At 36.2% G+C, this 54198-nt stretch overlaps 1 protein-coding gene across 3 annotated transcripts; it reads right to left on the bottom strand.

Moving 5' to 3' along the window:
- Positions 1-6874: 6874 nt before the first annotated feature.
- Positions 6875-36963, bottom strand: LOC125857430 (uncharacterized). Of its 3 annotated transcripts, none has more exons than XM_049537017.1 (24): positions 36700-36963; positions 36522-36622; positions 35184-35394; positions 29966-30047; positions 28700-28997; positions 27772-27874; positions 27542-27678; positions 25464-25637; positions 24690-24892; positions 24458-24601; positions 20485-20573; positions 20051-20198; positions 19895-19944; positions 18880-18935; positions 18229-18392; positions 13837-14030; positions 13565-13622; positions 13405-13477; positions 9022-9123; positions 8783-8879; positions 8576-8704; positions 8274-8497; positions 7996-8136; positions 6875-7178 (listed from the first exon to the last, which is right to left on the bottom strand). In XM_049537017.1, exons 1-24 carry the CDS (start codon positions 36857-36859, stop codon positions 6996-6998), a joined length of 3321 nt encoding a protein of 1106 aa, XP_049392974.1. In that variant the 5' UTR covers positions 36860-36963; the 3' UTR covers positions 6875-6995. The 3 variants fall into 3 exon arrangements, with proteins under 3 accessions (XP_049392974.1, XP_049392975.1, XP_049392976.1); XM_049537018.1 differs by having other exon boundaries at positions 13837-14003; XM_049537019.1 differs by having other exon boundaries at positions 13837-14000.
- Positions 36964-54198: the final 17235 nt, after the last annotated feature.

Below are 54198 nucleotides of genomic sequence, written 5' to 3'. Positions count from 1 at the left end.
CACAATGAATTTTCTCTCCTTGTAGGAGGAATAAACATTTTTTCAAAAAGTCTTTTATTTTGAAAAGAATTTTTTGTTACATAATCTCTTTCTTTACATCAATGTCTTCACAAGAATAATGAGATATTCTCTCTTTCTCTTTTGTTAGAAAAGTCACATGACCTAGAAAGTTGATGGACATCTTAGCGACAAAAGTTGATACCATATATTGATCATTATCGTCAGAAGAAAAAGAGCCAAAGTGAAGCAATTTGTTCTTATTTGTTACAAATGCTCAACTATTTTGTTTTTATTTTATAGGTTAAATAATTATAAACAGTTATAAAAAATGAATAGTTTTTATCTTTTCATCTTCCATTTTCATTTACTTAAATCTATATTAGTGTAATGGATGTTATAAAGGGCATAATTAATCGGGTATGACATAAATACTTTTTTTTTAAATACAAATAAAAAATACAAAACAAAGATAAAATGTCAAAAAAAGGAAAAAAAAGATGAATACAAATACTGGTCATAGAGAGATGCCGCATCAAATTGTCAATATTCAGCTTTATATATACATATATAGGTTCATGCCCTTAGATGTTATTTTATTACTTTAGCTGGCATCAACATTTTTGTAAATCTGATATTTACTTTAGAACATTTTATAATGTGGCATAGGTTGACAGTTCAGATCATAAATTTAAAAATAATAAAATTTAATTTATTATAATACTAATTCAAGATCATAAAGATATATATATATATATATATATATATATATATATCATTTAAAAAATATATAAAAGTATTATAAATTGTAATAATTAACCGTTTTTTTTTAAAATCATATAACTAATTTGATTTACACTCCAAAATTCATAGGTGTCACATAATTTAGACATTAATTCTTCATTGCTTAATATATGTAATTATATCAATGACACATATATTGAAATAAAAAAAATACATATTTTATTTGAAAATCACTTAATAGTACTATAAGGTATAATAATTAACAACTTAACATATTTTAAAATTTTAGTTGACTCTCCAAATTCCATATGTCTCATGTAATTGAGACAGAGAAAAACATATATTGGTTTAAAATTAATAAAAATATTATAAATTATAATAATTAACAACTTCAAATTTATAAAAAAAATCCTTTAAAAAAATTTAGTTGGCTCTCCAAATTCAATCGGTATTACAATAATTAAAACATAGAAATTAACATAGATTGGACTCCCGCTGACATTTATGTTTCCTTTTTTAAAATTTTTTCTTTTATACTTTATATAAATAAATTTTTAACATTTATTTTTAATTTTAAAAGATTGAAAATTTTATGTTAAAAATTTTAATAATAGAAAAAATGATTTATTTAACTTTTATCATCATCAATACTACTAATTTTTTTGACGTTTTTTCTTAATCTTCATCTCATCATTAATGTTATTTATATAATTTTTGTTTAATCACTTATTTTTTCTTTTTTAACTCTTTTATATATATAAAGTTGGATATGTAAATGATGATGTGACATTTCTTAGAAGTTAAGATTACTATTTATCTAATTTCTCCAATTTTTGAGTTCTTTTGTCATACTAAATACAATATGTTTTATTATAATTACATTCAATATAGTAAACAACATNAATAGCTTAAAATATTTCAAAACATATAAAAAGTTTTTGTTAACTTTCAAACTTTCATCTATACCGCATAAATTGGGAGAAATATAGATATATAGATATTTTAAGTTGCTAATTATTGTGAGTTATAGTACGTTTTATGTAATTTTCATATATATTACTCGGTCCTGATTTGTGTGATACAAATGAAATTTCAAAAGTCAATGAATTTTTCATAAGTTTTTTTTTATATTAACTTGTTAATTATTGTGATTTCTAATATATTTACGTAAAACATACTCTAAATACAAATAATTACCAACTTAAAATATATAAAAACATACTAAAAAATTAATTAACTTCAAATTTCATATGTACCACATAAATTAAAACAGAAACAGTAACATATATTGGGCCCCGTGCTGGCACGGGGTCTGATATCTAGTATACATAGAGGTTAAAGTTCTGTTTAAACTTTTACCTGAAGTCGTCCTCCTCCTTCGAGGTTACGGAAGCTTTATGTTATATTCCTTTCCTCTCTTCTCTTTTCCAAATAAAATAATTAAGTGACAAACTCCAATAGTTTATCTTAATAAATATGGGTCAGTAGCAAGGATGTTAAATAAATTATTGACTTGGCTCATTAACCATCAACTAAATAAATTATTTTATATTATCCATTAATTAAATAATGATAGTTAACAAATGGTCCAAAATATCCATTTAGAATGTACCGAAAGAGTCTTTTATGAAAGAAAAAATTCTAGTGTTCGAAATGACCTAACGGATAGTTACAATAACTCTATTGTTCAACCATCAATTTCACGGTCACTTCTTCTCCACTAGAAAATGCATTTTATTATTTTAAGGAAAAAAATTCATAGTTCTATTTTAGTTGTTCTATAGAGCTTTTTCTTCTTTCTAACCGTTGATTTTTTGTTTTTGTAAAATCATACATTAACAAGTACATTTTTTATTGCATTTTCATCTTACATTTCTTCAATGTACTATAAATTGCTTACATGAATGATCTTCATTTCAACTACTATTCATCGCCTTCTTAATTTCGTCAATATTTTGAGGGGCAAAGAGAAGTCACGATAATCTTTTTCGAATTTATTGATCAAGCTCTATACAAATTGGATGAACTTCATACGTAAAGTTAAATTATTTCTACATATAAAAAAATTGATAGCCTCTTTGGGACAAAAATTAAAATGTGTGTCACTTAAATTTGGAAGGAGAGTAAAATAGTTTCAAAAATATATTGTTAGATTAAGTAACACTTGGTTCTTCAAGCTATAAATAGCTCTATTTTTCATCCATCAATTCCACGACCACTTCTACTCTAAAAGAAATTTCCTTTTTTCTGTTTCAAGAAAAAAAATAATTTAAAGTTCTATTTCAACTATTTTAAAGAGTTGTTCTTCTTTTTAACTATTGGTTTTTTGTTTGTGTAAAACATACATTAATCGGTACATTTTTTGTTACATTTTCATCCTACATTTCTTAAATTGTATCATCACTATATTATAACAAATAACTTACACGTGAATGATCGTCACTTCAACGGCTATTCATAGTGTTCTCAATTTCATCAACATTTTGGGGTCAGAGAGAAGTCAAGACAACATTTCATGAATTCAACGATCAAGCTCTATACAAATTGGATGAATTTCGTAAATCGTATTTACACTTACAAAATAAAAAGATTCCCAAGTCTTTGTAGTCATAATTCAACTTCTTGCCCCTTTACACACTAAGGAGAAAAAACATGTTGTCGTGATCCTAGACAATATAACTATTTACCAATTTCTTGTCCGAAATATAAATTTGCATCGTGCATAAGAGGTGATTAGTATTTAGTACTATAGTACTATTACTTCTGAATGACAAAACAACCAAGTACTTTTTCCTAAATGTCTTGATGTGACATCTAATATGGACCCCACATTTTCAATCACATTTTTTGTTAAATGCTTTGGATATAGAGTAATAATTAGTCTATTTAATAGGAATTTACACTTCATATACTTTGTCTCCTTGTTTATGTGCATTTTGATGAGATTTACATTCATGTGGGGTTGGTAGTTTCTCTCCTACTCTATTCATGCTAGCTTGAGTTCCATTCGAAGACGAATGTCCCCAAGGGGAAAATATTGTAATACCTCGAAAATTGGAAATTCAAAATGAAAAGGAAAGGTTTAAGTGTTGGCTACTACTTCAGATCCACGAGACCCATCTATGATTCGTAGAAGCATATACGGGTCATCCATGGCATTCATAGGGACTCAGTTGAATTACATGATTTATTATTGATTTCATATGGACCCATACATTATACGTGATCATGACTATGGATTTATGAAAGAAATTCATGAACTTATGAATGATGATATATGAATGTTATGCATGTCTTATGAAAATGCTGTTTTATGAACTAAGGATGCTTTCGAGATAAATATAAATGAATTGTGAAAGGTTTTCTCACATTGTATGAAATCATGATTGTGAAAGGTTTTCTCGCGTATGTATGAGACAATATTTAAAGGAGCTACTCTTATACGACTTTATGATTTGGATTGGTATTATGATTATTGTCCTTCCTAATGTTATGCTTTGATAATTGACTTTATCTATTTCGTTGGGATTTAACTTAGCACCAAGAGGACTTTGAGATGGAGGCTCAAATAGGGTAGCCTCTAGTAGCTATCTCTAGTTCCAAACTATGTGTCACCGTAGGATTATCTTAAATGACCTAGCTAGTAGATCCATATAAAATTAATGATATGATACAGAGCTCTACCTTGGCAAGTAGACTCTCCCTTTTCGGTGTGAGAGTTACACTAGATTCTATGTTATAGCTCATGTGATCTATTATCGATTAAAGCTAAATATCCCACAAAAGAAATATGATTTTCCTTAAAGCTTCCATGATGTATTTAGCTTTGACCTTGTCTCATGATTTTGATAAATTTTCTTTTAAGCTTTTAAATGATATCATGTCTACATTTATGCATATTTCCCCATAATGCATACTTGTGCATATATTGTCTTAAAATATAGGGTCTGATGCTTCTCCTCCCGCTCGTGGCTAGATTCGGATTGCTTATAGAGATTGGATTGGTGAGTCCTCAAACTCAGAGGGAAAAGCCATGAAAACTTTTTATTACTTTTATTTGTTATTCTTGAGACTTTGTACGTGGTGTATGTGTTACGTCCTAGCCACTCTTGTGTTGTTTAGAATGGCTTGTCAAGGAAAAGTTATGATTCCGGCCGCATTTATGTTCAAGCTCTCAATTATGATATGAGACGTCTTTGTTAAACTCTCTTATTGTGTTGTATGCATGTCAAGTGGCTTGTGTAGGGCCTGTCGGGTTCTAGACGCCATGTCACGTCTAGGGTATAGTGATATACTTCTCTCTGCGTTCTTCTAGTCAGAGGCTCAATCTGGCAAAATTTAAAGTCATCTTCTCAAACAACTGGACCCCCGAGAATAAAACCACATTGCTCAACATTAGGACGAGCATGTCCTTTGGGAGGTACTTGGGGTTTAAATTTAAAGTACTATAAAAACCATATTCCCCCGAGAATTACCAATTCATTATTGACAATATAATATGCAAGCTAAGCTCAACGGATGGAAAGCCAAATTCCTTAGCATGACAGGAAGAACTGTGCTAGCGAAAGCCTCTCTGGAAGTATCCCTTACCATGTCATGTAATACCATCAGTAGAATCCAAAGGAAGTTCAACCTCTGAAAAAAGACTTCACCTCATTGGATAGGATACCATCACTAGTCTTACAAAAAAGTCAGGTTAAAAATAGCATGAAGTATGTACAAAAAAACCCAAGCACTTTGGACAAACACTGCCACAAGAGGAAGCCTACCTATATATATGTTGTATCAAGGTTTTGGAAAGGCATTAGAAAAGGATGGGATATATGCTTGAAAGGCTCGAGATGGGTAGTTAACAAAGTGAATTTTCTTTAGGACAATTGGATCCCAAATTTTGGGTGCATTACGCAGACAAAACCTTACCATTAGAATAGACTATGGACTCTTCATGAAGATCTTCTCAATAAGGTCTTTATCTCAAAAGCTACAGAGAAGGAAGACAACCCTATTTGCAAGTTCAGTACAAATGGGGTTGAAAACGTCCATCACATCTTCTTTCAATGTCAGAGAGCAACAAGTCTATTGTTGTCATCGATTCAACAATATTGGTCAATGCTAAAAACTGGAAAAGCACCTAGGCAAGGCCATCAAGGGCAAGGAATTCAACAACGGGATCTCAATGATCACGCCCCCCCTTTGCCTTTGGGGACTTTGGATTTAACAGAAATGACAACCTTTTCAACGATAAGAACCACCACGTCCAAATAGATCACATCACTGAAATCAATCTCATCGTGGCCAAAAGCAATAGGACCAAAACTACTAGAATGGTTGTCCAAGTCAAATGGATCTTTCCAATATCCCAAGGTATGCTAAAGAACAATTAATGCCCGAGAGAGAAAGGGGTATATGAAGGGTATTTAGTAGGTGCAAGGATTTATCTATTAGAATTGATAACGTATGGCTATTAGAAATTCCACCAGTATATGTGCTAGAGGCAGATACATTAGGAACTAGTTTTGCTTGGAGAATTCCTATCTTTATTATGAACAATAATGGCCTTAAGTATTATTGTACCTGAACAAAGGCAAAGTCTAAATCCTGCATTAGCTTGATTTATATATAAAAAATATCCTTCTTATTAAGGTTATAATAATTCAAAATCAAGTTTCCCAATTTTATTCTTTTGATTATTCCATACGATTCTCCTAATTGTTAAGAACCCAAGGATAAATATGAAGAATTCACTTACATGGACTAGAGGGAGTAATAAACTGAAGAATCAAGGGTAAATAACTGCTTTATGGAAAGATAGATTGCAACGAAAAGTCTGAGGGGTAATTCCAGGAAAGTGTCAGAGGATCCAGAATTTTAGGAAGCGACTGACTAGGCTAGACTGCTGATCTTCTCCGAAAAGAATAGTAGCGACGCTCTTAGCTCTTAGCTCTTAGCCTGAGCTAAGCTGTAAACTTCTATTAATCATCAAAATTATTCCCACTATGGCCGGCAAGGAGGATAACGGTAAGCAGACCAAAATTATTTTAATCGAGTTTCGTATGATCTATCATCAAGCTACAAGAAATAATAGCAATTAGCAGGCAATTGTTTGAACTACACTACGAATTTACTTTCCAGAAAGCTAAATATATTAAAACTAATTCAAAATGTCACTAGCGTAACCACCTGGTAATTTACATGGGTACATAAAAAGTTCATGGTTTTAACAGTTTGATTGTGCTTAACTTTACAGGGGCATACTACAATTGAGTAAAACATACAAGCAATCTCTGGCACATTTTCCTTACATCCAATGGAAGATCTGAAGAGCATATATCTTGAAGCAATGTTCTGGCCTCCACAAGCCCACCAGAAATTTTCTGTAAGACTGCCTCTTCACTTGCCATTAAAGATGCTAGTAACTTGGCACCAGCAATCCTCTCCTGGTCGGAATTAAACAAAAACACATTAACCAAGAGTATGAAATTAATTCTCACAACATGCTTCCAAATAATACTAGGATTCACTTTTTTATAGGCAATAGAAGCAGCAGGCAGTTCCTCATGATGAGACCCAAATGAAAAAAACGAGCAGCAGCATGCACAATAATGATGAGGAACAAGGAAACCAGAGAGAGTTACGCGCAATGGCGAAAGTTAGCAGATAACAGCAAGTGCTGCCCCTTTTTTACCACATCAATAAAATTTGATAGTGACAGGTTTCGGTTACATAGGGTGACGCAATGGGATGAAGGTACTAGATGGAGGCTGACCAAACACACTACCCCCCACAAAAGCACCAAGACTGTTTGTGGTCAAGGAGAGAGCCTTAAACAGTGCCAGAAGATTAGATGCTTTATACAAACTTGACCCTCCAATTCCAAGGAAGAGCATATATTTCAAAAGTAAAGCCTGTTTTATTTTAGAAAGGGATACATAATTTAATAATTGTGAGTAGTAAATTCAATCTGAAACAATTCAGGAGACGAAATACTTGATGCCCATTCTAACACAAGAATAATATTTTCATGCAAGTTGGAGCCTAATGCTTCAATAAAGCTTCCATGTTACATGGAATTTATGCCATTGGTCACTACATGGAGGTACTTGTGCATGTGGAAGCACCAGATAGAAAGTAGGCCTTTGTAAGCATAAGGTAAGAGGGATATAGTGGTTCAAGTACATAGAGCAATGATTAAAAGCACAGCCACAAGTTCAAGATTAAACAAGGATAATTATAAAGCAGTGACTTTCAAAATACCTTCTCCGATCCTTCTCTAAGCGACTTTATGGACACCTTGAGAAGATCGGAAGAGTAAGGAAGAACTAGAGACTTTAGATGGTACACCATTGAGAAAAATACTTGGATACATGCAGACCTCACTTCTGAATTTGCAATTTCCTGGAAAAATTGCAAGGATTAGAAACCAATTACATCTGCCACTATTAATCAAACAGTAGGTGAATACAACAAAAAGGTCGAATAATGATGATAACTAATGAAATGAAATAGGTGAAAAATACACAAGTGTAGAACACCTCAACAGAATGGAGGACACGAGGAAGAATTTTGGAAACAAATGGTTTCTTGCTAGCACAAGGAACCTTTTGACAAGCACTAATCAGCACATTTGCCATGCACAACCGAAAAGAGTGGTGGGCTTTTACCACCTCATTTCTACCCAACATAACAGAAATATCTTCACCACAAACCAAGTGGTGGATCACGTAACTACAGACTGAGCCTCTTGTGAGAGAATCGCCTGCATATGATCCACAACAGCCTCTTAGCAATCAAGAAGCAAAAGGTTGTTTGCATAAACTTAAAAAAAGTTACCAACCTGAAGAGACGATGCCCTGCTCAAAACAAACCTCAATCGATATTGAGTTCTTGACAGCTTTTGTAGCTTGCAATTCAGTGCACAGCATCAATGCTAAACAGTCGATGCACCCATGTTGTGCCTTTGAAACTGAAGAAAAGAAAATTTAGCATGATGACAATTATTAATTAACATGAGAAGTAGTGTAGAAAAACATCAGTTACTTACTATCATCCCCATCTACCGAAGGCCATAATAAAATAGTCTCTATTGCCTTGCGAATCCAGAACATGTCGGGATGCGCATATGCATCTGTGCCATTTACCTATGACCAGAATGTTTGATGGACTATTAGGATTAGGACCAAGAAGATAATATTGTCTAGTTAACAAGAGAGAACCAAGACAAACTTGAAAGTTCAATGCACATATCAAAAACTATGTAACTGTCCTAAGAAAGATTATTACCAAGAGAGATGTGCAAATTGAAAATAGACAAGCTTTTATCTTCAACAAATCCTTGGCACTAGTGGCATTTTTCAGTTGATAAGACATTATTGGAATGAGAACCTGCAGAATACAGAGGCAGCAAATGTTGATGTTAAATATTGCAGAATTGGCAGGGGGGACACAGACCATATGAGGACTTAGAACAGTTAGGGGTCGTTTGGTACAAAGATGAAAAGCGCAGGGATTAATAGTGCAGGGATTAGTAATGCAGGGTTTATTTTTACCAAGTGTTTGGTTCATTGTTTCCCAACTCATCTTATGCTTGGATTGAAACTTTATAAAAAACTTCTTTCCAATTATACCCTTGAATTATTATGTAATTGAGTTAAGGTAAACAATTGCTGGACAATTTTATTTTTTATGGCCTTCTAACTAGCTATGAGAAGAATAATTTTGTTGTCATGTTTGCCTCTTTTTTTCACTTAAATTATATGAGGATAAATAACTGTCATCTTAGTATTGATTACTTACAAAATGTCAATTTTCAATTAAAACAAAAGATAAACTATCAACTTTTAAAATTGAAAAGACGGCAAACAATAGTAAAATTGAATAAATCATCTATTAAAACTGTTAGGTTCTCCATACTTGTAAATGGAGAACCTGTGGGTTTTTTTCCGTCAGAGAGGGGTCTTAGACAAGGTGACCCTCTCTCCCCTTTCCTATTCATCATTGCCATGGAGGGTTTCAACAGTATGATGAGGATTGCAATTAGCAACAGGTGGATAAAGGGATTCAAGGTTAGCAGCAGAGCAGGAGTAGATATGGAAGTATGTCATCTGTTGTATGCAGATGATACTGTGATATTTTGTGAAGCTATAGCTGAAAAAATTTGCTATATCAGGATGATACTAATTGTTTTTGAAGCCATTTCTGGTTTAAGCGTTAACTGGAGGAAAAGTAACCTCTTTCCTATTAAAGAAGTGGTGCAGATGGAGGAACTAGCTGGTATCTTGGGGTGTAAGGTAGACAAATTACCAACAGTCTATCTAGGCATGCAATTAGGCAACAAACACAAAGAATTGATTATCTGGGATAGGATTTTGGAAAAGACGGAAAAGAAGTTGGCAAACTGGAAGACGCAATACGTGTCCCTTGGAGGCAGGCTCACTTTGATAAATGCAGTTCTGGACTCGCTTCCCACATATGTGATGTCCCTATTCCCTATTCCAATAAGTGTGGTCAAGAAGTTGGACTGATTAAGAAGAAATTTTCTTTGGTTTGGGAACAAGGAGGGAAAGGGGTATCATTTGGTAGAATGGAAGACTGCACAAATACACAAGGAGGCTGGTGGTTTAGGAGTCAGGAATCTGAAACTGCAGAATGATTGCTTGCTCATGAAATGGTTATGGAGATTAAATGGAAATGATCATGCTCTATGGAAGGAGGTAATCCTGAATAAGTATGGCCAGACAGAGCAACGGTGTACCAATGCAGTATCAACCACCTACGAAACATCGGTATGGAGATCTATAAGGAATCTTTGGCCTAGACTAGTAAAGAATTCATGTTATGAGGTGGGTGCTGGGAACAAAATACTATTTTGGAAGGACCTATGGATTGGACAAGAAGTTTTAATGCAAGTTTTCCCTGATCTGGCCAATATATGCACTAACCTTGAGGTTACAGTGGCTGATAGCTGGTCCCCACAGGGATGGAACTTCTTCTTCAGGAGGCATCTTAATGACTGGGAAGTAGGCAGGTTTGTGGAGCTATTGCAGATGATTGATGGTTTCAAAGGCACTACTGTAGAGGATGACACTTTTAGATGGAAACATGATAAGGATGGCAAGTTCTCTGTAGGTAGAATTTATAGGAAAGAGGTATCCTGGATGCCTGAAAACAAAATAGGCCCTTGGAAGCATGTATGGAAAAGTATGGCTCCTACTAAGGTCAAGTGCTTTGCTTGGTTAGTTATCAGGAAAGCTTGCCTCACTCATGAGATCCTGCAGGAAAAGGGATTGCCAATTGTGTCCAGATGCATGTTATGTAGTGACACTAGAGAGACAAATAATCATCTGTTCCTCCATTGTAAAGTCACATCTCAGCTTTGGACTATGTTTCTCAGTTTAACAGAGACAAAATGGTCAATGCCAGAGCACACAGCAGACTTGTTAAGTTGCTGGATTAGAAGAGGGGGAAGCAAGACACAGAAGAAGTGGTGGAGAATAATCCCACACTGTATCTGGTGGACTATCTGGAGGGAGAGGAATGGAAGAAACTTTGAAGATAGATTCAACAACATTCAGAAAATCAAAGAGAGCTGCATAGCAACTTTCTACTTTTGGTGTAAAGAACATTGTATAGAAAATGCTGAACAATTAGTAGATCTTTTAGGATTACTGTAATTAGTTTCGCGTTCTAGCTTGTTACTACCTTTTTGGAGGTCTCCAGCATACCTTAATGCTGAGGAATACAACATTACCAGTTTCAAAAAACAAATTGCAAGTTGTAGTTTTAATATGTATGCAATTTTATAAATTGTTCAAAATACAAATAATTAGAAAACCACACAAATATTTATATACATTCAATTAAGATCACAAACGTCATGTGGTGATATATTTGCCCTTTTAATTAGTTAATGTTAAACAACTCACATTTTAAATATTGTATCAATTTGTATTGGACTTATTTAGTGACAAACAACTTTCTCTAAATAATTTGTAAGCTAATCTATTTAAATAAATTTACTGGTACAAATATAAACCATAATCAAGAAAATAAACAAAATAATTAAAATGATTTGAGGGATATTTTTGTCTTTACATAGACTTATCCCATGGTATTATATCCTATGTATTACTAATCCCTCCAAATGGAAGGCCAATAATACCATGTAGGAGGAATAACTAATCCATGTAGTTATACATAAGCCCAAATCCCTACCAAACGCAGTACTAAATAATAATACCATACATAATACCCCTTAATGCATACAACCAACACTTAAGCCAGCGACAATCTTCCTGCTATAGCCGTATAAAAGTTATGATGTTATGCAACATTACCTCTAACCAACAAAAAGAGTATAATAAAACTACAGAGCATTCAGATCAGAACCACAAATATCCTCTAGGAAAGTTGTTGCAGCCACTGAACCTCCAAACAGAAATAACAACCTATCAGACTATGTAATTTGTGTATCAAGTATTGACATTTTCTTGCCCTCTTTGAACTTTGTACCCAATCTATCCTCTCCCTAATTTCCCATTGTATTTGTGCTATAGCAAAATTTGTATTTACAAATGAATTTCTAAGTAGTCTCCAGTTCCTAGCTTGCCAGGTACAGTAGATCATTGTACCCCATATAGCAGCCACTACCTCAAACTTTTTCCACTTCCTGCTCTTATTCCATTGCAGACTTTGTGTTGCATCTGTCTTCAGCATATGCATACCAGCCAAGTCTCCAAGGCATTTCTAATTTCTAACTTCAGAGATCCAACTACAATCAGCGAACAGGTGAGAATGTGTTTCCATAGCATCTTCATCACAAAAGCAGCATTTACATCTACAATTGGATGTGCAGTCTGTGAAGCCTTTCCTCGGTCAATAACTTATCTTGATATGCTAACCACACTATAACTCTCTCTCTCTGTATAGGCAACATCACTGAGCTCCACACCAGATCAACCTCCTTCAATTTAGTGAGAACTACCTGCATAACTAAGTAACTAATAGGCACTGAATAATTCCTGTTAGATCGGAATGTATTTTCCACAGTAGTACCAACTAAGCCTCAGCTCAATCATAGAGTTCAATTTCTTCCAGTATCAAGTATCAACTGCAATCCTGTGGTGGTTTATAGTCCGAAATATCTCTAGTAACTTTCATAGAGACCTCATTTACCTATTTACCCATAAAACGTTTTTCTTACCGTCCAGTTGCCATAATAGTTTTCCCACTGAAGATATGTTCCACTTCCTGCGGAATTTAGATGTTAAGTCACCCATAATTTTTGGGGGACGCAGACCTGTCCCATGAGACCAATGCCAGTTTCCTCCTTTCCTCGGAGCTTCCCCTTATGAAGTCTTTAGATTTTTGTCCACTTCTTTTAGCACACTCTGGGGAAAGATAAACTCAGCACCTCAATGCTGTATAATTTTAACCCTTACAGTGTGTGCCAACTATTTGCATCTCATACTTGTCAAAAATGCTTCAATGAGTCAAAGCTAGTTTTTCCACATTCAACAATTTAAGCGGCCAAAGTAACTTTGAAGAAAGAACAAACACGTAAAGCTCACACTCTAGAGGTGTAACAGTATGCAGCATTTCTAGGTAATTTAGTCCCCCTATGCATCTGCCATATATATGGGTTAAACAAGGGGTAAAAACACATACCTTAGGGTGAATTCTCCCACACAGCTCGGCTGCAAGTCTACGAACATCTTCAAATTCAAACTTGCTCAATGCCCTGAAACAAAGAGCACAATGGAGTAATCAATGATGAAATTTTATAACATGGTAATTCACAAACCAGAAAATTAACTTCTGGAAGAACCTGTTGATAAGAAGTCCTGCCACACATTCTGTGCTTTGAGTTCTCAAGCATTCATCATCTGGAGGTAATTTCAGTTAAACTAGTGGATTTTGGGGAGATCTTTTATTTTATTTTATTTGGGAAGGGTTGGGGGGGGGGGGGGGGGGGNNNGGGGGGGGGGGGGGGGGGGGGGGGGGGGGGAGATTGTTTGCCAGTAATGTGGGTGGGCTATCAAAATGGATTAGGGTTAGAACATAACAGAACAGGTTACAACTAAAAGCAACAGAGTGTACCATGTGCAAGTTTGGTTGGAAGTTCATCATACAAAGCAGATGCGTTAAGATTATTGAATACTTGCAATGGAAGCAACCTCACTACAAGCAATGGGCAGAGACGTTTAAAAAGATCGATCTGTCCTTCTGGAGCATCATAGTTCGGATACACACCCTCATCAGGACTGCTGGACATAGAGTCAAAATGATCAACTCTACATCAAAATGCTTAGAAAATAAAATTCCAAAGAATATAAACTTATTTATTATTGCAGTGAGTATTCTAGTCCTACTCCAAATAAATAACTTGCATGCTCGCTGCACAGTCTACAAACTTGGTAAGCAAATGAAACAAAACTGTAAGAGGAAACTGGCATTTCATTCAACATTAAGCAAGTGCAGATAAGGCTTACATTAAGAAGTTATACCATATCCCCCTTGGTTAAACAAAAGCCATATACACAGAGCACTGCACAAAGTACTTTCACTAGCTAACAATCCAAAATCTACATTAAGGAATCAACTTCATCTATGTCTCAGAATAAGCTTCTAGCACTTAGAAGCTAAAGATTTTATAGACAATCCTATTAATTAACATCAATTACACTTTATACATGTAAACATTGTACATGTATTCATATGATTATTTAAGATTACTACCCCCTCACTCCTTCACAAGTTATCCAAATTCGATATTACACAAATAGAAACTTCCTTATTTATTTTGGAATAAAATCTATATGGAGATAATATCGGGAAGTTCCAAAGAATACGGAAAAGTTTATTTATAAGTCTTAGACAACTTGAAAGGGAAGTACAGGTAGTAACTTGTCTTTTCCACTATTGTAGTAATTATTGTATGTGTTAAAAGTACAGTACTATGTACTAACATACTGTATTCCTGTATATGTGACTCTTCTACAACCAAATTACTGAACAATCACACTCGTCGGTCAAAATCAAGAATTACTATTGTCCTCATAAAAAAAAAACAACTACTACGCATCAATCCCAAACTACTTGGATTTGTTTAAGTAACAATTTTAGAAGAAGCACTCTTATATGTGAGAAGACAAGAGTTTGAGAGAGAACTCTGCTTAATTATTCCCACAAACTATTGGGCTTTAAATAGTTAAGTATACTTGTCCTAAAAAGGAAAGGAAATCAATCCAAATCAATACTTAATCAATATAAATCAATACCCAATTTAAATAGGAGTAAATCTAAGAGTAAATCAAGCTATCTACTATATTAACATATATGTTATAGAATATTCCTAGGATTCTAACACTCCCCTTCAAGTTGGTGCATACAAATTATATGTACCAAGCTTGTTACATATATAACTTGTTTTGGGACTGGCTAAGGACTTGCTGAATACCTCTGCAAGTTGATCACTTGACCGCACGAACCTAGTGATGATGTCTATTGAGAGTACCTTTTCTCTGACAAAATAACAATCAATCTCTATGTGTTTGGTCCTCCCGTGACATACTGGATTCGCTACAATGTGAAGTGCAGCTTCACTATCGCACACAAGTTCCATTCCTTTAGTATCTCCAAATTTCAACTCTTTCAGTAGTTGCTTGATCCATATGAGTTCACATGTTGCCACTGCCATAGCCCAATTTTCTGCTTCTGCACTAGATCTAGCAACCACATTTTGTTTCTTACTTTCCCAAGACACCAAATTTCCCCCAACTAGAACACTATCCAAAAGCAGATCGTCTATCAAGGGTGATCCTGCCCAGTCTGCATCTAATATCCAACAATTTTCTCATGTCCTCGATCTTCTTAAAGTATTCATTTCCTTGGAGCACATTTTATGTATCGAAGAATGTGAATAGTACATTCCAATAACTGTTACAAGGAGAATTCAAGAACTAACTTCCAACACTAACCGGGAAGGTAATATCAGGTCAAATCACTGCAAGATAATCCAACTTTCCTACTAGCCTTCTATATCTTCCTGGATCGCTAAGAGGCTCCCCCTGACCTGGTAGGAGCTAGGAGCTTAACAGTTGAATCCATTGGAGAATTAATAGTCCTACAATCTGTCATCCCACTTCAAGAATATCACGTGCATACTTCCTTTATGTGGTGGACTGTGAGATACAAGCAACAAAATTAACCAGATTACCAATCTAGGCAACGGAAGCTATTGATGAAGATGTCTGCTTACTCGCCTGATACTGAAGAAAATCATTGTATTCTACCTCAGACAAAGAGAATGATTGATTACTGGAGCCCACTGATTTAGTGCTAAACATATCGAATCCGAGAGACATGTAACAAATCTATCTGTGTCCAAAAATAAAGTAGATTCTAGAAAAAAAATCTAAACAACAGATCTGGAAAACTGCTGGAGGAGTGGCCAAAAAAATCACACGTGAGGATTCCGATCGTAATGGTGGTACTTATATATGCACAATACCCCTAGAGAGTGTCAGAATCGCAGAACATTGGAGGTTTTGCTGAAAAATGCTCAGCAATTTTGTTTTGTTATTTTACTCTTAATTTCTCACTAAAGAAAGCTCTGATACAATGTGAGAAGATAAGAGTTTGAGAGAGAACTCAACCTGATTATTCCCACAAGCTAGTGCGGTTTAAATAGCTAAGTATACATGTCCTAAAAAGGAAAGAAAATCAATGCAAATCAATACCTAATCAATATAAATCAATACCTAATTAAAAATAGGAGTAAATTTAAGAGTAAATCAAGTTACCTACTATGTTACACATATGCTATCTAACAGGCTACATATGATATGGTAGATGATCATAATCTACATTAATAAGGTAAATAAGTATTCTATAATATCCTAAGGTATCCTATAATATATAATATTGAACAACAACAACAACATACAGTATAGTCCCACAAGTGGGGTTCGGAGAGGGTAGAGTGAACACAAACTTTACCCATACCTTTACAGGTAAAGAGGTTGTTTTCGATAGACCCTTGGCTCAAAGAAAGAAAAAACACAACATATATGAAGACATAAGCAGTAACAATGGTTTAACCAAAAAAAAAAGTAGTACCAATGGCAGGATAGTAAAAAAATATAGGCACGAGACAACAAGTAACAATCGAAAACAAAGAGTGAGAAATATGGAAAATAGTAAAATAATAAAAATACTGAAAATAATATTAATACTACTAGCCGAAGAGACAAGACGCGAGAGCATTTCCGACTAGCCTTCTAGAATCCTCGACCTACACATGCTCCTATCAAGGGTCATGCCTTTGGTAAGTTGAACGTTGATCACCTCTACTCAATACTCGTTCGTCATACATCTACCTCTCTTCAGTCCCTCCAATGACAACCTCTCACACCTCCTCATTGGAGAGTCTATCATCTCCTCTTGACATGTCCAAACCATCTCAGTCTAGCCTCCCACATCTTGTCAACCATGAAGGTCACTTCCACCTAAGTTTGAGTATCTTCATTTCTGACCATATATATCCTAGTAAGCCCACACATTCATCTCAACATCCTCATTTCCACAACTTCCATCTTCTAGACATGAGAGTTCATTGACTGGTCAATACTCAACGCTCTACAACAAAGCCGGTCTAACTACTATTTGTAGAACTTACCAACTTACCTTTTGGTCTTAGTGGCACCTTCTTATCACATAAGACACCGGATATCAACGGACCTTCATCTCAACCACCCCGCACCAATGCGATGTGTGACATTCTCGTCAATCTCCCTATTTCCTTAGATAATTGCCCCGAAGTACTTGAAACCCTTAAAGGATGACTCGAGAATCCAACCTCACTTCCACATCAGCTACATGAGGCACATTACTGAACTTGCACTCCACATACTCTGTCTTACGGTGCTCAACCTAAAACCTTTAGACTCCAAGGTCTGTCTCCACACCTCTAGCTTGTCGTTAACTCTGCGACACGTCTCGTCAATCAATACAATGTCATCGACAAATAATATGCACCAAGGTACCTCCCTTATTATGTGTCGTGTCAGAACATCCATCACCAAAGAAAATAAAAACAGGCTAAGAGTCGATCCCTAATGCAACTCCATCACAACTTGAAAGTGACCTGAGTCTCCAATGTCGTCACCTAGCCCGGGTCTTAGCTCCATCATACAAACCTTAATAGCCCTAATGTACATGATTGGAACACATCTAGTCTCCAAACATCTCCATAGAACCTCTCTCATAACTTTGTCGTACGCTTTTTCTAGGTCAATAAACACCATATACAAGTCCATCTTCCTTTCCCTGTAGTGAACCACCTAAACTTATTAAAGTACAATGAATCTACGCACATATTCTCCTCCTATTCTACCACTTAGAAAAGAACTCACCCAGACCAAGGAAATGCTTATAACAGATAGTTTCTTCCTAATTATAGCAGTAGGAAAGATCAATAGAATCACTCACTCCTTCTGCCTTCGTGAGTAAGAAATAATCCTTTGAAAAACAAAATCTGTTGCACTTGCCAGGTGCTTGCTTATGGAACTTAGGAACCTGACTATTACTGCATTTGATGGCTCAGCAAAAAGCTTGTCAATCAATGGTCCAATCATCACCTTCCAATCTTCAACCTACAATAGGCTCAAATTAGGCATGTCCAAGTGATATGTGAAGAAGGGCAATATACTAAGCAAGCAGTACATTTGTATCACTGAATAGCAAATATAGTCTAATGATAAGACCATATGCTAAGCTATAACATCCATCCTAGTTGATGTCTTGCTGCAAACTTTAGCCTTGTGCACATTGTACAAAGAGTACAAGGAAAACAAGAAATTGCTGGACAAGCAATGATCAAATCAATTGTCATATTTCTTTCATGGTTTTAGTGCAAGTCAAGATTACTGGTGACAGCATATGACAGATTTCAAGTGGGAGATATGTTACATCAACCAAGACTGATAAATGATCAAGCAACAAAAGCAAATTCAAAGAAGTTTGCCCACAACAGTAAGAACAGAAGCAGTTGTCTTGGAGTCACTAATGACTGCATATAGAGAATCAATCAAACAACATGAGGTGAGTCAATTAAGCAAAGTGAATAAAACTCTAACTAACCATTTTCGACCACTCAGGAAGCAGCTTCAGCACTCTATCAATATCAGTCTTTTTTCCTGAAGAGAAGCAAAAATGAATCAAGGTGCTTTTCAGTAGTTATCTAATGTTTAGTGTTTTCCGGAAAAAAAAACACAGTTGATGGAAAAGAAGAGGATTGCACATAGAGGATAAAATGTAATTACAATGAAGGAAAACACTATCTACCTAGAGCCTCCCAATTGCACTTTACATGTAAAAGTGATGCACACAACAGCCCATAATCATTAACTGCAAAAATACCCGAGAAAACACCCGTCCGAGGCAAGTTATTTTGGTAATGATTTAGTCAGTCAAATTTCTTATAATCTTTCTACTCAAAGTAATGATCACCTCAAATGAGCAAAATGTAGCACCAAGGCTTGCAACAAAACTTTGAATCTTTTAAGTACTTCACAGTATTCAAACTTCACTATACTGTGATGTTCATACACGAGTATAACCTTGGGGGATGCACTGGTATATAAAATCCCATCTGCAAAATGAACCCCCAAAAAGCACCTTTTTTGTTCAAAATACACAAATTACTTACATTTCCAAGACATTAAGGGAAGTATGAAAAACCATAAATATCAAGCAACCAGGAAAAAATAGCACCCAAAATAACAATTCTAAAATAGGAACTTTTCACTAAATGCACTCATTAACAAACCCGCCACCAAGAGCTTCAAGTTACTCTGTCACGATTACAAAGGTATCCATTACAAGAAGTTACTTTAAGCAGAGAACTTTTGAGGAGATAAATATCTTTTAGGCTAAAGGATACCAGCGAAAATGTGATTTCTCAATTAACTGAGTTCCTAGTCAGAATCAACTTTTTTCCTCATTTATTCTCTATGACTGTTACAGATGACCATTATCGGCCTGTGGGATTTAAATCTGATCTCAAATTTCATGATGTGGTGAACTATTTTAATATTCACTAGCTGTGCACTCCCAACCATCTCCAGAGCAGCTTAAAGGAAAAAACTGAACACACCTTCTACACCATCAGCAGCATCACATATGTCTGGGTTCTCTGAGTGTTTGCTGCACAGACAAATAAGAAGTTACATAAAGAGAGTGCAAAATTACTCCTGTTTCATGCTTCTCACTTAAACTTTTGTCATCAACAATCAAAAGTATTTCATTATACCTCAGACAGTCGAGCAGCAGGCATATAACATCAGGATTATGCTTGTAATTCTTCAATAACGCAATGAGTGTGCCACTTGCCAATGAGTGTACTCTTTCAAGTGGCGAGTAAATAAGACAAACTAGTGCAGGCAAAGTAAATGAAGGGTCTGCAGCAGTAAACAAAAAGTCATTGAGTAGTCAGCCACTGTTGTTTGGATGCCAAACAGAAGAAGCCAGCTTAAATGCTTTCTCTATAGATGGTAGTTCCAAATTGAAATAAGGAAAAGAGAGACCTGGTCGGACATTAAACACAACAGAAGTGGGATATTCATATAAGACCAAGAAAATGAAGAAGAACTTTCCAAAAGTTATGCATCACAGTAAAGCATCTTCCATAACATACCATTGCACTACAAAGACAACTGAGCTAAAAGCCAAAAGGTGGAGCCTTACCTATTAAAGGAATCAAACTGGAAGCCTGTGTACTAATTACCATTTGTTCATCTTGGAGAAACTCCAATAGGTGGCATGATAAATGCTGCCTGCGAATTTTGCAAAGAGAAGTGCTAATTATTCTGTTAACTAAATTTGAGGAAAAAGTAAAAAGATATTCTGATATAGGAGCATTTTGCAAAAGGGACAGTAATTTTGGAATAGTTGAATGTGCAGTGATTTATCTGTGCACCTACTGTTCCTTTAGGGGTTTCGTGTTGACCTCATATTCATGTACTATTCAATCAGGGAAAGCTTCCCACATCAGTTATTTCTTTCAGGAGAAAATCAGAATGATGATAATTTGAGTAAATATACCTTCTTTTGAATTACATATGGTCTCTCTCTCTCTCTCTCTCTCTCATATATATATATATATATAAGTTATTCAAAGGGGTTTATAATGGAGCTACGCTAATCAATTTTCCTAAGATTTTTACATGGTATTTGTGCCAACATATTGTAAGTACAGTTTCACACTTGTAAGTCCATATTAGGTCCATATATGAACTAAGAATCCGGCAATACACATGAGGACACGTATTAAGTTACATATTGCCCCACATCAGGAACATAAAGGCATTGAAAGGAGTTTATAATTGCACAGAGCTACTCCTCCCAATGCCTTGAAGCTTCCAATTAAATGTTCAGACCCGGAGAACCTTCTAAGAAGAAGGTAACAAAGTTGGGCATTGAGTATGTCGGTCCAATAGATAACTCTTCTACAAAAAGCTCTAAATAAAGTGGTCCTGTATGACTCAATCTAAGCACTTTAGCATACTCCCAACAGGTTGAAAAATCTCCCTATAAGGAGACTTCTAAATTCACCTCCCTAGTTGACTCATTGTTGCATCTCCTTTTTTTGAGCCAACACTTTGACCTAGCAGTTCAGTAAGGGTTCTCAGGTTCCTGATTTTAGCTGAGAAACTGAATATGCTAAAAGAAAAGTTAAAAGAGTGGAGTAGAAACAACAGGGGCAACTGGAAACAAAGAAAGGGTGACATTTTAAACCAGCTTTCAGCTTTGGAAGCAATCCAGGAACAAAGAGCTCTCACAGATGATGAGGCAATGCAAAAATCAAACTTGGCTTTAGAGTTTGAAGAAGTTGCAAGAAATGAGGAGATAGCTTGGAGACAAAGATCAAGAATACAATGGTTGAAACAGGGAGACAAAAATACAAAATACTTCCATAGGATAGCTACAGCTCACAAAAGGGTAAACTCCATAGATAACTTGAAGGTGGATGATATGGAGGTGACAGATGCAGAGATCAAAGAAGCTATTCAAAATTACTACAAGAACCTGTATAAGGAGGCAGAAGAGTGGAGGCCAGAATTAGTGTTACATGAAGCCACAAGGATATCTGCAGAAGAACAGGAGGAGCTACAAAGACAATTTGAAGAGGATGAAATCTTAGAAGGCATTAAATTGTATGCTATGGAGAAGGCACCAGGGCCGGATGGATTCCCTATGTCCTTTTATTTGGCTTTCTGGGAATTTATAAAGAAGGACATCCTGAAGACTCTCCAATATTTTTATGAATATCAGAAGTTTGAGAAAAGCCTCAATGCAACATTCATAGCCTTGCTCCCAAAGAAGGTTGGAGCTTCAGAGTTGAAAGATTTCAGACCTATAAGTCTCATAGGTGGAATATATAAGATTGTGACAAAGATACTGGCTGAAAGACTCAAGAAGGTGGTCAACAATTTAGTTAACAAGCATCAAATGGCATTTATAAAAGGAAGACAGATCATGGATGCAGCCCTGATTGCTAGTGAGTGTGTGGACTCGAGACTTAAAAGGGGCAGAAGCAGGTGTCATGTGTAAGCTAGACATAGAAAAAGCCTATGATCATGTCAACTGGAGATTCTTGTTAAATACTCTCAGTCAAATGGGCTTTGGTGAGAAATGGTTGAAATGGATTGACTTTTGCATTAAAACTGTCAAGTTCTCTGTTTCGGTGAATGGTGAACCTGTAGGTTTTTTTGGTTCTGAAAGGGGTCTTAGACAAGGTGACCCTCTGTCTCCTTTCCTGTTTATACTAGCAATGGTGGGATTTGATAGCATGATGAGGATAGCATTACAAAATAGATGGATTAAAGGGTTTAAGATAGGAAATAGCAGAGGGGAAATAATGGAGGTATGTCACCTACAGTATGCAGATGACACTGTGATATTTTGTGAGCCAAAGGTTGAACAAATAGGTTACATCAGAATGATTTTGACTATTTTTGAAGCTTCTTCTAGCTTGACAGTTAACTGGGGAAAAACCAGTTTGTTCCCGATAAAAGAGGTGCCAAATATCCAAGATCTGGCAATCATTTTAGGGTGCAAAGTTGAAAATATGCCAACTACATACCTTGGTATGCCTCTGGGCAGTGAACACAAAGCAGGGGAAATTTGGGATGGAATATTAGAGAAAACTGAAAAAAGATTGGCTAGGTGGAAGGCACAGTACATATCACTAGGTGGGAGGCTCATCCTTATCAACTCTGTTCTTGATGCACTTCCTACGTATGTAATGTCTCTATTTCCCATACCTCCCAAAGTTGCGAAAAAGCTGGACAGACTTAGGAGGGATTTTCTGTGGCATGGTTGTAAAGAGGGCAAAGGATATAAACTAGTCAATTGGCAGACAACAATGCACAGTAGAGAACAAGGTGGCTTGGGCATCAGAAATCTGAGAGCACAGAACAATAGTTTATTGATGAAATGGCTCTGGAGATACAATAGGGAGGATCATGCATTATGGAGGGAGGTAATTAGACACAAGTTTGGTGAACTCAACCCTTGGTGTACCAATGTGAGCACTGATACTTATGGAGTTGGAGTTTGGAAGACCATTAGAGCTCTATGGCCCAAACTGGAAGGGAACTTGCAGAAGAGAGTTGGAGATGGGAAAAGAATAAAGTTCTGGAAGGATGCTTGGAAGAAGCAAAGCCCATTAATGGAGATTTTTCCAGACCTATTTATTCTAAGCAACAACCCAGATGGCACCATTTATGATATGTGGAGTGCACAGGGATGGAACTTATTCTTCAGGAGATTGCTAAATGATTGGGAGATCGATAGAGAAGCCAATTTGCTAAATAGGATTGATGATTTCAATGGCACTACTGCTGAACCAGATACATTAAGATGGAAACACAATATTGATGGGCAATTCTCTGTTAAAAGGGTTTATAAAATGGAAGAAAGGGTACAGTGTAGAGGGCAACCAAAAATATGGAGAAACTTATGGAATAGTCCATCCCCAACCAAGGTAAAATGCTTTACTTGGCTGGTGGTTAAAAGAACATGCCTGACACAAGAAGTTTTGAAGAAGAAAGGGGTCATCATAGTTTCCAGGTGCTTCTTATGCAATGAGACAAATGAAACAAACAGTCATCTATTTTGCACTGCACCTTTACAGCACAACTTTGGTCTCTATTTCTCAACATAACAAAGACAAGCTGGACTATGCCGGAGCATATTGCAGATTTGCTTAGTTGCTGGATGAAAAGAGGTGGCAGCAAAAGTCAAAAGAAGTGGTGGAGGATCATCCCACAATGCATCTGGTGGACAGTTTGGAGAGAGAGAAATGGGAGGTGTTATGAAGATAGATCCAATTTCATCCAGAAAGTTAAATGGAATTGTATAATATCTTTCTACTTTTGGTGTAAAGAAGTAGGTTTAGAGGATATAGATCAGTTTGTAGATTTATTAAGATCTCTGTAAGTATCTTGTTTTTTAGTTGCTGTTTTTTTTTTATCTAACACTTTTTGATGGTGTCCAGCATGTCCTTAATGCTGAGGAATACACATTTACCAGTTTAAAAAAAAAAAGGGTTCTCAGGTTCCTATGTTGTAATTGTATTTCTTGGACATTGTATAAGGTGCTAAAAGGTGAAGCAATGTTAATAACTAAAAGCCAACGATACAAAGCAACATCATACCAGATAGGAGGAGGAAGCACGGTATCTGATTGCATAGACATATGGATAAGATCTGAAATGAAGTCAACAGCATTTCTTTTCTGTGAAACATTCCCGGAAATAAGACGCTTGAGAATTTCTCCCAAGCACTGAGTATCTGAGGATCTGGCAAAGCAACAATTGACATTTCTATTTAACCCCGAAAATACATTTGGAAAGCTTAAAACCAGTTTACATTACAATATAAACATACATGGAGCAATACTCAGCCAAAAGCTTTATAACAGCTTTTGCTGCACTGTCTCGTTCATCCAAAAGGTCTAGTAACATTGGCAGTAGAACATTAATCTGTCTAATGTCTGCAGAATGTTTAGACAAACTACTATTTGTCCTAAAGATGACAGCTTTGAAGATGCAGAGTGAACTGTCAATTACTTCATCATCCACACTATTAAGCTTCAATATACAAAAAAATAATGTAAGTTACCAGCATCAGAGAAAAAACCGTAAATTCAACCAAAAAAAAGAGAAAATTACTTATAGTAAATTCAACAACCAGAATTCAGAAATGTTTAATTCAAATACTATAACACCAGAAATATGCTAGTTCTCTGATGGTTAGACAAGCAACTTGATGTATTTCTCCCGACCGCATAACTAAGAACCATCATCTTACTAAAGAAAGTTACTCCCTCTGTTTCACTTTATTTGTCTGGTTTTGATTTGGCACAAAGTTTAGAAAAGTAAAGAAGACTTTGACTCTTGTGGTCTTAAACTAAAAATATGTAGAATGTACCAAAATGTCCTTTAATCTTGCGGTTTTAAACATGCCATGTGGAAAATTGAAATTAAAGAGATGCGAATAAAAAGAGGCATTCTTTTTTAAATGGACTATAATGATAAGTAAGACGTGCAAATTGAAACAGAGGGAGTACTTCACCAAAGCAATTGCTCCAGAATCTCCGAGAGATCTTAATCTTTTCACAACCAAAGGCTGCAAACTTTTATATGAGTCATGTAATTCTACCTGAGATATGATAGCTTCAGATAGCCGAGATCCATATTCCTCAATGGTAGTTTCAAACTGCTTTCCATGTAGACGGCCCAACAGAAGGGCAAGGCAATTCAGGAAAAATATGATGGTCTCTCTTCCACTTTCTTTGTTTCTAGGAGACTCTTCAGCATAATTATCTGCATAAAACTGCAAGTTTTTTTCCTTAAATCTGGAGTAAAATAGAGAGGAAGGACATAAGAAAAAGAGAATTCACATACTCTGATATATAAAAAAAAGAGCAACTAAGTCAAGAGTCAGGACACTTAAAAGGAAACTTTTATGTCATTTTTATCTTCTTTGTGTTAGTTCAAGAGTCGTTTTATCAAAGGTGATCACCAAAACAAAAGAAGCACCCATTAAGTAGGACCAGAACAACTTATCTATGGGCATTCAAACTGTCAATTCAGTTACCAACTGGCTATTCAGCTGGTAAACTAAAATTTCTAGTTCTCCCAATACAAACCATTTAAACTAGTTCAGCTTCCAAACCGAAACTCTTTGATCATATGGTCTTTTGAAATACAGTTTTATCTCACTGAACTTTCAGAACAAATCCAAATTTTAGAACTAGTGTGATGCATCAGAATTAAGTAAAAGGAAGAGTCAAACCTCAAACTTGAAAGAAAAAAAGACATTCAGATTCGATTGCAAGCAGCCCTAACCATAAATCTTCAAGCATATAGTAAAAAATCTACCTTCAGAAAGTTAAGAGCAAACCATTCAACCTCAGACTTGAAAGACAGATTCAATTGCAAGCAGTCCTAACCATAAAACTTCAAGCATATAACAAAAAATCTAACCTTCAGAAGGTCAGAGCAAACCCTCACCACCAGAATGTTATGGTTGTAGGTGTAATCACTATTTAGATGATTATGAGAGACAAAGTAAGGAAGGGAAATTCCAACTGCTAGATATTCTGGAGAGATGGAGATAGAGAGGCAAAAGTAGCGAAGTAGTGGTACTGACAGGCAAAGAGACAATGAATTTGGAGAAGATATGTCAGAGAATGAGAGTAGCTTACGGCACACATTTATGAGTTAAAACTATAGTTTGAAAAGGATGAAAAAAGTTGCTACAAAGATGGAATATATGTGACTGAGGTGGCATGACCAGGTTAAATCTTAATTCATAAATATGTTGACTACTGATGACCAAAAACCTACTTCACTACTTGGAAAAATGTCTGCTAAAATGTTGCACTAGCTTCCTTTTTTTAAAATGGACTAGTCTTGTATTTTTTGTTGAATAAATTGAGAGCTTGGAGAATCTATAAATGAATAGACTTTCCAGAAATTCAGTTTCTTCAAATACATGAATCATCACAACAACAAAAGTACTACTGAGTCAGTTTGCCAGTCTCTTGTGTTTAAACTGAGTAAAGAAGTCCTAAATGTCCCACATATTTTAGTGGCAGATTGAAGTTGTACTCTAGACAAGTTTTTACAAACTGGCAACTTTGTCCTCCAAAACTATTTAAGATAGGACATCTGTAAATTAATACTCAACAATCCAAGTCTTCTAGATAAATCTATTTTTTTGAAATTAAGTCTTCTAGATAAATTTATTTTTTTGAAATTAAGTCTTCTAGATAAATTTATTCATCAAGTGAATAGGACATTTTCTTTATTTTACTTTATTTTTTACAATGGTGGCGTCCGGACCAACTTACACACACCTCGACTATTACACTGAGTACCTGCTACCTCCCACCAGCACTCGTACCTGGTAACTTTGTCCACCAACGCTTAGATGGGAAGAAATCCCTATATTTTTTGTTTGTGTTGGGATTTGAACTCTAGTCTCCAAGGCTTCACCCACTTCATCAACTGTTAGGCCACACCGTTGGGTGTTGAATAGGCCATAATTTCAACCACTAGAATTATTTAAAACCCATTTCAACAAAAAAAAAAAAGAAACAACAATTTAGAACAAAAACAATGAAATGCCTATACACTAAACACTGAAATATATAAATGTTTAGGCCAAAGAGACCAAATGCAAGAGGAAAGAACGAAAGGCAAAGGACTTCATGTGGTGATAGTATAGCAAACCTGAATCCCGGATAAGTACTGCTCCAATAATTCTGTATATTGCTGAGGGAATTTGTTATCTTCCAAGTGCAACAACATGCCATAATGTTTCCAACAAGAGGAGAGAAGTAACACCCCTCTCTTCAGCATTTCTGAATCTGTCTAAAGTAATGATACATGGCGCATGATGAACAAAACAAAAGTGCTATAATAGATGATCTAGAAACTGAAAAGGATGAAAACTGTAAAACCTGCCTTGGTTTGTTCGTGAATATAATTTTCCTGCATCCCCCGCAACCACTTACAAACTCTCTCTAATGCCTTTGCATGCAAAGGCCTGCTTTTTCTGCTCCACTGCACGTCAACAACTCTATATGTGAAAATTGAAGCATTTGACAAGTGGCTTTTTAGATTTCCCACTTCTCAACAAGGTCAAGAAAATAATCTATAAGAAACATTACAGCAACCCTTTTGAATTACATTTATTATCTATCAAGATATCTATAATCACATCGTAGTGCGTTCTGATTTACCAGATTTAAGCAAGAAATATTTTGCACATAGAACTTTTCATCTGACCAACTATTTAGTCTGACAGAAACAGATTTTTTACTCACAGAACCTGGGTACCAACAAAAATTGACATCAATTGGTTACACCAAATTTTTTTCAAAAATATTGTAAAATACTTGACTCATAGATTACTGAGAACTGGCTGGACAGAGAAGTAGAAACCAAAATTTCGTTTTTTTAAGTTTTGGATGAACACGAAATGAGAGACGTACTTATTTGAGATTATAACTAATCCTTAATCAGAATAGGTACACTAGAAGATGTTTTGCCAGTAAGTTTTTAATATATATATATATATATCTTTCCCTCTCTCTGTCCTCCGATGTATATCTTAGCTGCATTTATTAGGCGTTTGGACAATACTTGGTTGAAGTTAAAAAAGAAAAGAGCATTTGCAGTTGAATTTGGAAATGAATTTAATTGGAAAAAAGTTGAAGCTGAAATGATGGATCAAATCATAGAACATACGTTGATTTGCAAATAATATTTCAAATTTAAGTTGAAAAAATGAAATAAAATTCATGGCCAAACTGGATAGTAAAGGATATTCAAATCTGACGTCTAATGAAGTAGCACTGACTAGATAAAACAAGTTATGGAACATACAGCTGTAAGTCTCTCTACAAGAATTATGAGGTTATCCAAATGGTCCCAAAGTAGCAACTTCATTTCCATGCCTTCATAATCTGAGGATTTACTGATGTTGTTCACTTTCTTCTTAGTCGGTGTAGAAGGTAACAACATGACCGGGAGATTTCTTTCACCAGTAGCAGCTGCCTTACGCTTGTCATCTGAGCAGTTGAACACTGAATTAGTTCTTGCTAATGCCTCTGTAAGAGAGAGAACTAGATCAGCAGCAGCCACTGAAAGGCGAGTTGGCAACTCAAATTCCCCCTGCACTGTGCTACAAATTTGAAAGAAGCAAACTTAGGCATGTGCCTTTGTTAAAAATGTAAAGTAGGTCAACAAAAATGCATCTGGTGGACAGTTTGGAGAGAGAGAAATGGGAGGTGTTATGAAGATAGATCCAATTCCATCCAGAAAGTTAAATGGAATTGTATAATATCTTTCTACTTTTGGTGTAAAGAAGTAGGTTTAGAGGATATAGATCAGTTTGTAGATTTATTAAGATCTCTGTAAGTATCTTGCTTTCTAGTTGCTGCTTTTTTTTTTCATCTAACACTTTTTGATGGTGTCCAGCATGCCCTTAATGCTGAGGAATACACATTTACCAGTTTCAAAAAAAAAATTAAAAAAAATACTGTGTGTTTCAGAAGCACAGTCTAAGCTCCCTCAAGTGGTTGTGGAAATATAGCTTCCGACAGCAAAAGTTGAATGAAGTTACCCAGAAACAATTCAATTTCCCCTAGTTAATATATACATGCATTTTTCTTTATTTGGGTTTTCGAGTATAGGTATGCATTCTCAAATTATGACATTTCTCAAACAACTCAAAGTTAAACGATAAGACTGCCATCCAGAATTTTTTTGTAGTTCTGCCTTATACTCCTTAAGATATATATAAAAAAAACTTTGACATGAGCTTTATATCATGCATCGACCATAAAGTTTAGAGCTAACACAAGTTTAAAAGGTATGTGAGGCACTACACTCTTTTGTTTGGTAGAAGAAAGATTTTCAAATTCAGTTTTTTTTTCCATAATTATAGTTTCTGGGCCAGCTTGCGCGCTCCTAGATTAATTCATGGGGCACGCTACCTCCCATTCAGTTTTCAATAGTAGCAATGAGATTTTTTACTTTTCTGTAAACGTTAGCAACATTGAGCAACCAGTAACAGATGAGCATCTAATAAAAAGGAAAAGAGGAAATGACAGGCAACACGAAAGGAAGAAAGAAAGGAAATACACACACCTTCCGTCATATACAATAGACACAAGATGGGACATACATGTGCAGAAAATCTTCAGAAGTGCATCGTATCTACATCGAACCCCTGTATTAAAAACAAAAAACTCTGTAAACTAAAAATTAACAAGCTTAAAAATTATCTGCTCAGACAGTGGGCAACAGGTTCCAATGGACCACAGAGCAATAGGATACTCCCATTCTCCATTCCCACAGAGCAAATAAGACCTCAATGATATCCCAATTTCATTGACTTAGTTTGATCGGGGCAGCTACGATAGAACTGATAATTGATGTAAATTTCTACTATGTGTACCCAGAAAGGGGCAATATGACAAGTTTGAAAGTTCTTACAAATAAGCGTGATTTGTCACCTTACGAAGATTTCAAGGGAGCACAAAAAGGAAAGAACTTCATTTTGAGGGAACCTGAAACATTTTGGGGTGGCCACAGAAGGAACTTCAGGTGTGTTTTGAAAGCCCCATGGGAATTGAACGAGTGTATTAGTGTAATTAAGAATAATTACACAGTTTGACTTGTTTGCCACTTTGTCTGGCCAAGTAATAATTTGGCTAGTGCAGAATTGACTGTAATTGAAGGAGTGCAATTACACTCCCAACCTTCAAGGAGGGTTAAGAATTTGTGGTAATTATATTCAAAAGCTTCAGATTTCATTCCATTTATCAAACATAAACTACTTGAAACTTTGCTTATTTCTTTGTTAAACATACTCCTACTCTATTCATCAGAGGAAACATTTCATATTGAAAAATGCTTTCACATCTCATTTATATATCCTATTATCATTTTAAAAACAAAAAAGAATCTTGAATTTAAGATTACATTCACGTCAATTAGTTGAAAATTTTAAAATTGTACAACAACAATATACCCGGTGTATCTCACAAGTGGGGTCTGAGGAGGGTGGTGTGTATGCAGCCTTACCCCTACCTTACTAATTAGTTGAAAATTTTAAATTTGTAATTGAGGTACCAGGTTCATTGCTGATCTTCTGATGAACTGTACCTCAATCATGTTGTCAATCATAAACCCTTCCTTGTCATTTGCTTGAGGTACTTGGTTCATTGATACTTCTCTTCTTGATCTGCACATCATCTTCATCTTCTAGAGAACCAGTTCTTTCACCTAGGTTCTTAAGAAGTTTATAATTCAATTTGTAGCCATATATCTGTGTGGATCTTGGCTATTGTCTTTTGTAGGCTCTTCTGTCTTTCCACACTCTTCTTCCCTTCTTGTATTTAACTTTCCCTGGATTTTGACAATTTTAGAACCAGACTGTTGTCATCTCTGTGCTCAGGTCATCAGAGAACCAGGTTCCTTAGTTCTGCAGTACCTTGGAACCTGCTTCTTCCATCATATTTTTGTGGCACTCTTCATCTGCTGGTCTTCTCATCTTCAACACATGGGAGTGGGATTCTTCAAAGCTTTTATGTATCCCACACTCCCTCTTCATGAGCTTTCAGAAGGAGGAAATATTACTCTTTTCTTTGTCATGCGATAAGACCTCTACACATACTCTTGCTTCGTCCTACCTTGGTCTTCCATTTCGACTCAGAGAGGAGTTCCATGCCCTAGTTTTCTGTGTGTTTTAGGACTCTTCTATTGGTTCTTCAGAGGAGATATGATATCAGTTTCGTCAACTCTCTTGCGCTGCCCACCTCCCTTCCAAGAAAAGGTTGTACAAGCCTCCTCCCTTCCAAGAACCAGGTTCCCAGCAACAGTATACAGTATCTGGGATGACAGATCAAGGCTCCTTTGTTGTGATCCTGTGATATATCTTTGTCAAGATTCATTAATTTTTGCTCCATGGGAGTGGGATAGTTTTATTCAGAACACATCCCATAATCCTTCTGTACTAGGCTTAAGTGAGGATTTTTTTCTCCCTTCTACTTGACATGTGTCTAATTCATTCACATATGTTCTAGCTTCCTCTCATTACAGCCCTTTTAACCGGATCAAATGTTGTATCTAGGAACCCAGGATGCTTGGGTTGCTTTGTCCAGAAAAGGGATAGGTTGAATGCCTTCAAGTCCATCCTGATAGATTTGCATTTATTAGGGAAGGACCTAGTTCCTTCGATGCCTCTTTAACAAAAAAAATGTATGTTCCTATCAATTGCTCTTAATTTGGCTATGCATGAGTCCTTGAAATGTCCATTGTTTCCACAGTTAGTGTGTAGTTGATTATATGGGATAGAGACATATATACTCTTGAGATTGTATGGGGTCTTTCTCTTTTTGTATCCAAATCCTTGTATGTGTTGCAGTGGTTTTCCTGTAGAGATATTAGTGCTTCTGAGGACCTGTTCCATCCAAGTGCTCTCTTCACTTCATTTGTAGCCCTTTCTAATTCTTCTTGAAGAACCATGTTCCTTTCATTCTCTATGGAAATCTGTTTTGACAATTCCTCGCATTTTTTCAAGATTCTCTTGAATATCTTCAACCTAATCATTCCCCTTTGTAGATGCAGCTAGGAGTTTATCTTTCTAAGCTTCTAACCCATGGTATCCTTTGCTCAGAACGATGTTCTTGAGGTACTCATTCATATTTTCCAAGTTCTCTTTACACTCTCCCAAGTTTTTGATTTCCATCTCAAGGGTGACATACGTATTCATCCAGTTTTTCTTTTCAATGTGTAGACTTTTGAAGGTATTAATGTCAATGTGAGTCACGCACTCTAGTTTTTTTCCTGGAATAGATGTGAATAACATCCTTCATTTCAGTAAAGTTTGTATCAATGTTATCATCCTCGTCTTCAGAGTCAAATTGTGCCATTACTGTCATGCTTTCTTCGAAGTCTGATTTTTCCTTGTTTGCCATGAATCATCTATCTTTTCCCTTCTCAGCATAGGTTCTTGGGCTTTCTTCATAGTTAGATTGAAGAGTATCCCATATTTGATTTGTAGTGCTGCAAGAAAGGATTTTATCCTGTACATTGGGTCCAATACCCTATAGAAGAATCTTCCTGGCTTGCGTATCTCCCTGTGTTTGTTTAATCTCCTCCTTCGCATACTACTTTACTCAGCCCTAACTCGAGCAACTTTTAAGGCTACAACTTTTTGTAGACAGACCTAAGGAACTGACTCTAGCAGCCCCTATCCCAAGGCCCAAACTAGGTAAACTGGTCATATAGCTTGCTTAACACAAAGTTTAGCCGTCTTTCTCCTTTCAATTACTTTGTAGCGTAAGCGAGCATAGAGGAACAAACAGAGCCTCTCTCGTAGCACAGTAAGGCGACGAAGTAGCTGCACTGGATAGAGGTCGCTAAGATAGTTGGTAAGAATCGCTATTGCAAACCTATCAAAGCCTATGCTACTTATTTTGTCTTAAAAAAAAAAAAAAAGCCTACACTACTTATTGATTATCAAAAATTCAATCCCCCGGCCCTTCCCACCTCGGACTGCCCCCTACCCTAATATAAGACAATTCCCACCCTCAAGTTAGGTACCAGAGCTAATTGCATTCGAGAAAATAGAAGATTTTAGCCTGAATCTTGGACCCAATTCATGCTTGAAAACAACAATTCTTCTTCCAATTTCATACATAAAATTGTTTGTGTGAAGAAATTTGAGAAAGACAATGTAGTCAATGTCTTGATCTCCTTGTGAATCTTCCAAGATGTTATGGAATATTCAAGATGCCTCCAAAGAGAATATTTAGCCCTTTTATATAGGCATGAATTAGGGTTTTAGGGTAGCCTCCAAGTAATCCTAATGGACCCTTGGGCTTGGTTTCCTCAGGCCGGACAGAGACTGGTCCTCAAGTGCAAAGGCAGAAGGGAGCTTAACTGCAAGACCCACCAGTTGAGCAGGGACGAAAGTCGGCCTTACTGATCCGACGGTGCCGAGTGGCCAATTGTTGGGCTTTTGGGGTCAAAGAATCTTAAGAACTGCCTCTCTTACTTTCATCTTTGGTTGATGAATTAAGACTGCCCCTCTATCTCAATGAAAGCCCGAGGGAATATGAAAGCTATTCACCAGATCTTAGAAACAAGGCACAAAACCCAATGATCTGAGCTCCTTTTGCTTCAACCCATGAATCTTTTTAACCATTAATCTTTGTCTTAACCAAAAGGAATTCTCTTTTTCTAGTATTATTTCCTACTATACAGGAAGAATGTTGCAAGAGGTTACTAATCATGTTATTCCTGGTCTTCCCTCATCTTCATCTTCAACGATAAAGCAGTTTAAGGAGTGCCCTTCGCACGTTACTTCTTTTAGCCTTTGTGCCCCATCCCCCAATGGTGCATTCACTCCCACCCTTAGGTAGCATTTGGTAGAGTGTCTAAGAATAGGACTGAATAGGGTTTATTAGTAATGTTGGGATTAGTTATGCTTGAACTATTTCCTATCCATTATTGGTTTGGTGTATTAAGGCCAGTTCTATCTTTACCCATGCTTATTGATGTGTTAATAACTTGTGTGTTGCTAATACCATGGTTTGCTATGCATTAGTTATACACCCTATAATAGTATTATAGGGTGTATAACTAATACATGTACTAGTTATACATAGACTAAAAATCCTATCAAAAAAGGATTAAATAATACCATAACTAATACATGTATTAAATTCTCTAATACATCCTACCAAATGACCCCTAAGAGTTATTGCTTCAAGTAAATTTGCCTTGCTAATGCTAGTTTGCCCTCTATTATAACTATACAGAGGGGGGAAGAAGCACTGCTTATGGTCATTACTGTGTTAGATCAACTACTTCAATTGAGAATTCTGGTAAGTTTGATCCTCGGGTAAGGTAGCTGCCAAGGAATGAAACAAATACTTAAGGATGTTTTGAATACCACTTCTCCCCCTGAAACAATTGTAGCTTTTAATACAAGCTATTTCTTTTACACTTGAAGACAGAAACCGCTAAGAAGTCAGCTCAAACTTTTGAAGTGCACTGAGAGCATAAAGGGTCCTCGAGACATATAGTCAAAAGAAAAAACAAACAGCTACATAAGTAACAGACTTGAACCAGCATTGCAACTTGATTAAATGTAAGCATACAGTACAACCATTACCAGCATAATTTTACAGTCAACTTAATTTGGAAATTGGCATTTGGATTTCTCTTGCAGAAAGGGTCATGAGAAATTACAGATCAGCGAAAGATGTGGATCGCATATGTATACTCCAATTTAAAATGAAAGACAAATGCTGTGGGGTTTAAACAGAAACAGAATTTAGAAAGCTCTACTTACCACGTGTAACGAGCTTGTCCATAGTAACCTCAAATTCAATAAGACTTCGTGCAAGGGTACACCAACCAAGGGATATATAACGATCCTCTTTCCTTGATAAAATGGATTTTAGATCATTTGCTAGAGCCTGGAAACTTATTTCGTCCTCAAAAAGCCAATTGAGAAGTATCATCACTTGGTTGCCATGTTTTGACCCCGTGAATCTCAATGACTGGCAAAAGTTTTATCAATGATGATTAAAAAAGCAGCAGCGGGAACAGGTAAAAATACATGTAACAGGCTTTTGAGCCCAAAAATAGAAAAGCTTGAGCATATGCTAATAGTTGATGACAAATGCTAGAACATAAGCTAGGAAAAGAGAACAGGCCATTAGTTAAGAATTTAAGCTGAGCAATTTTTTATTCACCTCCATCTCCAAAGCCTTTTCCATGTACAACAAAAGTAGTTCTATGGTAACAACATTCTCTCAATAGAACAAAAAAAGTCATGTGATAAACCAAAAATGTTAAGTGGTTTTGTGGCTCACGCACATGATGCAGTGTGGATATTTCAAGCATTTCATGAATGATGTTAGTCACTCAAGACTAACTTAATGCACATGGGCACTAAAGCAGCTAACCCATCTTACATAGTCATGATGAGAAATAATATTGACCTTTAACTTCTGCAAGAAAGAGCTTCTTGCTGATTATTCACGGTAAACACTCTATTACTGTGTAGTGTGTACAAATTTGAAATTAAGTCCTAATTGAACGCTCCGTCTTCCCCCAATTTCTATAACAGTTAACTTTTTCAGAATATTCCAAAATGTTTGAAACCATTCTGTAACACCATTTCACTATTTTCAAGAATTTAAATTGAAATTTATTCAAATTTCAAAATTCCAAACTGTGATGTAATATTTTTTCTATCAAACTAACTTTTCAATTATTACTTACTTTTTCTTCAACTAACATCCATCCATTCACAAACCATCATATAGACCAGGAAGTAGGGAGTACATATACTCTTTTATCCCATAACTTTTATCATTTAGCTTTAACAAGAGTCGAGGCTGAAAATGATGGACCAATGGTAAATGCTCCAACATGGGTAGACTTTAATATGCTCAACTCTTGAAACGCTAAAGTGATAAATATGACAGGAAGATGGGAGTATTAAACTAATCAATATCAAAGAGATTCAAGTTTTTTCCCTTCTCTTAATATACAACATCCTGGGAACAGGTTCACAATAAACCCTTCATTTTATGGACTAAATTGAAGTTAAACCCTATAAAACAATTTATTAGGGAAACCTGAAAACTTCAACAAACAAAAAGAGCTGTTTGGTTCTTACATGTTGAATCATAGGAACAAGAACTTGGTCCAAATTCGACTCCTTTTCAGCAGCATCCTTCACATACTTGGAAAGGAACCATAAAGACTGTACCAAAGAAACTGGCAAAAAAATATAAAAAAAAATTCATCTGGAGAACCAAAACTCGATCAATTATAACGTACAAGTTAGAACTTACCACCAATAGGTGCGATTTTTGGAGAAGGTTCAAGATGAGAAATGGTTTCCTGAAGCTTCTTAGGCTTACAAGTAAGCAATGTGTTCATAACACGACCCAGAGTTGCAGAAGTCATTGAATTCGACTCTGACACTTGTTGTCTTTGTTCATCTTCTTCCATTGCTAGGGTTGAATTCACAAGTGATTGGAACCCTTTGCTTGGAGAATTCAATGAGTTGTTGGACAAATTATACAGAAGCCAACGGAATGGGTGAAATAATAATAAATTGTAAAGCACTTGGGACGGGGTGTTATTAATGTATATAAAATGAAACCTGAGGAGAGTTTAATGTTAATTATATTTAAATTAGTCACTCCTTTTTTATTTTTGTTCAAATGTCTCATTCTGTAAAAGTAAAAAAATACTCATATTACTAAAATCAATTCTAAAATCATACTTATTTAATGTGTATTTATTTAATTTTTCCTTCCAAATAATTTTAATCTTATTTTTGGAATTAGATTTTTTTTAATGTCATACAAATCATGTCTTACTTCTTCAATCGAATAAGAACCAAAAATGAAACTAACTCTTCTTTTGGTAAAAAAAAGTTATACATATCTCAAACAAATAGTAGGAACTGAGTTTCTTATTACTTAGTAATCTCGTAGGGTTTGTTTGGAAAGTCACCTTGGTTATTGGATTTGGTCTAATTGGGTGTAATTACACTATCTGTCATATTTGGTTGATCATGTAATTACTTGGCCAGCATGTAATTGGCAAGAGTAATTACACTCTCCACTTCGCAGACAACAACTGTGAATTGCTGGTAATTACATGATGTAATAACAAGTTGATTACCTTTTTAATTTTTTTATTTCTATTTTTATTTTTTTGTTTAAATTTATTTTTATTTCTATTATTTTAAATTCTTTTTTATTTTTATTATTCTAAAATTTTATATATATATTTATATTATTTATATTTCATTTCCTTCTCATTCTCAACCTTTACTTCTTGCGATTTTTCGTATTATCTATTTTATTGATTTATTCTATGTTTATTTTTTTCATTAACATAATTTGGTTAGTATTCTAGTTTTTAAATCAAAGTGGAATTCATTGTTGAATAAGGTTATAGGTTTACGTTTTCCTTTTCTTTTAAATCATATTTATGTACATTATGTTGAAATTTGACATAAAAGTATTATATTATTATTTTTCTTTTGAATCTAGAACTTATGTTATATTTTCAGTTTCATTTGTTTTAGTAGTGGTGATTTGATATTTCACATTGCAAGTCATTTATTTTTTAGTTAGACTTGATAGATTATATTTTTGTCAAATATTTCATAATTTGTGATTTTATATTTATGGTATTAATCTTTTTGTCAAACGTGTATTTTATGATGTTCATAGAAATCTTGTAATATTAGTTTTTATTATTATTTTAATTAAAATATACTAATTTAAAAAATATAAATTAATTTTTTTTTATATTAGTTAAGAACATATGTTTGTTGATTAATATATTTTTAATAGACAACACTTATCTTAAATAAATTTAATTTAGTATCATTTATAACCTTATGATTACACTTGTGCAACCAAACAGTACATTTGTAATTTACTGTGACAAACAAACAAGTCAGCATAATTACTAGGTTGTGTAATTACTAGGCTGGTAATTACCACCCTAGTAATTACACCAATTTCAATTACCAGGGCTTTCCAAGCAGACCCTTAAGGACATGATTAAGATTTTCTCGTTTCAACTAATCCTCCCATTCCATCACCAAACAAAATTTTCAAAAGAATTTTTAAAAAGAGGTTTATTATTGGATTCCTCGAGCATGAGAAGAAAAAATAAAAAGAAAGAAGTGAGATAAATTAATTTTTAAAAAAACGAATTCTTCTAGCTCTAACTTTATGCTGCCAAAACACTAAATTTTTGCCTACTTTTTTTGATTGCATTGGCCACCACGGGTACTAGCCAGACTCCCACGGAGGTTGGTCAACCATTAACAAGTCTGTCTACCATGACATATGCGAATATTGTTAAATTCATGCCCGCAAACATCAAACCAATTCATTAAAATTTATATCATAGCTTTATGGAGAACCTAGAGTAATCTGGAAACATGAAAAAGTCAAACAATGATCGTGAACGGGATCTTACTATATGCAGTGATTGAAAATATTTTCTAATGATGGTTGGACATTCAAGATCTTTAAAGATTAATCTCAAAGCAATTGGAGTTAAAGGGAGAATGCAACATAGAATTACTTACCAACAAGCATGTACTGATTATGTAACGACCCCTTTGGGTCGTTATGGGTAAACCATTGGTTCATGAGTGGTTGGGTTTGTGTTTAAATGTTGGGATGGTTCTTCTGTAAACCAGATTTGTATGTTAAACATTGTGGATGATGTTTTAGGGATCTTTGATGGTATGAGTTACTTGAAAGGTGTGATGAATAAGGTATGACTTGTTGTGTTGAGGTTGTTCATGTTAATTATGCATATCAACTCAGAGTGAGGATTGAGAGTCAGAGCTATGTTATACATGTAATTATAATTGTATGTTATCTGTTTTGCTAAGTTGTGGTTACTAGATTAGGTGGATGACTGGGGTCTGATGCATAATTTAAATGTTGAAATTGATTGTAGTTGTTTAGTGTTTAGAACATATATGATAAGAGGGATTTGATTCAAGGTGATTTAGTAAGAGTCTTACATGTGGTTTACTATAATGAGTCAAGGGTTAGGGTGTTGGCATGAGAATTTGAGGAAGAGTGGTAGATTGGTTAACAAAATTGGTTATGGTCTTGTATTCGAAAAATCTATATGTGATAGAAGGGTTAGGTGATGATCTAATATGAGGATGACATAACATGTAGGCTTGGGAAGTTATAGGTGGCATAAAAGGTAGGATTGGGAAGCCATAAAGTGGCAAGAGGGTCGACTGTTTAAATATTAGTGTTGGCAGTGAAATGAGGTAGGAAGTTGGAATCAAAGTGTATTAGTTTATGAGTATTATACCTGGGATGGTAAAAGCATATGGATAAAGACTTGGGGTGGTGTAACCTTCATATTGCATGTTTTTTCTTAATGTCTACTTCATATTATCTGGTGGATTTGGATCAATCGATGATGTCTATCAATACGTGTTATTTGTAATGATACTACTCTTGCTAATTCACTTGGCATAGGTTGGTTGTAGAAATCAGTGATGTTTCATAGGTGAAGACGATGATGATCTCCGACAGTTTCTACTCTTATTCCCTTGTGGTTGAAGTTGTGTCTTATTTTATTCATATGTTATTCTATCTTAGAAGCTCTTGTACCTATATAGACTAATTCCTAAGGAGGAATTTAGGTATTGTCACGACCAAAAGTACACCCTAGACGTGACATGGGGTATAACATCCCAAGAGACCCTACACAAGCCACTTAGCATACATAATACAAGATAATAAAAGTTAAGAGTTTAAAAGATAAGATTTTGTACAAAAGAGTTTGACAAAAGCAGAAGACTAAAACATAAGTCTCAAAGCCGCCATCTATTACATCAAAGAAGTGATTGGGACGTAACTCATACATCACATACAACATCCGAAATGAAAACGACATAAAACCAATAAGAGAGTCTCGGTCCTCGAAACATGAGGACTCACCAATCTTCAAAGTTTCTAATATAATCAACTAGCCACGAACAGAGGGAAAAGAGTCATCAATCCCTATATGAATGAAATAATGTAGGCACAAGTATGCATTAGTACATGGAACGTACTAAGTATGAGGGGAATGCAATAAAATATGAGACGTAATCGTAAGGGGACATAATCGAAAACATGAAATGCATGACCAAGTTAAAACATAGTAAAATCATTTAAGAAGATTCATAATTTATGAACATGGTCAATTCATCTTTAAATCATAAAGGAAGCTTCATAAAACATTAATAATTAACTTAGTTCATTTTGTGGAAAGTTTACCATTAACTGATATAGACCATGCGAGCTATAACATGAAATCCAGTGTCTGCCCCACACCGAAAAGGGGTGTCCTTACTTGCCAAGGTAAGAACCATAATCTTAGGCTAAGGTGGATCCACTAGCTAGTGTATTTATGAGACAATCATCCTATGGTGACACATAGTTATAGGACATGGGTAATTGCCGCTAGTCCACTCAATGCTAAACATAAATCCCACGGAATAGTCATTAATCATATTCATTTTTATCATCCATGGATAAGTACAATTTATATACTAATCCAAGCTAGAAACATCATAGGGTAGCTCCTTAGGCCATGAGTGAGAAAACCTTTCACCATCCATGATCTTTTCATAATAGATTTTTAAGGCCCATATTCATTAACTTCATGCTAGAAATGCATAATACTAATGGAAATAGTTTTGAAAGCGTGATCTATAATCATTGATGGCATATCCGAATATCATACTAATCAAGACCTAATTTAGGAAAGTAGCCCAAAAGCATTGAGGAAAAATCTAGATGACATTCATGTCATGTGGCCAAGCTTCATAGATCATATATAGATACCTTCTTATATAAGCTTACTTAAGTCATATAGATTGATTTCATGAAAATAGGCATGATTTCATAAAAATACATTTATAGATTCAAGCTTCTTCATAAATTCATGTAAGTTAGGGTTCATAGTCAAAATTCATAGATCAATGCATGGATTCACATGGAATTAATTGAAGATCAAGTAATTAAGTACAAATCATCAAAATAAGATTATAATAAGGCAATTGAATCCATACAAGTAGAACCCATGAGGAATTGAATGAAAACCTAATTAATTTTGGGAAATTGAATTGGAGAATTGAAGAAACTTTGGGGACTCAATGGGTGATTGGAACCAATTGATGAACTCCCCACATACCTTGATTGAATTCCTAATCAATGATGAAGAAAGGAGACTTGAACTTGAAGAACCCTAGCTTCTTCTTCCTTGATCTAGAGAGAAGATTTTTGGAGACTTTAGGAATTTGAGAGAATGAATAAATTAGGGGAAATTTCTAAGGGTGAAGGGTATTTATAAGGCTTAGATTTAGGGGTAAAATGATGTAGTACAGGGTTACAACAATTAGAAAAAGGACTCAAAAGCCCCTTAAAAATAACTGTCGACTCGACCTACTGTTCAGGCTTACGGGCCGTAGAACTTTCTATGATCCGTACCGGTCAACTGTAGACCAAGTACATGGACCTTAAAAATCACCTATCTTTGATGTAACCCATGTACGGCTCGTTGGTCTTCCTATGGTCCATACATGCCAATCGTATAAACCAACTTTAACCTTTAAAATTTCACTAAGTCTGGGGTCACCTATAAGACCTATCTAAGACTCATACCTAGAATGACGGACCGTCCTGGTAAAACGTAAAAAGGGTACTGGGACTTGATTTTTGAAAAATTATTTTCCCACTACCTGCGGTTGCTATCTACGGTCCGTAGATGGGATCCGTAGATACAAACTTCAGCCTGAAAGTTTACTTTCTTCCTTTCCAAATCTGAGGTGTTACATGTATTTTTTTAAGAATGTATATTTCATCAAGTTTAACAATTGGTTTTTCATAACTAAATGAGTTTATATATTGAAAAATTATTTATTTTTGTATTTCATAATTTAATTGGATGTAAGGATTCTAGAGTAGGCATACTATCGGGTCGTGAAAAATTTGGGGTATATTATTGGAGAATTACTTTATTTTATTATAAAATCCCGCATTTTACATTACTCATAGTGATTGGTCATAACTCATAAGAATGTTGTAATGAGATCCTTTATTCAATCTGAAGAAGGAAACTACAACATCCATATCATGGATCTCCTTTTTATCTCTTCCTCCAAATCTCTTTGAAATAAGAACTATTTTCTCATTGGAAACAATTGTTGGTAATCCTTTCCAGGTGGATCTAGCCACAAAAATCAAATTAGACTAGGTTGTGAAAGAGTAAAAATGTGTAACCTTCCGGAAAACTAATAAACTAAGCTAGAGCCTAATAAGTAAACTAGTAGCCTAAATAGGGTTTATCGTAAAGGTTAGTGTCGTAAAATAACCTCTGATACTAAAAATAGATGTTATTGGGAGTAAACGTCAAGGAATGACCCCCCAAGGACCAACCAAGGGTCCTTGAGGAAGACCTTGATGGCATCCCAAAAAGCTGTCAAAAAGGCAGCCTACCCACGAAAAGGGCACCCACGAGTCGTGGGTGGACCCATACCCCGTAGGTGGGGGTCATGGGTCAAGGCTGGACCTCCCCTTGCCTTGCCAAAGTCTCTGTTTGATCTACGAACCAACAACACAGCTCGTGAACCACCCATGGTTCGTGGGTGAGGTCTCGTGAGTGAGGGCTGTGATAGCCAAGATTTAGGAGCTGCAGACCCTCAACCCACGAGTGACCAGTAAGGTCCGTGGGTCCATCCACGCCTTGCGGGTGGGGGTCATGGATGGGAGAGTGCTATGTTGCCTCAGGTTCAGCCAAAGCTAAGTCAAAATAGCAAATTCCTAAATTGAGTATTTTAGTGTGAGGTCATTTTACTTCATTTTAATAGACTTAAATAGGTACTTTTAAGCCATTAACTAACATATTCTACTTTATAAGTCACAAGACTCAAATCATAACGAACTCCATTCTCCAATATTTCTCTCTCTAAAACCTCCATTGAAAAAGAAGAAGAGGTCAAGGTCTAGAGCTCAAGAACTCAACTTTTTCCACTCAATTTCGTGAGGAATCTACATAATGTATGGTGGCTTTTCATCTATGGGTAGCTTTCACCCATAGAGCCCCTTAAAAACTTGGTTTCAAAGCTTCCAATTTCCCTCAAAAGCTAGGGTTTCAATCTAAGTCATGGGTTCTCTTTCAAAACGTTTTCGATGGTTGATTTATGATGGATTATGATTGAATTGTTGATTTATGATGAAATCCTCCCATGAACCCATGAATCCCCCATGTTACTAAATTGTGATTTCATGATGTGGGTTGATTGATTGTAACATCATGTCAATTGATTATGTCTATATTGATTGAGTTATTGAATCATGATATTCGCCATATCTAAGGTGGTAATATAGATGTTTGGGTTGAATGTGATTCATGGTCCTTGAAGGGCAAATTATGAAGGTTTGTACATGTTTAGGAGAATTGTGTATGAGCTTATGATTCACTTAGAAGTGAAGATTCTATGACTATGGTGTAATTGTGGTATTGTTGAAAGATCATTCTTCATATACCCTTACACAAGACTATGCATGAAATGTCTATGACTATGATAATATTGTTGTGTTGATTGAAAGGCTATTCTCATGAACACACTATGATCATGATGTGAAAGGTTTACTCACATACTAACGATTCTAAGGTTGAAAGTCCATTCTCACCTAATTGAATCTATGAGCTATTTGATGAGTTGTGTTGAATGAAGGGTAAGATACTCCTTCCTACATGTAAATACAATTCAAGACTTAATATGTAAATTTGGGAAAGTAATGCTTAGCACCGACTGGATATGAGATGTGAGGTATAGGGCCTCCCATTAATTCTAAAGGCCGGGTCATCTAAAGTAATCTCATGAAATGAAAGCTCCCCCGTCAATACAATAGGTTTGGGGTTTCTAGAAGAAATCTCCTTATCCCATAACTATGTGCCCACATAGGTCTTTAGCTAGTGGATCCACCTAAAACCTAATACATTTAGTTCTACCTTAGGCAAGTAGGACATCTCTTTTTGGTGTGGGACATGACACCGGATTCCATGTAGCTCACATGGTCTATGTCGGTTAAGGCTATTTCCCTACACGACAAGAATATGAATATGACAATAACATGAACTATACTTATGACTTCTGAAGGAATTCTACTTAGTGTGAGTGGGGGTATGAGACTTCACTTATGCATTGCACAATTAGGCTTTGGAAAGGAGTTATGGTGTGGTTTTTCCTTATGCTATGAACATATATGAATTTATGCATGTATGATATGGATTGTTGCTAAGAGTGACTTTACTTGCTACAAGCTATGAACATTAATGCTTCCTTGTCTATGAATGTTGGCTATGGATGAGTTCAAGGTATGTTATGCATGAGTATGGTGACCTAAAAGTGGTACTTAGTATTAGATAGGATTATGGGATCTTTTCTATACATTGCACAAGTATAGCTTAGGGTTGCTTATGAAATGGTTTGACTTATGTATTTACACTATTGTGCATAATGATTCTTAAAGTTGATAAGAGCATGGTTTCAACTAAATTGTCCCTTTTAGCATGTTTTAAGGATTTTTATGCATGGCTTCTGTACTTAGTGCAATTTTGTGCTAACCCATAATTTCTACACTTTTCTCTAAATGTAGGTCCCGGTTGTTGAGATTTTCTCTCCTTTGGTTGAAAGCTTGGATTGATTCTCTCCTTGCTTTGGTGAGTCTTCATGGTTCGAGGACAAGAGTTATTCATTCTAGTTTCTTCTTATGTTCTATTTTGAGACTATGTTGTAAAGAGTTGTGACCTTTATTGATTCTCATTGTCTTAGATGGTTATTGAGACAATGTCTAGACTTCCATTTGTTTTTATGAAAAGAATTCGACTGTAAAAAGTTTTAATTCCGCATCATTTTTATTACTTATGTTTATGATATGCTAAGGTCTTGTATGAGACCCTTTCGGGGTCGAGTACACTGTGTTACATCTAAGGGGAACCCATGGGTCGTGACAAACTTGGTAATCAGAGCACAAGGTTGAGAATGATTCTAGGATGATGTTTCATAAACCACGTCTAGTAGAGTCTTGTTCATGAGTGTGAAGCGTGCCACATTTATGAATAAGAGGTTATAAGATGTTTAGGAAATTCTACTTCTTTCATCACTCTTTAGTCGTGCCTTAGATTTTTAACTCTATGAAGTCCTTTCCTAACCCTTCTCTTGTGTCTATAGGATATGAATACAAGAAGGGTGAACGCAAGAAGGATGGAAGAGGAGAATGTGAATGAGGGAGTTCCTCCCCAAGGTCCCCAAGATACTTAAGTTCCTCAAGCTCCTATTGATATGGGGGCTATGACAAATGTGGAAATAAGGTCGACTCTCCAAATCTTCACCCAAGCTATGACGGCTCAAGCCAATAGGGATGTTGAGCCCCGTGTGAACCCTAATGTGAACACCATGGCTTCAAGGTTGAGAGATTTCACAAGAATGAACCCTCCTATGTTCTTTAGTTTTAAAGTGGGTGAAGACCCTCAAGAGTTTGTGGAAGAGGTCTACAAGATAATTGATGCTATGGGGGTGACTTCTATAGATAAAACATAGCTAGCCACTTACCAATTGAAGGATGTGGCCCAAGTGTGGTATACTCAATGAAAGAGTAATAGGCCGGTAGAAGTGGGTCCCATAGATTGGGAGGTGTTCAAGAAAGCATTCCTTGATAGGTTCTTTCCCCAAGAGAAGAGAGAAGCAAAGGTGGAAGCATTTATCAACCTTCGTCAACGAGGTATGAGTTTTCAAGAATATTCTCTAAATTTCACTAAGTTGTCCAAGTATGCTCCATCTTTTGTGTCGAATCCGAGGGATGAGATAAGTCGGTTTGTGATGGGTGTGTCCGACTCGATTGAAGAAGAATGTCGTGCGACAATGCTATATGATAATATGTATATCTCATGACTAATGGTGTATGCTCAACAAGTTGAGGAGTCAAGGCTTAGGAAGAAAAATAGAGAGGTGAAGAGGGCAAGGTCCGATGATGGGAATTCTTCCAACAGTAAATTTGAGGGCCAAGGCAGACCAAGGTTCAAGAGAAGTTTCTCCAACCAAGGCTCCTCTAGTGCTTCAAGGGTCAACAAAGATAGGGTGTCTAACCCTAAGCCTCAAGGAGGCAATAGTTGTGGATCTACCATGGAGAGGCCTACTTGTGCTAAGTGCGGTAAGAAACATGATGGTAAATGTCTTGCCCACATGGGTGTTTGCTATGGTTGTGGTAAGAGTGACCATCAATTGAAGAATTTCCCAACACTTGCGGCCAAGGGGAGAGAAGATAAGCAAACTCCTCATAGCGGTTCAAATTTTGATGATCCCAAGAAAAACTGCTTTTATGCTCTTCAATCCTGAGGTGACCAAGAGAGTTCCCCGGATGTTGTGATCGGTATGTTACAAGTCTTTTCTATTGATGTTTATGCATTGTTAGATTCCAGTGCCACTTTGTCCTTTATGACACCTTTTGTGGCCATGAAATTTGAAATACTCCCCGAAGTGTTAATAGAGCCTTTTTCGGTCTCTACCCCGATTGGTGACTCGGCAGTGGCAAAAAGAGTCTATAGGAGTTGTCCTATTTCTTTGTCCCATAAAGTTGGTGGATTTGGTGGAGTTAGACATGTTAGATTTTGATGTGATTTTGGGTATGGATTGGTTGCATGCATGTTATGCCTCTATTGATTATATGACTCGGGTAGTAAAGTTTCAATTGCCAAATGAGTCTATTCTAGAGTGGAAAGGGGGAAACTCTATCCCTAGAGGTTAATTTGTCTCTTGTCTCAAAGCTAGGAAAATGATCTCTAAAGGGTGTATTTACCATCTTGTTAGGGTTATGGATGTTGAGTCTGAAACCCCTCATCTAGAGTCGATTCCAGTAGTGAATGAGTTTTCAGAATTTTTTCCTGATGATTTGCCCAGTATTCCTCCCGAACGGGAAATAGACTTTGACATTGATCTTTTACTGGATATGCAACCTATCTCCATTCCTCCTTATAGAATGGCTCCGGCCGAGTTGAAAGAGTTAAAAGATCAATTGAAGGATTTACTAGACAAGGGTTTTATTCAATCGAGTATCTCTCTGTGGGGTGCTCCGGTATTGTTTATTAGAAAGAAGGATGGGTCCCTTAGAATGTGTATTGACTACCGCCAATTGAACAAGGTGACCATAAAAAATAAGTATCCCCTTCTTAGAATTGACGACTTGTTTGATCAACTTCAAGGGGCTAACTATTTCTCCAAGATTGATCTACGTTTGGGCTATCACCAACTAACGGTGAGAGGGGTTGACATTCCCAAAATGGCCTTCCGAGCAAGATATGGTCACTATGAGTTCCTAGTAATGTCCTTTGGTCTAACTAATCCTCCGAAGGCATTTATAGACCTAATGAATAGAGTGTTTAGACACTACCTTGATATGTTTGTAATCGTGTTTATTGATGATATTTTGATCTATTCAAGGAGTGAAAATGAGCATATGAATCATTTGAGGATTGTATTGCAAGTCCTTAAAGACCACCAATTGTATGCAAAGTTCAGTAAATGTGAGTTTTTTCTAAGGTCCGTAGCCTTCCTTGGCCATATTATGTCGAGCAAGGGTATTAAGGTAGATCCTAAGAAGACGGATGCGGTCAAGGGTTGGCCTAGACCTCTAAATCCTACTGATATTAGAAGCTTTTTGGGTTTGGTTGGTTACTATAAGAGGTTTGTTGAGGGTTTTTCCTCCATTGTTTCTCCGTTGATGGCTTTGACTCAAAAGAAAGCTAAATTTGTGTGGTCGGAGGCTTGTGAGAAAAGCTTCTAAGAGTTGAAAAATAAACTTACTTTTGCTCCGGTGTTGACCTTACAGGAGGGTACCGATGGGTTTGTGGTAAATTATGATGCCTCGAGAGTGGGGTTAGGATGTGTGCTTATGCAACATGGTAAGGTGATTGCCTATGCTTCAAGGCAACTTAAGGTTCATGAGAAGAATTATCCGACCCATGATCTTGAATTAGCGGCGGTGGTATTTGTTTTGAAAATATGGAGACATTACTTGTATGGGGTCCATGTGGATGTTTTAACCGATCACAAGAGTCTTCAATACGTGTTTACTCTAAAAAACTTGAATCTCCGACAAAGAAGGTAGTTAGAACTTTTGAAGGATTATGACATGAGTGTTCTTTACCACCCCGGCAAAGCTAATGTAGTTGAGGATGCCCTTAGTCAATTGTCCATGGGTAGTGTGGCCCATGTAGAGGATGAGAAGAGGGAAGTTAGTTTGTGACGTGCACAGGTTGGCCCGGTTAGGTGTCCAGCTAGTGGATTCCATCAAGGGTGGTGTCATGGTTCATAATGGTTCCGAATCATCCTTTGTGGTAGATGTGAAGTCTAAACAAGGCCTTGATCCCATATTAATGGAATTGAAAGAGTCGGTAGTCAACAAGTCCGTTGAGGCTTTATCCCAAGGGGGAGATGGGGTGCTTAGGTACTAAGGTCGGTTATGTGTTTTGGATGTTGATGGCTTGAGAGAGAAAATTCTAGAAGAAGCTCATGGTTTGCGGTATTCTATTCATCCAGGGGCCACCAAGATGTACCGTGATCTACGGGAAGTCTATTGGTGGAATGGTATGAAGAAGGATATAGCAAGTTTTGTAGCCAAGTGTCAAAATTGTCAACAAGTTAAGGCCGAGCATCAAAGGTCGGGAGGCTTGTCCCAAGATATAGATATTCCCACTTGGAAGTGAAAGTATGTGAATATGGATTTTATTATGGGTTTGCCTTGTACTCAAAAGCAACATGATTCTATTTGGGTCATTGTGGATAGAATGACAAAATCCACCTAGTTTATTCCCGTCAAGGTTTCCTTTTCGGCGGAAGACTGTCAAATTGTACATCAAGGAGATAGTGAAGTTGCATGAGGTTCCCATATCTATTATGTCGGACCGGGGTACTCAATTTACTTCACACTTTTGGAAGGCATTCCAAAAAGGGCTTGGAACTACGGTCAAGCTTAGCACGACCTTTCACCCTCAAACGGATGGTCAAGCGGAGCGCACCATCCAAACCTTAGAGGACATGTTGAGGGCGTGTGCTATAGACTTTAAAGGTAATTGGGATGACTATCTACCGTTAGTAGAGTTTGCCTACAACAATAGTCACCACTCAAGTATTGCCATGGATTCTTTTGAAGCCTTGTATGGTAGGAGATGTAGGTCTCCGGTTGGTTGGTTTGAAGTCGGTGAAATTGCTCTAATTGGTCTCGAACTTGTTTATGAGGCCATTGAGAAAGTCCGACTCATTAGAGAGAGGTTGAAGACGGCCCAAAGTCGGCAAAAGTCTTATTCCGATGTTATAAGAAGGGATCTAGAATTTGAAGTTGATGATTGGGTCTATTTTAAAATCTCACCTATGAAGGGTGTGATGAGGTTTGGCAAGAAAGGGAAACTTAGTCCCCGGTATGTAGGACCATATCAAATCTTGAAGCGTGTTGGGAAAGTTTGCGTATGAGTTAGACTTTCCAAATGAGTTGGCTCCGGTTCATCTGGTACTTCATATTTCTATGCTTAAGAAGTGTATTGGTGATCCCGTGTCCATCATTCCTTTAGAAGGTTTGGGAGTTGATGAGAGCCTTTCCTATGAAAAAGTTGTGGTAGATATCTTGGACCGGCAAGTCAAAAGGTTGAGAAATAAGGAAATAGCTTCCATTAAAGTGTTATGGAGGAATAATTTAGTTGAGGCTGCTACATGGGAGGCCGAGGCCGATATGAAGTTCCATTATCCTCATCTTTTTCCTTCTACTCCTATTCAAGCTTGAGGTAAGTAGTTCTCTTGAGTTTGATGTTTTGGGACTCATGTGTGTTTTGTGTTCTTCATGATTTCCTTATGATATGCATGTTCTTTTTAGAATCCGTGTTTAGTATAAAATGATTTTTCATGATTTATATGTTCCTCATGTTGATTGTGCATTTTAGTATGATGATGACATATTTGACTTCATGAGGTGATTTGATGAACATTCTTTGTTACAGTTTTTACTGTAACGGCCCGAGCCTATACCCTGGAAGTTACACGACGTACTTGACCCCGAAGGGGTCTCGTACAAGCCTCTTAGCATTCATAACATTCGATATAAGGAAAATAGTGTGGAATTTAAAACTTTTCTTTTATAAATCCAACAACAAGAGACATTAAAAGCAAGCGGAAGTCTATCGTCTCACATGGCCATCTAAACAACATACTCGAAACAAAATAGGGTCACTGCCCTTTACAATCGACAAACTTAACAATAGTGTATTACATGAAAAGAAAGGAAACATCAACTACTTGTCCCCGATCTATGAGGACATACCACTTAGTCTTGGAGAATCTCATTCCAAGCTTCAACTAGAGAGAATCACTCAAATGCCGGAACCTACACTTGTAGTAAACATAGAAGAATATGGGTTAGCACAATTAAGTACTAAGTATGATAGTCATGCAAAAACACGCTTAAAACATACATTTTATTTGAAAGTCATGATATATGCCATTTTGAGAAAACTTCATGAACATAAGCATAAGAGGCATAATATTCAACCATAACCAACATGCAAGTCATTTAACCACATTAGACCATAATCACATATAAACCATTACCTTCACATTACACCTTCACCTCAAGTAACCCTCAAGCTATACTTTGTGCAATGTATGGATAGTGTCCCATACCACCATCCACACCAAAGTACCACCTTAAGGTCACCAAAAGTGAACTTACCATCCAACCTTTCCATCCCTACACAATACTCATACATAAGAGACATAAACGTTGCATAAGTCATATCCTCACATAGGGACCATCACCTAAGACAACCCTAAGTCATACTTGTGCAAAGTGCAAGTAACATCCCATACCACTACTTATACTAAGTACTCGTTTGAAGTCACCATAGGCAAGACACATTCGTACACCATAAGTCATAAAAAGGAAGTAACTCATAATACAATCCTAGTATATCATGCATCATCTCATTCAAGCATAAGTCACATTCTTCATTAGCTTCATTTCATTAAGAGCACTTTTATTCGTTCAGACATTAGATCAACATTCTTCATTAACATCATCATAAGAGCACATTCATTACACTTAACATTATAAAGGAACACACCACAACCTCTCTCAAAGCCTACTTGTGCAATGCATAGATGGCATCCCATACCACCACCCACACTAAGTAGTGCATTCTTAAGAAGCCATAGTTCATTAACATTTTTTGTGGGGGTAAGCCTTAACCGACATAGACCATGTGAGAAATTCATGGAATCCCGGTGTCACCCTCACCGGATAACGGATTCCTACTTGCCTAAGGTAGGACCATTGCTTTTAGCTTAAGTGGATCCACTAGCTAGACCTATGTGGGCACATAGTTTATGGGATAGGGAGATTTCTACTAGATACCTCGCCTCAACTAACGTTTGGGCATCCATCTCAAGAGATTGTTACTAGATACCCCGCCTCAACTCACTTATGAGTATCCATCTCAATCCATGTCCACTCGGTGCTTAGCATTATTCCCCACAGAGTATTTTACATTAATTACTTTCATTCGTTACTATGGGATAAAAGATTGCTACTAGATACCACACCTCAACTAACATATGGGCATCCATATCAAACCCAACATTCATTCATTGGAAAGATCATAGATTAAAAGATAAGAATAGACTTTCACCTAAGAATCCCATATTGTGAGAAAGTCCTCTCACAACATGTCATTATCATTCATTAGAGTACAATTGAGAATAGCCTTTCAATCAACCCATTATCATTATCATAATCATATAAACTTCATTCATTAGTCATTCATGGGTGTGTGTGTATGTGAGAATAACCTTTCACATAGATAATCATCATTCATAAGTGTTAATAGAGAACTAACATTCAATCCTAACACAATTACATTCTAAACATGATCATAACACTTTCATTGAGATCACACATATATACTTCCCATAATAATCATACATAATCCTTCATACCTTGCCTTTCAAGGCCATGAATCTCAAATCATAAACACACCAACAATTTACCATAATTAAGGCATGCATGATGATACAATTCAATAACCCAAAGCAATTTAGACATATTCCATTCATAAGCTTTCATAATCATCAAACCCACTTCATAAAGGCACAATTTAGGAAATTGAGAGAATTCATGGGTTCATAGAGTATTTTCATCATAAATTATCAATTAAACACTAATACAATCATAATATGTCATTAATAACCATTTGAAAAAGTTTGGTGAAGGAACCCATGAGATTGAGTAAAATCCTAGGTTTTTGATAACTTGAAATCACCTTTGGAATTGGCTCCTTGAATGAAAAGTTAAACAAGAATGAAGACTACCATACCTTTCTATTGATTTCCCACAAAATTTGAGGAAGAAACACCTTGAATCCACAAACCCTAGGTTCAATGGCTCTCTTCTTCTTTCTTGAGTTTAGAGAGAATTTTTGGAAGGAGGAACTCTTTGTTTTGATTTGGGGAAATAAGGAGTAAATGACTTGTTTTAGGACTTAAAACTATATATACTAGTGATATAAACCATTTAAAATCAACCCCACTTAATAATTAATAAAAGGGAAATTACTTAAAACTCCCCATTTTAGGCAGCCCCGCCAGGGACCACGCCCAACTTAACGGGTCGTGAAGGGCACCACGGTGGTGGTGCCCGTGGTCCCCTAGGAAGTGTGCCTATCAACCTTCATAATCCCTCAAGGGTTTAAGGGAGGACCACAAGACCTCCCACGATCCGTGGTCAAGACCACGAGTCGTGGTGATGGTCATGGTGTTGAGGCAGTGGCTTGGCCAAGCTGCCTTGCCTCCCCTTGAGGCCAAGTGATCTACATGACCATTTTGACGGACTGTCAAGGGCACCATGGCTCGTGGTGGTGCCCGTGTTCTTTGGGGCAGTAGCTCCCTTATCAAGATACAACCCTCATCAAGCTAAGGCAATCCCACGATCCTTCCCATGTCCCATGGTCATGACCACGAGCCGTGAAGTGGCTCGTTGAAAAGACCCAAAAAAAAAATGCCCGAAAATGTGCTTCGGAAACACCTATAATTGTAATTTCCATATATCTCAAAATCCGTGCATGATTTCGGAAATTCGACTTCATATTCTTATTCAGGGGGTCAAATTGAGTGGGAAATGGGTCTAACCTGAATTTTAGAGCAATCGTATCAAAATTCAAATATCGCAAAAAATGCGATTTTCAGGATCAACTTTAAAGGGGCATATCTCTTAGCACACAAGAAACTGGAAGGGCCACCACCTATTAAATTAAAGCCCTTTGAGTTATCTTTCCAACGCACCTAGTTTCACCTCATTCCGAGTTAGGATGAGGGAGTTATGACCATTTTCGTAAAACCTGTCTTGGCAGAATTGCAAATTCCAGTGAGCAAAGTTACTGTAGCGGCTGGAGACGTTTTTCTTTTATAAAAAGAGGATATGTCCCATACTTAGTTATAAATTTTTCTAGCTCCAAAACACTCAAAAACACTCTCTAAGCCCTCTCCAAAATTCCACCAAGATCTTCAACCAAATTCAAAGATCTCAAGCTCTAATTCCGGATTCAAGACTCAATCTCAAGCTTCAATTCTCCATTCCAATCTTCATCAAGGATTCTCCAAAGTTGAGGTATGTGGGTTGATTGTGGAAACCTTCCTTTCCACAAGTCCAACCATTTATCCTCTATTTTACTTCAAGTTTATGGGTCCTTATGAT

This window comes from Solanum stenotomum, chromosome 3 (assembly GCF_019186545.1).
Source record: "Solanum stenotomum isolate F172 chromosome 3, ASM1918654v1, whole genome shotgun sequence".
Classification (NCBI taxonomy): Eukaryota; Viridiplantae; Streptophyta; class Magnoliopsida; order Solanales; family Solanaceae; genus Solanum; species Solanum stenotomum.
The sequence above is the reverse complement of the archived record's forward strand: the minus strand, read 5'-3'. Positions and strand labels throughout refer to the sequence as shown.

Coding starts and splice junctions, on each gene's coding strand:
- LOC125857430 (XM_049537017.1), bottom strand. CDS start 36,859: ATGGAAGAAGATGAACAAAGACAACAAGTGTCAGAGTCGAATTCAATG. Junction 20,199..20,484: donor CAGTTTGATTCCTTTAATAG/GTAAGGCTCCAC, acceptor TTACTGCTGCAG/ACCCTTCATTTACTTTGCCT. Junction 7,179..7,995: donor TTAGAGAAGGATCGGAGAAG/GTATTTTGAAAG, acceptor AATTCCGACCAG/GAGAGGATTGCTGGTGCCAA.